We start from the raw sequence: 72089 nt of genomic DNA on the forward strand, positions 1-72089 counted from the left end.
AAGGTCATCAGATATCCAGAGCAGTGACTTCATTCAAAAGATTTGGAAGCAGATAAAAAAGTTATAATTGTGAAATTGGAGATTATGTGATGATCTTCTGAATTATTTGGATCAACATGAAGCTAAAACAATATTGGAAGAGAATCCTTGGGATTGTCGTGAGCCCTAATCCATTCTAACTGGTGTCCATATAAGAAGAGACACACAAAAAAGACCCCAGAGGTGTGTGTAGGCAGAGGTACAACCAGGCTGGGATATAGGAAGAAAGCTACTCTTCTGGACTGAATGTGTCCCCCTGAAAGTTGCATGTTGAAACCTAACCCCTAATGTGACAGCATTATGAGATGGGTCCTAATTGTGCCAAAGGGTGGTGCCCTTGTGCATGAGATTAGTGCCCTGGTGAAAGGGACCCAGAGGGCTCTATCATGGTCTTTCTGGCATATGAAGACACAGGAGAAGGCAGGTGTCTGAAACAGCATAGAGGTCACCACCTGACCACAGTGCAGTCATGCTGGTATTCTTGATCTTGGACACCCCATCTCCAGAACTGTGGGAAATGTACTTCTGCTGTTTATAAAAGCCTGGTCTGTGCTACTTTGTTGTATCAGTGCCATACCAAGACAGTGGTCATCTGCAAGTCAAGGAGAGGACGTAGATGACACCAGTCTAGTCTATGACCATGTCACATTCAACATACCTATTCTTGTCTGGTCTCAGGAGCCAAGCAAAGTTGTGCCTGGTTCATACTTGGAGGGGAGAAGAAACCAAACCTGAAGACACCTTGTTCTTGAGTTTTCAGCTTCCAGGGCTGTGAAGAATGAGTCCCTTTTGTTTAAGCCACCAGACTGTGGTATTTTGTTATGTTAAATGAAATGAAAATCAGATCTTTCTTTCTCACTAGACTCTGAAGGAATGGTTCAATGATCATTCAACCTCATGACTCCTGGCATGTCCTAGGCATTTGGTGGATTTTTATTCAGTAAGTGGATGTGCAAGTGATTGAGTTGCTTGGAGAGGGCCCTCAAGATCATCTGGTTCAATTTAAGTCACCTATTTCCCAGACTCATGCCCTTTCTGCCACTCAGATGGAGGGCTTGCATGTTCTCTGCAAGTTCAGATGTTCTCATGTGTGGTTTACAGTGCCATTAAATAATTTAAACAGGTGAGTCCCTGCCACTAAACTTTTCTAACATTTTGTTCTTGCTTGACCTCCACCCCCATTTCCAGAAAAAAGCCACAGAATATTAAAGCCAAAGGGAATTTTTGTGATTACACAGCTGAATCCCTTAACTGATACTTTTCTCCTTCCTAAATATAATCTCAGAATATTGGAGAAAATTTTGAAAATGCAAGGAAATAATTATTCTTACCAACTATTGGTATTTTGCATATTTGTTACCTGCATGTTTTTCTCTATATGGTGGTTACTATAGTATGTGAACAGATTATTTTTTAAAAACAAAGAATTATTGATTGATTTGCAAGGCAGAGTTACAGAGAGAGAGAGAGAGAGAGAGAGGGAGGGAGAGAACATCTTCCATTTGCTGGTTCACTTTCCAATGGCTGTAATGGCTGGAACTCGGCCAATCTGAAACCAGGAACCAGGAGTGTTCCCGGGTCTCCCATATGGGTGCACAGGCCCAAAGTCTTGGGTCATCTTCTACTGCTTTCCCTGGGTTCAGCAGAGAGCTGGATCAGAAGTAGGGCAGATGGAACTTGAACAGTGCCCATATGGATGAAGGCACTTCAGAAGGCGGTTTTACCATTATATACTATATAGAGTATATTACATCCTACAGTAATCTATATATAATCTAATATATATAGTAATATATATAACTAATGTACTCTATATTGCTAATATACTATGTATATATATATAATATACTATATAACTATATAGTATATTAGTATATAGTTATATATATTACATATTATATACTACATATTATATATTACATATTACTATACTATGTTTAGTAATATACTATATATTATTATAGTATATAATTATATTTAGTATATTAGTATATAGCTATATATATTACATATTTAGTAATCACCATATAGAGAAAAACATGCAGGTAACAAATATGCCAAAATACCAATAGTTGGTAAGAATAATTATTTCCAGAGTGGCCCATGAACAGATCTCTTTTATTTCCCCACTTCATGAGTATGTTGCTGTCATTTCATAGAATTAAAAATTTTTAGTTTCTTAATTTATTTTCATTTTTTTGAAAGAGAGATATAGAGATAGATCCTCCATCTGCTTGTTCCTTCCCCAAATGCTTGCAATAGCCAGGGCTGAGCCCAGCAAAAAAGAGCAACCCAAAACTCAATCACCATCTACTATCTGGGTGTCAGGGACTCAAGTATTTAAGGTATCATCTGCTTCTTCTTTGGGAGTACATTAGCAGGAAGTTATATTAGAAGTAGAGGAGTTGACTCGAGCTGACACTCCAATTTGGGATGCAGGTATCTAGTGGTGACTTAACTGCTGCACCAAATGCCCACCTCCATAGCATTTTTAGTGATTGCATAACACTCCTTCCAAGTATATGTGTTCCATCTTCTTTATGTTCTCCTTTGAATATTTAGATTGTTTTATTTTGAGGCACAATATTCATGAATATCTTTGTTCTTATAAATAAATGTTTTCCATTTTCTTGGGAGAGAGCTCCCAAAGTAGAATTACCAATCAAAGAACAGTTTTGTGGGGCCAGCATTGTGGTATAGTGGGCTAAGCAGCCACCTGGGATATCAGAATTCCACATGGGTGCCAGTTTTAGTCTGAGCTGCTCCACTTACAATCCAGTTTCCTGCTAATGTGCCTGGGAAAGCAGTGGATGAAACTCAGGTCTTCTGGCTTCATCCTGGATCAGCTCTGGTTTTTATGGCCATTTGGGAAGTGAAACAGCAGATGGATGATCTCTCTCTATTTCTCTCTCACAGTCTGCCTTTCAAATAAACAAAAAAAATAAATAAAAGTAAATAAATAAAAAGGGGTACAGTTTTGTGTTTCTTGAAACTATTATCAAATTGCTTTCAAAAGAGCTGTCTTAATTAAATTGCTCTGTTTCTCTCTACTTTATTTCAGAAATGGAAGCCCAGAGAGATCAAATGAAATATCCTAACTTATAAAGGTAATAATGACACATGTAGAGTTAAAACCCATCTAGGTCCAACATCCTTATTCTGTTGTATTTTTCTGCAGCCATAGGTGACTCTAATTTCCTGGGCATGCTTGAGAAGGAATCTGCACAATCCTAGAGTATTACATCTCCTAATCCTCAAACATTCATGGGCTGTTTATTAATTTTTTTTCTACTTCTATTATTATATACTTCTATTATTATATACTTTTTATCTAAATTTATTTTACAAAACACCATCACTGTATGCAGTATTATATCTGAAATGAGTTTGAAGTATGCTTAGATTTATTTCTAACATAATTAAAATAAACATGTAACTATTAAAGTGATAAAAAGCTAAGTTATATTCCACAGAAAATACATTTTAGGAAACATGGATATGTAGTATAAGCATGGACTTTATATCCAGATACGTGTGAGGTCAACTATTGGCTCTGTGGCTTAGCTATTTTGTCTTGGACACATCACTTAGCCTCCTTGATCTTTGATTCCCCGATGTCTAATCTGAGGGCAGTAATGTCTTCCTCACAGGACTTTGGGAGCTCCAGTGGCTACTTAATGTCCAGGCAGGCAATGCGTACATGATGCTTCCTTTGTGGCTATTACTAGGACTGCTGTTTATTCCCAAGACAAGGTCCATACTGGACTCTCAGGCTGGTGGCTTTCTGCTGACATGTGTATGTGAAGAAGTTACTTCCACTCCTTAGGAATTGCAGTATGGCTGTCTGTATTTTGATTTCCCCCTTCCACTACATGTGCACTCTGATTTTTGGAATAATTGCTTACCTTCTTTGTGCCTCATTTACCGAATTTGTATTCTTTAAATTTACACATGAACATGATACATATTTATAAAGAACTATGTGATGTTTGATGTATATATATATATATATATATATATATACACACACACACACATATATATAGTCATCTTCAAATCACAGAATGCATGTCCATCTCTTCAAACCATTATCATTTCTTTCTGATAGCTCTTTTTTTTAAAAAAAGTATTTATTTCTTTGAAAGGCAGAGCAAGAGAGAGAGAGAAAGAGAGAGAGAGGTTTTGCTATCTACTGGTTCACTCCCCAAATGGCCACAATGACTGGAGCTATGCAGATAAAGCCAGGAGCCAGAAGCTTCCTTTAAGTCTCCCATGAGGGTGCATGGGCCCGAGCACTTGGGCCATCTTCCACTGTTTTCTCAGGCTATAGCAGAGAGCTGGATCAGAAGGGGAGCAGCTGGGTCTCTGACTGGCACCCATATGGGATGCTGAAATTGCAGGCAGCGGCTTTTCCCATGTACGTCACAGTGCCAGACCCTCTGATAGTTCTTTTGAAATATATAGTCCATCATCCTTGCACCTTACTATACAGTAGGACATATGAATTTATTTCCCATAATTATAACTTTGTCCTAATTTGTAAAATGTGGCCAATAATAGTATGGTGGACACAATGGTTAAGCATAGCAGTTAAGATACCACTTAAGGGGCTGGTGCTGTGGTGTAGCAGGTAAAGCTGCTGCCTGCAGGGCTGGCATCCCATATAGGCACTGGTTCAACATGCTCCAAACTCATCTTGCACCTCCCTACCACAGCCCTGCCATTTCTCCAAAGAGCTCTGATCCCTTTCATGGGAGGAGAGTACTGACAAGCCCAGGGTACTAGATATGCCCTTGCTAGCAGGTGACATTGGTCCTGGACCTTCTAGTGGACAGACCTGTGAAATAATATGTGAGGACACACATATTCCAAAAAAAATTCATGGAAAAATACACACATAGTTTCTCCTTAATAGGAACTTTTCATGAACTTTTAAAAGATTATTTATCTATTTGGTAGGCAGAGATGACAAAGAGATAAGTTCTCACTCACAGATTCACTTCCTCAAAAGCCTGCAATGGCAGGGATGACAGACTGAAATCAAGATCTAGGATCTCAATCCAGGTCCCCCATGTGGGTGGCAGGGACTCAACAACTTGAGCCAGTACCTCTTGCACCAAGGTTATGAATTAGCAGAAAGCTAGACTCGGGAGCAGAGTTGGGACTAGAACCCAGGCACTCTGATAAGGGATACAGGTGTCCCATATGGTATCTTTAAAATAAAAAGATTTTAAAGATCATAAAGTGAAGCAAGAACCCGCATCCAGGAACAGAGCACTTTGCTCCTCTCTCATAATGAACGGAGACCAGAAGCCAGATGCTTACGCCCAAGAGAAGCAGGACTTCATCCAGCACTTCTCGCAGATCGTCAGGGTGCTGACCGAGGAGGAGATGGGGCACCCGGAGACGGGCGATGCTATTGCCCGTCTTAAGGAGGTCCTGGAGTACAATGCCATTGGCGGCAAGTACAACCGGGGTTTGACGGTGCTGGTGGCCTTCCGGGAGCTGGTGGAGCCACGGAAGCAGGACGCTGAGAGTCTCCAGCGGGCCCTGACCGTGGGCTGGTGTGTGGAACTGCTGCAAGCTTTCTTCCTGGTGTCAGATGACATCATGGATTCATCCCTCACCCGCCGGGGGCAGCCCTGCTGGTATCAGAAGCCAGGCATAGGTTTGGACGCCGTCAACGATGCCCTGCTTCTGGAAGCATGCATCTACCGCCTGCTCAAGTTCTACTGTCGGGAGCAGCCCTACTACCTGAACCTCATCGAGCTCTTCCTACAGAGTTCTTACCAGACTGAGATTGGGCAAACCCTGGACCTCATCACAGCGCCCCAGGGCAGCGTGGACCTAGGCAGATACACTGAAAAGAGGTACAAATCCATCGTCAAGTACAAGAGAGCCTTCTACTCCTTCTACCTCCCCGTGGCCGCGGCCATGTACATGGCAGGCATTGACGGGGAGAAGGAACACGCGAATGCCAAGAAGATCCTGCTGGAGATGGGGGAGTTCTTTCAGATTCAGGATGATTACCTTGACCTCTTTGGGGACCCCAGTGTGACCGGCAAGGTTGGCACCGACATCCAGGACAACAAGTGCAGCTGGCTGGTGGTCCAGTGTCTGCAGCGGGCCACCCCGGAACAGCGTCAGATCCTGCAGGAGAATTATGGGCAGAAGGAGGCCGAGAAGGTGGCCCGGGTGAAGGCACTGTACCAGGAGCTGGATCTGCCGGCCGTGTTCTCGCAGTACGAGGAGGACAGCTACGGCCACCTCATGGGTCTCATCGAGCAGTACGCTGCGCCCCTACCCGCGTCCATCTTCCTGGGGCTAGCGCGCAAGATATACAAGCAGAAAAAGTGACCTGGAGGCCGCGAGGGAGGGGAGAGGAGGCTGTCAATAAATTATTGTGTAACCTTGAAAAAAAAAAAAAAGATCATAAAGTAAACAACTGCTTGAAAAATTATTTAAGTATGTCAAATCCTCATAAGAAGCCAACTTTGGGACAGTATGGGCAACATATTGAAAAATGGTAGTAACAGATTATTAACTCATAGGTGTCCATGAGCCCATGCATACATAAATGAATAATTGAACAAGTAAATAAATGAGGGGGTAGGAATATGTTTTCCTTATAGTAAAATTTCAATGAATAAATATAGAAGGAATTATGGAAATAGAAAATCACTAACTGGTTAATACCACAGGCCATAATATTTATGTGTAAGCAAGAATCATCTGTGGATTCTATAAATTAATGGATAAAATTATGATGAAAAGAAATAGATTTTTTGTCTATCAAAGTTTCTCACCACAAGATACTCACTAATTACAGTGGGGGGAAATAGTAACTTTAGGGAAACCTGGCAGACACCACCTGAACCAATTGCTCAGAGTCAACCAGTAATGTGAGATTTGGACACCTGGTCCCCTAACATTCTATACTGAGGATATACAAGTTCTGTGGTATTCTTGCCAAAAATATATCAGACAAGCCCCAACTGCTCGACATTCTACAAAAATCAATGAATTGTAATTATTTAGCATTGAGTAAATGTCCTACAAATGCCCAGGGGCTTAAAGGAAACATTGACAAGGAATTAAGGAAAACATAGGTAAGATATACAGCAAGGAATGTGAACAAAAAGATAATTCTGCAGTGAATGTGGGACTGCAGGGATCTCTTCTATATGTCATTGCATATAAACCCACAGGTGGGATGGCTGGGTTACAAAGAGAGAATCTGGAAGGCTCCAAACACAAAAAATTGATAAGAAAACCTACCTAGTTAATACTGATGGATTTTATACTTTGCCCCACAAACATGAACAATTGTTACTTCTTAATAAAAAGTTATAAAATAAATTGATAAAAAATATTCTTAAAACATAAAATCATGAAGAAGGAGGCAAAAGGAAATTGAGGAGATTAAGAAATAGCTGAACCAAAATTACAAAACAAGTTCAGTAACAGGCTTGAAGAGGCAAATGAATCAGTGTCTTCTAAGAAAAATGAAGCTTTGTCTTCTGAGTAGAAGACACATAAATGAAAAAAGTAAATGGATCCCAAGACATTTGCAGCACATCATTGATTGTCCTAAAATTGCCATCATGGGATGCCCACTAGGAGTGAGGAAAGGGATACAGAATATTTGGAAAATTATTGCTGAAATATCCAAATATGACAAAATACATTGATTTACAGATGTGAGATCTAGAGTGAACTCAAGAGGATGGGCTGCAAAAGCACACTGAGATATATTCCTTTTCAAATTACTGACAAAATATGAGCAAATAATCTCAAAAGGAATAAGAGGCAAATGATTTTTGATACAAAAATGATCTTTAAAGTGACTAACAGCTGATTTCCTCTGACAAAAATGGCAGTCAGAGGTAAGTGGGAAGGCACATTTAAATCACTGGAAGGAAAATGACTACAACTGTCAGATATGAGTTCTATATCAGACAAAATTAAAACATGGTGAGATAAAATTGAAGTGGTTGTGTTAATAGAACAATCCTATAATGAGCAAGTGAGTTTGTCAGGCTGAAATGAAGGACACAATGCAGTAACTAAAACTGATATGAATTAATAAAATCACAGATTTTGATAACAAAATAGACAACTATAACAGCCATTACTCATTCCTTTTGGAGGTTAATTATTTTTTATATGTGATTTAAAGGCAGATGCACAAAACAATATTTATAAAGCCATGTTGAAGAGAATACAATGTTAAGACTTTGTATTGTTACATCTCTATTAATAGACACATATTTAGCAATGGAGCCATGGGCTTTTGTACATGGGAGGATTTTTAAATAAATATTTTATTTTTACTTTTTAATGACTTCAGAGTTTACTTCTTGTTATACAAAAGTGATTGAAAAATTTGTGATATTGGAAATAAAAGAAAGTGTATTTTGATGAAAAACTAGGTTTTCATTTTTTATCATATGCATTTCCACAAATCTTTTCAAGATGATTTTGCAAGTCAAGTTATGTAATCAGTTTCATGAGTTTCCACTAATAGTATCTACCTCTTAATAAAATTTTTGTAGTAATCCATATAAGTAGGTTTTATGGGTACTTGGCATGGAAAACAATTGGAATTTTAATATGGGAGAAAATTTTAGCTCAAAGAATGAAGGACTCAAATTTTCTTCTCTTGTAGGATGTAAAATGCAAAATGAATATAACTTTAGTACTGCATAGTCACACTTAGTGTGTGATACAGATAGATTACTTAATCTAAAGGAAGCTGGTGATGCTCCCTTTTGTCTTTGAAATTTATAAAACAGGTCAGATTAACTATATGGCAGTTTTTTATCAATAATTAATTATGATGGACTGCATATATAAATATATGTTAAATAAGTATATTGAACTAATTGTTAAATATATATACATAGTAGTATATATATAATAAGAATGAATATAAAATAAAGTTTTGTTTGAAGTTGCTATGAACAAAAATAATTTGATGAATCTAAAGTGTTAATCACTATAGACAATGTTAGGAAATATTATAAACCATTAGGTATTTATGAGCTTAATAGTTAAAAGCTCCAAATTAGTAACACAAAAATCCTTTAAATAGGAAAAATATATACATTTTCCATTATATTAACAGAGAGAAATCAACAGAGGATTCTTCAGTTTTCATTGATTCATTAAAAGCAATCAATATCAATATGTAAACAACAAAGAATGAAGTATATGAACACATATATAGTTCAGTAATTTATGTAAAAGTTTTTTAATTAAGCATAGAAATAAATGGGAACATTTTGACCAGGAAACAAAGGATAATATTTCCAGTTCAGAAACCATAGTTAAGTGCTTAAGTAGGTATAAATTTTAGGTATAAAATTGTCATTGCATCCTTCACAGCAGAAATCAACCAGATTATATTTTGGGGGCATTGTAATGACAATAGAAATTATCAAGTGAAGTGTAATAATATCAAATGATAGATACCTACATGTTCATTTCATTAAGATCATTTAAGTTAGCCCACAATTTAGACAGAAATTTAAAAATGATTTTTTTAGATTCATGGGAGTGTTAATGAAGAGGAGTGAATAATCCTGAATCAGATAAATATTCCTACAAATAGTCATTTAATGCTATCATAAAACTGTAATTCTGAACTTGTATATAGGGACTATTAATGGCAAAGAAATGCAATGCTTCATAAGTTTGTGAAAAAACATGAAAATATTTGTATGATATTAAAATAATTGTTTTCTACATATTATCATGCTCTAGTACATTGATCAAGAAGAATATGAGGAATATGTTGCAAACAAAAATAAAAAAAATGATTTCTCATGAAATATGGTTGTTTAGTACAGGAAATCTATCTGAAATGTTACTTTGTATAATAGTGATAACTGTGATTTTTGGAAAATTTGTTATATATTCTAATAATTTATAATACAGAAAGTCAAAATCCTGAAATGTTATTAGATTCCCTTAAATTCCCAATAATGTGGAAGGAAAATTTGAAGGCTACAAACTTAAAATTAAACCAAGAAAATGGTTTAGAGAAGAAATTAAAGAAGCAAGTTCTCATTTCATATAAGAGCTATTTAAAAAAATGACTAATATATTTGGGTTGCTCAGTTTGGAGGGGGCAAAAGGACTGAAAAATAACTAACTGCAAACATTTCAAAGTGAATTATCACTTATATGAGAATCAATTTTTATATTATTTTTTACACAAGAACTAATCAACCAAAATAAAATTCCATATCATGTAAGCTTCAGACATAGGCATCGTATTGTTACACTGTAAGTGAATACAATGGCCATAGGAAAATGAAAATGAAAACAACAGGATACTATATGCATAAAAAGGTATATTTTGGAAACAGCAAGTACATAACTGAATAGGTAGTGAATCTACTTAATGTGAACCATGTTAAACATGAGCTGAGCTGAAGACTATTGAACTATATTATTAAGCACAGTGAGTACATTCAAACACAGTAAAGAGTAAATGAATGGAATTTAAAATATAAACCTACATATAAAAAGCTTAGACTGAGAAAGAATTAAACTACTAGCTGTTTCTCTGGACTAAGGAAAAGAAATAAAGGACAGTATTATTAGAATTTTTATGGCATAAATTTCCAAAATTGATCACAAATACAAACCTGTGATTCAGAAGTTTAGTGGGTCAAAAGTGAAAATTTAACAAGAAATGCTTCAGTAATATCTATACTTTGTGACATCATAGAGGAAAAAAAAGACAAGTGATAAAAGGAGGGTGATGATATACAAATACAAGAGCAAGGTCCACACTTTTAATATAGTGTCAGAACAGATATAAATATTAAGACATCATAGAGTAACTGCCTTCAACAAACAAAGGTAAACTTGGATTAATTTCTAAGTAGATCTAGGGATTCGGTACCAAACATAGTTTCATAGAGCACACCACAAGAAGAAATGCAAATGTTCTCTTGCATTAAATTAAGAAAGAACAAGATGAAGAAACTTCAATACATGCAGAACATTGAACTAACAGAGGCAGTGTCCAAGAGAAAAAACATTTAGAGGCTGGTGATGTGGCATAGCAGGTAAAGCTGTTACCTGCAGTACCAGCATTTCATATGTGTGTTAGTTCAATTCCTGACTGCTACACTTCTGATCCAGCTCTCTGGTATGATATAAGAAAGCAGTAGAAGATGACCCAAGTCCTTGGGCCCCTACACTCCTGTGGGAGACATTGAAAAAGCTCCTGGCTCCAGCTTTGGATTGCCCCAGCTCAGGCCTTTGCTGCCATCTGGGGATTGAACCAGCAGATGGAAGACCTCTCTCTATGTCTTTGTCTCTGTCTTTTGTAGCTCTGCCTTTCCAATAAATATATACATCTTTAAAATACTTAGATACAAGTTAAAAATACAAATTTTGCATATTTAAATTAGAATTAAAATTCTGGACTTTTAAATATTGTACTTGATAGAATTTATGTTTTCAGGTGTGTTTTATCAACATGTTAAAATTGATGTCATATCACTCATGTTTTGAAGAATTCCAACTATTCATTTATTAGCCCTAATAAGCACCAAGGACTGACAGTGGTATAGATATTGCCCACAAGTTTCTGGGCATGCAGAACAACTGGATCATATTTCCACAATATGGTTGAGAAGGATGACATTATGATATCCACACAGTATACATGATCACAAAGAAACTCACCAACAGCAGGACAGTGTGGGTGGCTCTTTTCGGGGGGAGGTCCTTGGGAAATCCCTCATGCTTTGAAGGTACTCAGACCAACTTAAATGGCTAGATAAGAAGATCACCATATAAGCACTGGAGAAAAGCATGATTTCTACAAAGCTTTTCTGGGACAATGCGAGTGTGAAATCTCTCTCTCCACTCACCTCTCAAAGGTGAGCAAGACAAAGAGCAGGCGCCATCTTGGACATACGTCATAAACAGAGCGACTTCAGGTCTGCACCGGCCCTGAGCCTAGCAGAAAAACCTGACTCTGGGTGGGGTGAATTAACAGGAGATTAGGATCTAGTAAATTTGCAGCACTACTCAACTGAGACTGTGGAAAAAGAGATGGTGGGGGAGAGAACTCATGGAATTCATGTGAGTACTCTACAGAGACACTACAATTCCGTAACTTTGGCAACCCAGTGGGAGACTGAAGGAGAATTTGAGCCCACTCTGAGGGCAGAACAGATTCCCTGTGTGGTCCTTGGGAAAGAGCTTCTGATCTCTGGCTCCTGTGGGTATATCATTTGCCTGAAAACTACCTCCAACTTCATTCAGCTGTGTGGAATTACTTCCCTTTTGAATCAAAAAAAGAAAGAGAGAGAGAGAGAGATCTACCAAGCCTAACCTGGGAGTGTCACCTTTGGCACACCAAACAGAGCTCTCAGGCCACACCCATCTCAAGCCTCTAAGGCTCCATCAAAAACAGACAGTCCACTTAATCTAGAGTCATAGTATAACAAGAAAAAGCACCACAGTGAAGAAACCAAACATCTCCAATATGCCAAATAACAAACGCAAAAACCGAGGTAATAAAAAAAAAGGTAGTCACCATGATGCCCCCAAATGAAAAAAAACCCAAATTCAAGATTATGAAGATGATGAGATAGAAGAAATGCAAGAAGCAGATCTCAAAAAATTGATAAGAACATTAAGAAGTTCACAAAAACAAATTCTTGAACTACAGAAATCCTTAATGGACAAGGTAGAACATCTCTCTCGTGAAAATGAAATATTAAGGAGGAATCAAAATGAAATGAAACAACTAGTACAACAGGAAACTGTGATAGTAATGAGAAATCATAATGAAGTGAAGAATTCAATAGATCAAATGAAAAACAGAATAGAGAGCCTTACAAACAGAATGGGTGAAGCAGAAGAGAGAATATCAGACTTAGAAGACAGAGAACAGGAAAGGATACAGTCAGACCAAAGAAAAGAAGAGGAAATTAGAAATCTAAAACATATTGTCGGGAATCTTCAGGATACTATTAAAAAACCCAACATTCGGGTTCTAGGAGTTCCTGAAGGCATGGAGAGGGAGAAAGGATGAGAAGGCCTTTTAGTGAGATATTAGCAGAAAATTTCCCAGGTTTGGAGGACAGAGAAATCCTAGTACAGGAAGCTCATAGAACCCCTAATAAACATGACCAAAAGAGATCCTCACCACGACACGTGGTAATTAAACTTACCACAGTGAAACATAAAGAAAAGATCCTAAAATGTGAAAGAGAGAAACGTCAGATTACTCTCAGAGGATCTCCAATCAGACTCACAGCTGACTTCTCATCAGAAACCCTACAAGCTAGGAGGGAATGGCGAGATATAGCCCAGGTACTAAGAGAGAAAAACTGCCAGCCCAGAATATTATATCCTGCAAAGCTATCATTTGTGAATGAAGGTGAAATAAAGACTTTTCATAGCAAACAGAAATTGAAAGAATTTGTTGACACTCATCCAGCCCTGCAAATGATGCTTAAAGATGTGTTGCATACAGACACACAGAAACACAGAAACACGGTCATCAATATGAAAGAAGGTAAAGGAAGGAAACCTGGCAGCAAAAGATCACAGGGAATTCAAAGCATATATTAGAACTTATCTTTGGCAAATGGCAGGGCAAAGTTATGACTTATCAATAGTCACATTGAACGTTAATGGCCTGAACTGTCCAGTTAAAAGACACAGATTGGCTGATTGGGTTAAGGAACAAAACCCATCTATTTGCTGCTTACAAGAAATACATCTTTCCAACAAAGATCCATACAGACTGAAGTGAAAGGCTGGAAAAAGATATACCATGCCAACAGAAATGAAAAAATGGCGGGCGTAGCCATCTTAATATCAGACAACACAAACTTTACCACAAAAACTGTTAGGAGAGACAAAGAGGGACACTCTATAATGATTAAGGGATCAATTCCACAGGAAGATATAACAATTATCAATGTATATTCACCTAACTACAGGGCACCAGTTTATCTAAAAGATTTGTTAAGGGACTTAAAGGGAGACTTAGACCCCAATACAATGGTACTGGGGGACTTCAATACTCCACTCTCAGAAATAGACAGATCAATAGGACAGAAGATCAACAAGGATACAGTAGATTTGAACGACACTATAGCACAAATGGATCTAACAGATATATACAGAACTTTCAATCCTACAGCTAAAGATTTTACATTCTTCTCAGCAGTACGTGGAACCTTCTCTAGGATTGATCACATACTAGGCCATAAAGCAAGTCTCAGCAAATTCAAAAGAACTAGAATCATACCATGCAGCTTCTCAGACCATAAAGGAATGAAGTTGGAAATCAGCAACTCAGGAATCCCTAGAGCATACGCAAACACATGGAGATTGAACAACATGCTCCTGAATGAACAATGGGTCATAGAAGAAATTAAAAGAGAAATCAAAAATTTTCTGGAAGTAAATGAGGATAACAGCACAACATACGAAAACTTATGGGACGCAGCAAAAGCAGTATTGAGAGGCAAATTTATAGCAATAGGTGCCTATATCAAGAAATTGGAAAGGCACCAAATAAATGAGCTTTCAGCGCACCTCAAGGACCTAGAAAAACTGCAGCAAACCAGACCCAAATCTAGTAGGAGAAGAGAAATAATTAAAACCAGAGAAGAAATCAACAGGATTGAATGAAGAAAAACATTCCAAAAAATCAGCCAAACGAGGAGCTGGTGTTTTGAAAAAATAAACAAAATTGACACCCCATTGGCCCAACTAACTAAAAAAAGAAGAGAAAAGACCCAAATCAATAAAATCAGAGATGAAAAAGGAAACGTAACAACAGACACCACAGAAATAAAAAGAATCATCAGAAATTACTACAAGGACTTGTATGCCAGCAAACAGGGAAACCTATCAGAAATGGATAGATTCCTGAACACATGCAATCTACCTAAATTGAACCAGGAAGACATCGGAAACCTAAACAGACCCATAACTGAGACAGAAATTGAAACAGTAATAAAGGCCCTCCCAACAAAGAAAAGCCCAGGACCAGATGGATTCACTGCTGAATTCTACCAGACATTTAAAGAAGAACTGACTCCAATTCTTCTCAAACTATTCAGAACAATCGAAAAAGAGGGAGCCCTCCCAAATTCTTTCTATGAAGCCAGCATCACCTTAATTCCTAAACCGGAAAAAGATGCAGCACTGAAAGAGAATTATAGACCAATATCCCTGATGAACATAGATGCAAAAATCCTCAATAAAATTCTGGCCAAGAGAATGCAACAACACATCAGAAAAATCATCCACTCAGACCAAGTGGGATTTATCCCTGGTATGCAGGGATGGTTTAATGTGCGTAAAACAATCAATGTGATACACCACATTAACAGACTGCAGAAGAAAAACCATATGCTTATCTCAATAGATGCCGAGAAAGCATTTGATAAAATACAACACCCGTTCATGATGAAAACTCTAAGCAAACTGGGTATGGAAGGAACATTCCTCAATACAATCAAAGCAATCTATGAAAAACCCACAGCCAGCATCCTATTGAATGGGGAAAAGTTGGAAGCATTTCCACTGAGATATGGGACCAGACAGGGATGCCCACTCTCACCACTGCTATTCAATATAGTTCTGGAGGTTCTAGCCAGAGCTATTAGGCAAGAAAAAGAAATTAAAGGGATACAAATTGGGAAGGAAGAACTCAAACTATCCCTCTTTGCAGATGACATGATTCTTTATTTAGGGGACCCAAAGAACTCTACTAAGAGACTGTTGGAACTCATAAAAGAGTTTGGAAAAGTAGAGGGTATAAAATCAATGCACAAAAATCAACAGCCTTTGTATACACAGGCAATGCCATGGCTGAGGAAGAACTTCTAAGATCAATCCCATTCACAATAGCTAAAAAACAATCAAATACCTTGGAATAAACTTAACCAAGGACGTTAAAGATCTCTACGATGAAAATTACAAAACCTTAAAGAAAGAAATAGAAGAGGATACCAAAAAATGGAAAAATCTTCCATGCTCATGGATTGGAAGAATCAATATCATAAAAATGTCCATTCTCCCAAAAGCAATTTATAGATTCAATGCAATACCAATCAAGATACCAAAGACCTTCTTCTCAGATCTGGAAAAAATGGTGCTGAAATTTATATGGAGGCACAAGAGACCTCGAATAGCTAAAGCAATCTTGTACAACAAAAACAAAGCCGGAGGCATCACAATACCAGATTTCAGGACATACTACAGGGCAGTTGTAATCAAAACAGCATGGTACTGGTACAGAAATAGAAGGATAGACCAATGGAACAGAATTGAAACACCAGAAATCAACCCAAACATCTACAGCCAACTTATATTTGATCAAGGATCTAAAACTAATTCCTGGAGCAAGGACAGTCTATTCAATAAATGGTGCTGGGAAAACTGGATTTCCACGTGCAGAAGCATGAAGCAAGACCCCTACCTTACACCTTACACAAAAATCCACTCAACATGGATTAAAGACCTAAATCTATGACCTGACACCATCAAGTTACTAGAGTAACCCTTCAAGATATTGGCACAGGCAAAGAATTTCTGGAAAAGACCCGGGAGGCACAGGCAGTCAAAGCCAAAATCAACTATTGGGATTGCATCAAATTGAGAAGTTTCTGTACTGCAAAAGAAACAGTCAGGAAAGTGAAAAGGCAACCGACAAAATGGGAAACATATTTGCAAACTATGCAACAGATAAAGGGTTAATAACCAGAATCTACAAAGAGATCAAGAAACTCCACAAAAACAAAACCAACAACCCACTTAAAGAGATGGGCCAAGGACCTCAATAGACATTTTTCAAAAGAGGAAATCCAAATGGCCAACAGGCACATGAAAAAATGTTCAAGGTCACTAGCAATCAGGGAAATGCAAATCAAAACCACAATGAGGTTTCACCTCACCCCGGTTAGAATGGCTCACATACAGAAATCTACCAACAACAGATGCTGGTGAGGATGTGGGGAAAAACCCACTGTTGGTGGGAATGCAAACTGGTCAAGCCACTATGGAAGTCAGTCTGGAGATTCCTCTGAAACCTGAATATAACCCTACCATTCAACCCAGCCATCCCACTCCTTGGAATTTACCCAAAGGAATCTAAATTGGCAAACAAAAAGGCGGTCTGCACCCTAATGTTTATTGCAGCTCAATTCACAATAGCTAAGACCTGGAACCGACCTAAATGCCCATCAACGGTAGACTGGAGAAAGAAATTATGGGATGTGTACTCTTTAAAATACTATACCGCAGTAAGAAACAACGAAATCCAGTCAGTTGCAACAAAATGGAGGAATCTGGAACACATCATGCTGAGTGAAATAAGCCAGTCCCAAAGGGACAAATACCATATGTTCTCCCTGATCGGTGACAACTGACTGAACACCTAAAAGGAAACCTATTGAAGTGAAATGGACACTATGGGAAATGGTGACTCGATCAGCATAGCCCTGACTGTTAATGAACAACTTAATACATTATCCCTCTTAGTAGTTTTTTTGTCTGTTCTACTTAATATGACTGGTTTAATTCTGTAATTAATACACAGTTATTCTTAAGTGTTGAAAATTAACTGAAATGTGATCCCTGTTAAACATAAGAGTGGGAATAAGAGAGGGAAGAGATGTATAATTTGGGACATGCTCAAGCTGACTTGCCCTAAATGGTAGAGTTAGAAACATACCAGGGGATTCCAATTCAATCCCATCAAGGTGGCATGTACCAATGCCATCTCACTAGTCCAAGAGATCAATTTCAGTTCACAATTGATCATAATGAAAGGACTAAGAGTCAATTGGAGCACATAAAGAAGTCTAGTACCTGCTAACACTAACCAATAGAATAAATAAAGGGGAGAGTGATCCAACATGGGAAGTGAGATACTCAGCAGACTCATAGAATGGCAGATGTCCTAAATAGCACTCTGGCCTCAGAATTAGCCCTATAGGAATTCGGATCTGGCTGAAAATCCCATGAGAGTATTTCAGGCATGGAAAGCCAAGACACTCTGGTAAAAGATCTCTCTGAGTGAGATCCCAGTGGAAAGAACAGGTCTTCAAAGAAGGAGGTACCTTTCTCTGAAGGGAGGAGAGAACTGCACTAAATGGTTTCCTCAAGAAAAATAATTTTGATAAAGCCTCTTTTGTCACCTCTTTTGTAGTATCAACTATTAGTGAATTGGTATATTAGTGCTAAAATAGAGTATTGTTTTATGAATGAATGCACAATGATGTTTGCATTTTATGTAGATTTAGGAAAATGAGAATATATGACAGAATATACTATGTTGTTATTATGTTAATCTCCCATGTTATTTCCATTATAATTTTACCATACTTATTGATCAGCATTTAAAGAACTATGCCATCATTTACAACATGAAAATGATTATGAGAATTTTAGATGAATTGATATGTGGAAGTAGATTGATAGATTCAATGATGGAAATAAGTCAGTTGGTAGATTCAGGTGGATAAACATCTTTTCCACCATGATTAGCTCAATAAAAGGAATTTTTATAAAATCCCCCAATCCCAGAAGAATAAATAGGGAAAGCATCCAATTTCAATGAGTGACTGCAATGTGTCACCCATTCTTTGGAAACTGAATTTAAAGCAAATTCATGTGAAAGCACAGTGTTGATGAGAAGCACAGTCATAATCTGACACATGGAACTCCCAGGACCCTGAGAAAAAGCATGGGTTTTATAGTGTCACCACAGAAGTAGAAGACAGAAACTTTATCAGGAAAATATAATAAGAATCTTATGCTGTGGATTTGGATACACCTAAAATTGCTCCCTAAAATTGTGTTTATTAAAGTATCAGAGTCAAATAGACACCAGGAAGGGATAAATCTATGGTTTTTAGAGCTAATAACATTCTTCTCAGTGCATCATTTTTCTAAGGAGGTGATAGCCATTGCAACCCTGTCAAAAGGCGAATTTAGAAAAAAAATGACAAATACATCCTGGGCTCCCAGTTCCCTGATCAGGGCCAGGTGGTGCCAGGACACCTGAATATTATCCCCCATAAGGCATGAATGCAAAGTTTTAAAATAAAGACTTTAAGACCTAACACTGCAATTTTTGAACATATCAACAGTGGCATTTTGTCAGTCAGATTTCTTGAAGGGTCAATACCTGTACAGCCACAAGTGGAGAATCCCTGTCATTTTATTCCACTATATTCACAACAATATCATGATTACATCCTCCCTTTCTTCCAAGAGTACTAGATATTAGTACTAGAATATAGTACACTATATTCAAGGTACTAGATCAAGTGCCTTACTAGATCAAATTTAATTGAGATAAAAATCACAAGTTAAATTGAGAAATATAATGAGGAAATCAAGTACAAATCCAATTCAAGTGCATCATAAATCACAAATATAATTTTGCAAACCTATTTTGTATGGCCTTACACAATTCACAAAGTTTATCATTTCATGTCTAGAAATATTTGTTGCATTAATTGTGGAGTAATATCTAAGAGTGATATCATGAGCAGAGAATTCTGCTAATATATCATAGGAAAGAATTCTTTTTTACCTCAGAACCCAGTTGCTCTTGGAGATCACTCTGTACATGAAACAGAAAGACACTCACCCAGCTGAGTCCCTGATATGAATCCATTATTAGATGAATCCCTAAGGTGTTTTTATAGGGAAAGTATGGCATCAGCTCATCTCCCTTCAGGCCCATAACTGTCATTTCATTTGTGGAAGCAAGACAGCCTGAGACTTGGCATCATGAAAAATAGGAGCCACCTCAGGGATAAATGAACTTTCCTGGTTTCTGGAGAGAGCAGAGGAGAGCAGCTGGGTTTCACTCTTCTCACCTGTGGACTCATTTCTCCAAGGCAGGCCTGCCTGGGCACGTTGTATGCTCTCAGTCATTGTCAACCAATAAAAGTAAAACAGTAGTCTTTACTTCAGAACAAGTACAAGCAACCTCTGATTTGTCAAGCTATCCCCATTGCTCCAGAAGCCACCTGGTGGCATCCCCATAAGTTCTCCTGTGGTTTCAGGTTCTCGGTAAAATAGTAAAGCACCTGTAAATCAGGAAATTGTGCCTGATAAATTCTGAGGAATAGTGATTTTTTTCCCCAGGGAACACATGTGGGAGTCAGGGAATCTGCATTGGTAGCAGAATTCAGGCTAAATTTCCTCTATTTAACTCTACTCCAGGCTAAGTGCATTTCTGGAGGACAGAAAGGATACCTGCATTTCACATACACAGAAGGTCATGGTCTGCACTATCCCCCGGATAACTTATACACATGTGGACCTCCAGTGCCCTGTCACTTAACCACCAGTCTCCTCTGTCAACTTTACTCACAGGGCTTTACACACTCTGAAGTAGAGGAACTAGATTTTATCAACTAATAAACTTTCTGTTTCTCTGAAACCTAACAGCTATCCCTTTGCTATGACTTATCCATATGTGAACCTTTAAGCTAAGCAGAACTGTTACATCTGTGGTCCCATTTATGAATCCAGTACCATCTGATTTTGATGTTGTGACATTTTTCTTCTCAACAAGTAGATATGCATGTGGATAAAACTCTGAGTCTTGTGTACATTCTGGTGGGCCTTTATGTATCCTCTTCTATCTACTCTGGAACAGTTATCCATCTGCTCTGTGTAAGGCCCACCCATCATCCCAGAGATGAAGAATACTGAGGAACCAGATCAGTGAGGTCTTCACCATCAGGTTCACTGAATAGAGCTGTTGGCTCTCCTCCTTCATTTATACTTGTTCTCACTTGTCCTGGTGCAGTTGTCCTTGATCACAGGAAAACTAAGACTGATATAGTGGGAAACAAGTGGGGAATGTTACCTTGATTGAAATCCAACACTAATCTCGTCTTTATAGTCATTATTTTTACATTTACTGAGAAAAACTTTCCCTATTCAATGTCATGAAATTAATGTATGTTCTAAATGTCCATTTTAAGAATATTCCATTTAATGTTATATACTTTCTGGACTTCAAGGATGATAGGGTATGTATCTCATGATTTACCTTAATATGTAAGGCTATCCAGGGGCTTTTCACTATTAACATTTTATTTTTTAATTTCATTTTAATTGACAAATAATAATTGTGTATTTATGGAGTATGATGTGATGTTTTGACTCATAGGTGCATTATATAAAAATGCAGTCAAGATGATTACCACATCCCTCACTATCCAATTTACTAATTTTAGATAAAATGTGTTTCTCTAAAAATGTATGTCTGCATGCATGTGTGTATGTATGAATGCATGTATGTATCTGAGAGACAGAGAAAGTTACAGAGGTTTTACTTCCTTCTTCACTCCCCAAATATACACAATGGCTGGGGCTGAAGCTGGATGAAGCTGTGATCCAGGAACTCATTACAGGTGTCAGGCATACTCTAACCCAGGCACTTTGATATGAGATGCAGTTATCTCAACCAGGATCTTAACTACCATACCAAATGCCTTACCTTAAATATCAATCATTTTAGCAAATGAGAAATACATTGTACATTATTTTCACATTTATTTTTCTTTATTTGAGAAAGCATTACAGAGAAAGGGACTGAGGGAGGGAGGGAAAGAGGGAGAAAAGAAAGGAGGGAGGGAGGAGAGACAGAGAATCTTCCATCCATTTGTTCACTCCCCAAATGGAAACAGTTGTGGCTGGGCCAGGCTGAAGCCTGGAGCCTGGAGCTTCTTTTGGGTCACCCACCTGTGTACAGGGCCCCAAACACTTGTGGCATCTTCCACTATTTTCCCAGGGCATTAGCAAAGATCTGGGTTGGAAGTGGAGTAGCTGGGACTTGAACTGGCACCCATATAGGATGTCAGTGTTTCCAGTAGAGGCTTAACCTGCCAGGCTATAAAACTGACTATAAAAATATACAATATATTACCAATGGTGGTCAACTTGCAGTGGAATAACTCATTAAAATGTTTTCTTTTATACTCAGTTGAACTTTGCATCCTTCAATAAACATCTTTCCTTTCCTCATCCCAACCTCATTCCCCTTGACAACCTGTGGTAGTCTCTATCCTTTTTTATTAATATCTCCAATGTGTATGTGACACATTTTTCAGGCTGCATGGGGGTATCTACACAGTTTTGCCATTTCATAGAATCATTGCAAGCAAAAACTTTACTTTGTGAATTTGTTTTCAGTAGCTCAAGAAGCCCAAATAGACTTGCTTCTCAGATCTTATCATCCCTGAGATTATAGTTGGGGATAAAATCACCTCAAGTATTAAAATTATTTAGACATTATTTATTTTTTAATATTTTATTTTTAACTTTTATTTAGTAAATACAAATTTCCAAAGTACAGTTTATGGATTACAATGGCTTCCCCCCTATAACTTCCCTCCCACCTGCAACCCTTCCATCTCCCACTCCCTCTCCCATTCTATTTGCATCAAGATTCATTTTCAATTATCTTTATATACAGAAGATCAATTTAGTATATATTAAGTAAAGATTTAATCAGTTTGCACCCACACAGAGCATAAAGTGTAAAATATCATTTGAGTACTAGTTATAGCATTAATTCACATTGAACAACACATTAAGGACAGAGAACCTACATGAGGAGTAAGTGCACAGTGACTCCTTTTGTTGACTTAATGAATTGACACTCTTGTTTATGGCATCAGTAATCTCCCTAGGCTCTAGTCATGAGTTGCCAAGGCTATGGAAGCCTTTTGAGTTCACTGTCTTTGATCTTATTTAGACAAGGTCGTAGTCAGAGTGGAAGTTTTCTCCTCCCTTCAGAGAAAGGTACATTATTAGTCACATTGGAAGAGGACATGAAGATGGTGAGAAAGTTTGAGAAGGGGTAACAGAGGAAAGAAGGCTGCTCAAGCAGCAGTGATTTACTAAAACCTATTAAGTCTGTTTATATTTTCTGTAGCAGATGTTATTATCAAGTATACCATATATTTTTGTATTTATTTATAAACTGTTTGTCTTCCTCACTCATAAACTAAAGTGAGAACTCCCTGAATGCATAGATATGTGTCTATTTGCTTCATTGCTAATTCTCTACCACCTACCATTCACAGATTAGGAAAGCTGTCATATATGCCAAGCCATTGAATGAAAGTACTATGTTAATCAGTAATGACAGCAGTTACTGTGTAGCAACATGCACTAATCTCTGCCTAAGAAAGTTACATCCATTCTATTCTCTGAAAGCAATTTGCATGCATTTTTCTTTCTTAGTTTCAAAGCATCACCAAGTTACCCCATTATGAGAGCTCCCATAACTATATTGCAGGTTGGCAGAAAAAAGGGAAAGGAAGTGGTCATGTGGAGAAGAGGCTATGCCTGTGGGTCACTTTACTTTATAATGGTATCGTCTTGTGAGAATTAACTCATTCTAGGACACAGGCATGAATCTTTGCAATAGTAGTGCTCCCCAATATGCTAATACCAGAATCCATCTGAAAAATATTCAACATGGCACTATTGCCCCCTTGGACAAAACATCCACCTCATGAACCCTCAGGGGCATTCTCAGACCAAATTCAAACCATAGTGTCACATGATCCAGTAATCCAATTTTGGGGTATATATACTAGGTATTGAAATCAATATTTTATGTTTATTGTAGAATTATTAACAACATCCAAAAGATGAACTCATGTGTCCATTAATAATAGAGTGAATAAAAATATTGTATATCGATAAAAGTTAATGCCACATGGCCTTTAGATAAAGAAGCTCTGTTGTTCATTACATTAATAGAACTATGAAATGTTATAGAAGTTGAAATAAGTCAAATACAGAAAGAAATACAATTTGGATTCTACTATATGTAGAAATGAATCAAGTTAATAATCAAGACAAAATAATTTTTAATTTATATTCTAAAGTCAAAATAAAAGGATGGAATTAATGAGAAAAAATATCAAAATGTTGTGTGAAAGTAGAACCAGTAAAAAAATGGGGTGGGGGCTTATACAGGTGTATGAGGTTTCAAATGTATAGAATATAAACAAATGTTTGTTTAAAATATAAATATGCAAGTATAAAATTAAATAAAACAAAGAATACTAATTTGAAAAACAAACACACATAACAAGTACAAATTTTAAAATGTTGACATTTACCACAAAGATAGAAATACAACAAAATTAATTTTGAATTATTTCTCAAGACTCCCTTATAATGTATTTTACATGGAAACTTTATATTAAGGTTTGTAAAACACTAAATTTTCCTTTTGTAACAACTATAAAAGATATGTTGTCTGAGGTTTGTGGCTACTCACATAGTATTCATATTTTACTTTTATATGTTCTTTTTAAAAATTTATATAAAGGGAAATAATTTCATGTATTTTATACATACAGTTTTTTTTTATTTGAAAGACAGAGTTACAGAGAGAGTTAGAGAAAGAAAGAGAGGTCTTCCATCTACTGGTTCACTCTCCAGATGGCTGCAATGGCTGGAGCTGTGCATATCTGGAGCCAGGAGCCAGGAGATTCCTCCAAGTCTCCCATGTGGGTGCAGGGGCACAAAGATTGGTCAATCTTCTATTGCTTTGCCATGACATACCAGAGAGCTGGATCTGAAGTGGAGCAGCTGGGACACAAACCAGCACCCATATGGGATGCCAGCACTGCAGGCAATGGCTTTACCCACTAAGCCACAGTGCCAGCCCCACCATAATCCATTTCTTCCACTCACAAATTCCTTTCATGCCCATTTGCAGTTCATCCCATTCCCAACTTCAACACTAGGAAACTACAAATATGCTTTCTGCATTTATAGAATATTTTTTTTTAAAAAAAGATATGTAGATTCTGTGTCTAGCTTCTTTCACCTAGCATAATGTTCCAAAAATCCATTTATGTTGTACATTTTGGTTGAGTAATAATTTCACTGAACAGAAGCACCATAGTTTATCTATTTGCTCATTGAAAACATTTAGGTTTTTCAGTTTTATTTGAGTGTTAATAAAGCTGTTATGTATATTCAGATTCAGATTCTTTGTGTGAATGTTAAGTTTTCATTCCCCTAAGATAAATAGCTGGGAACGCAACTTTTAAATTATACTCATATGGTGATGTGTGTTTATAAAACACAGCCATGATTTTTTTTTACAGACAGAGTGGACAGAGAGAGAGAGAGAGACAGAGAGAAAGGTCTTCCTTTTGCCATTGGTTCACCCTCCAATGGCCGCCGTGGCCAGTGCGCTGCAGCGGGCAAACCACACTGATCCAATGGCAGGAGCCAGGTACTTATCCTGGTCTCCCATGTGGGTGCAGGGCCCAAGGACTTGGGCCATCCTCCACTGCACTCCCTGGCCACAGCAGAGACCTGGCCTGGAAGAGGGGCAACCAGGACAGAATCTGGCACCCTGACCAGGACTAGAACCCCGTGTGCTGGCGCCACAAGGTGGAGGATTAGCCTAGTGAGCCGCAGATGATTTTTTTCAAGAGCTGATATTCCAGATTACATTCCAACCTGTAATTTGAGAGAGGTCTTGTCACTCCAAATCCTTGCTACCACTTTATATCATCAGCATAAACTTTAGTCAGTACAATAGATTGTGGCAATATCTCATTCTGTCCTTAATTTGTATTTGTTTATTTTTCATGTACTTACTTCCTATATGTATATACCTACCCCTTTATGAAATGTATGTCTTTATCATGTCTTTATCCATTTCTAATTGGACTTCCTATTTTCCTACAAATGAGTTGAGTATGTATATATACTCATATATATATAAGGTGTATATAGTGTGTATATGTATATCTAGTATCTATATACACACACATACATACTAGATACATGTACTTTTTGAGACACGTGATTTGCAAATGTTTTCACCCAGTTAGTAGGTAGTATTTCTTTTTTTATAACACTGTAAATGCAAACTGAAGCATTCAGCTATCATTTTTGTACACAATTTTTTCTTACCTCAGTCAGCCGTTTTTATATGTACAAATTTTGAATCTCTGTCATTTTGTAGATATATAATTATATATTCCTTGTCAATTAGTCTTTTTGTCATTATGAAATGTTATTTTTTATCCCTAGCAATAATCCATGTCCTGAAATCTATGTTGCTTCTTATCAATATAGTCAGTCTAGCTTACTAAGATTAGTGTTTGCAAGGTATTCTTTTTTTAATTTGTCTGTGTACTGATATTTAACTTAATTTTCATTTATTTTAGAAATTTAACTTCTTTAGCATATAGTTGGAGTGGCTTTTTTTCTTCAGTATGAAAACTGAGTTAATTGGAATGTTTACAGCCTTTATAGTTAACGTAATCACCAGTAAGACTTTCAGTGTTTTATTGTACTGTATGTTTGTTGTTTTTGTTCTTGCTTACTATGTTTTCTTTCTTGATTCAGCTAATTGAGTTTATTTATTCACTGAGGATATGTTTTGTCCTAGCTATTTGTTTATGTGCTTTAGCCCTTTATTCTTTCTAAAATATGATTTTCTATGCATTAATATAACCACATTTACCTTATCTCAGTCTATTTGTTAAGCATTTTTATTTATTTATGGGCATGCAGGAATGGGGATGAGGGTGAGAGCTAGAGTGAGAGCAAGAAAATCAGAAAGAGTGTGTGTGTGAGGGAGAGAGAGGGAGAGAGAGAGACATCTCCCATCAGCAGGCTTCTCCCTCAAATACCAAAATTGCTCATGATTGGGCTAATTCCAAAGTGGTAACTGGACTGAAATCCAGATCTCCCACATTGGTGGTAAGGACCCATCAATTTGAGTCATCAGTTGTTGTTACCCAAATGTGAACACCAGGTGGAAACTGGAATCAGAAATCAAAGTAGGATTCAAGCCATTATGTTAAAGGGAGGGAGAGACAGAGAGAGAGAAGGAAAGGGGAAGGGAGGGGAAGGGAGAGGAAGGGAGGGGAAGGGAGGGGAGGGAAGGGAGGGGAGGGAAAGGAGGGGAGAGAAGGGGAGGGAAAGGAGGGGAGGGAAGGGGAGGAGAGTGGATTGGAGCAGAGGGAGAGGAGGGAAGGGAAGGGGAGGGGAAGGAAGCGGAGGGATACAAGGAGACAGACATTCTATAGGCTAGGTCACTCCACAGATGCTGGATGATGACAATACCCAGAGCTGGCCCAGGCCAGAAGATGGCAAATCAATCCAAGCCACCTCTATAGGTGACAGAGATTCAACTATTTGAGCCATCACCTGCTGCCTCCCAGAGTTTGCACCAGCAGGAAACTGCAATCAGGAGTGGAGCTGGGACTCCAATCCAGGCCCTCCCATAAGGGATGCAGCTGTCTCAAGTGGTATCTTAATCGCTATGACAAAGGCCTGCCCCATATGTATTTTATTAATTCCAAAACTCATTGTTACTATTGTTACATTAAATGGATAAATGTGTATTGAAAGAATTTTAAAAATAAGAGAAAAAAATTTTATATTTATCTATGTATTTACCATTTCTGGGCTCTTTATTTCTTTTTTGTGGATCTGGATTTCCATTTGGCACAAATTTCCTTCAATTTACAATAAATATTTGTACAATAAAATTTTGTTCAAATTATTGTGTAATTTGTAGCAGATAATTTTTTCCTATTTGTATACCTGAAAAAGCATTTCATCATATATATGAAAGAAACATATATATGTGTGTACACAAATATATTTATCTATAAAATACATATATATGTTTCATACATATGTTTCTACTTTTAAACTAAGTATAGTTTTCATTGTTGGAAACTTGGAAACCTCCCAGTTTGGGGAATGGTTTTATCTTGGGCTTCCTAGTTTCACCTGACTCACACACACCTTAATATCCACTAATGCAGAGACCCTTATGCAGATTTATGTAGATCTTTCTCTGGATAGCTTCCTTCTTCCTGATCCACGTCTCCCAAATCACACCTGCTTCAGCCTCTGACAACACAAGGTCTACTCAGCCCAGAAGAACCACCTTAGTTTCCATCCTCCTGAGCTGCCTTCTTCTAACAGAAATGGGTCCTCTTTTATAGGGGTCTCTTGTTTTCTTGCTCAAGGATTATGGCCCAACACTGCTGTTGCCCAGTATCTGTATGCCTTGGTCTCATTTTTCTGTGCTCTTACTGTTTATGGTGGGCAGAAAAATCTGGTACCAATTACTTCAACAAGAGTCAAAATGAAAAAATGCAGGCTGGCACCGTGGCTCACTTGGCTAATCCTCTGCCTGTGATGCCGGCACCCCAGGTTCTAGTTCTGTTTGGGGCACCAGATTCTGTCCCGGTTGCTCCTCTTCCAGTCCAGCTCTCTACTGTGGCCGAGGAAGCCAATGGAGGATAGCCCAAATGCTTGGGCCCTGTGCCTGCATGAGAGACCGGGAGGGGACACCTAGCTCCTTGCTTTGGACCGGCGCTGTTCGCTGGCCACACAGCCAATTGGGGGGGGGGTGAAGCAACGGAAAAGGAAGACCTTTCTCTCTGTCTCTTTCTCTAACTCTTCCTGCCAAAAAATGAAAAAATAAAAAACAGAACGTAATGTCACTTTCCATTTTCATTTCCCTTCCCTCTATCCTTACTCACTGCCACTTTCCCTTGTGTTTCCTTTATTAGTTGTCTTTTGATTTTTATAATGACATACTTTCAATTTACTTTATAAACACAAGTTCAGCCCTCTACTAAGCAAACAAATTGAGAAGAAGTAGAGGTCGTTAGGTTGAGAAAGTTCTAGCACCCTGGGCACCTCTATAGACAATCTAAAGTCTAACATTAACAGTGAAACAAAACCTAAGCTCCAAATTGGGACTTTCCACTGGATCACATACACATAAGCCAAAGCCTTATTGCCTCTTATCAAGTAATATCTTTTTTTAAAGATTTTTATTTATTTGACAGGTAGAGTTACAGACAATGAGAGAGACAGAGAGAAAGGTCTTCCTTCCATTGGTTCACGCCCCAAATGGTTGCAATGGTAGGAGCTACTCTGATCTGAAGCCAGGAGCCAGGTGCTTCCCCCCTGTCTCCCGTGTGGGTGCAGAGGCCCAAGCACTTGGGCCATCCTCCACTGCTTTCCTAGGCCACAGCAGAGAGCTGGATGGGAAGAGGAGCAACCTGGGACTAGAACCTGGCACCCATATGGGATGCCGGCATGACAGAGGATTAACCTAGTGCACCACCACACTGGACCCTCAAGTAATATCTTTTTTTTTATCTTTTATTTAATGAATATAAATTTCCAAAGTACAACTCATGGGTTACAATGGCTTTCCCCCGCATACCTCCCTCCCACCCACAACCCTCCCCTTTCCCACTCCCTCTCCCCTTCCATTCACATCAAGATTCATTTTCGATTATCTTAATATACAGAAGATCAGCTTAGTATACCGTAAGTAAGGATTTCAACAGTTGGTTCCCACACAGAAACATAAAGTGAAAAATAATAGATGATTTTTTTTAAATGATGATGAAATCAGATCAGACCTATTGTCATGTTTAATCCCAGTGAGAGTCAAGTTGGGAATTGATAATTTCTTTTTTTTTTTTTTTTACAGAAGATCAGTTTAGTGTACATTAAGTAAAGATTTCAATCGTTTGCACCCTCATAGAAACACAAAGTGAAATATACTGTTTGAGTACTCGTTATAGCATTAAGCCTCAGTGTACAGCACATTAAGGACAGAGATCCTACATGAGGAGTAAGTGCACAGTGACTCCTGTTGTTGACTTTACAAATTGACACTCCTGTTTATGGCATCAGTAATCTCCCTATGCACCAGTCATGAGTTTCCAAGGCTATGGAAGCCCCTTGAGTTCTACGACTCTTATCTTGTTTAGACAAGGTCATAGTCAAAGTGGAGGTTCTCTCCTCCCTTCAGAGAAAGGCACCTCCCTCTTTGAAGACCTGTTCTTTCCACTGGGATCTCACTCACAGAGATCTTTTTGCCAGAGTGTCTTGGCTTTCCATGCCTGAAATACTCTCATGAGATTTTCAGCCAGATCTGAGTGCCTTTAGGGCTGATTCTGAGGCCAGAGTGCTATTTAGGACATCCGCCATTCTGTGAGTCTGCTGAGTATCTCACTTCCCATGTTGGATCACTCTCCCCTTTATTTATTCTATCGGTTAGTGTTAGCAGATACTAGACTTGTTTATGTGCTCCCTTTGACTCTTAGTCCTTTCATTATGATCAATTGTGAACTGAAATTGATCACTTGGACTAGTGAGATGGCATTGGCACATGCCACCTTGATGGGATTGAATTGGAATCCCCTGGTATGCTTCCAACTCTACCAATTGGGGCAAGTCAGCTTGAGCATGCCCCAAATTATACATCTCTTCCCTCTCTTATTCCCACTTTTATGTTTAACAGGGATCACATTTCAGTTAATTTTCAACACTTAAGAATAACTGTGTGATAATTACAGAATTAAACCAGTCATATTAAGTAGAACAGACAAAAAAAAATACTATGAGGGATAATGTATTAAGTTGTCCATTAGCAGTCAGGGCTATGCTGATCAAGTCACCATTTCTCATAGTGTCCATTTCACTTCAGGAGGTTTCCTTTTTGGTGTTCAGTCAGTTGTCACTGATCAGGGAGAACATATGGTATTTGTCCCTTTGGGACTGGCTTACTTCACTCAGCATGATGTGTTCCAGATTCCTCCATTTTGTTGCAAATCACTGCATTTCGTTGTTTCTTACTGCAGTATAGTATTCTAAAGAATACATATCCCATAATTTCTTTATCCAGTCTACCACTGATGGGAATTTAGGTTGGTTCCAGGTCTTGGCTATTGTGAATTGAGCTGCAATAAACATTAGGGTGCAGACCGCTTTTTTCTTTATCAATTTAAACTCCTTTGGGTAAATTCCAAGGAGTGGGATGGCTGGGTCGAACGGTAGGGTTATATTCAGGTTTCTGAAAATCTCCAGACTGATTTCCATAGTGGCTTGACCAGTTTGCATTCCCACCAACAGTGGGTTAGTGTCCCTTTTTCCCCACATCCTCGCCAGCATCTGTTGTTGGTAGATTTCTGTATGTGAGCCATTCTAACCGGGGTGAGGTGAAACCTCATTGTGCTTTTGATTTGCATTTCCCTGATTGCTAATGACCTTGAACATTTTTTCATGTGCCTGTTGGCCATTTGGATTTCCTCTTTTAAAAAATGTCTATTGAAGTCCTTGGCTCATCTCTTAAGTGGGTTGTTGGTTTTGTTTTTGTGGAGTTTCTTGATCTCTTTGTAGATTCTGGTTATTAACCCTTTATCTGTTGCATAGTTTGCAAATATTTTTTCCCATTCTGTTGGTTGTCTCTTCACTCTCCTGACTGTTTCTTTTGCAGTACAGAAACTTCTCAATTTGATGCAATCCCAATAGTTGATTTTGGCTTTGACTGCCTGTGCCTCCCGGGTCTTTTCCAGAAATTCTTTGCCTGTGCCAATATCTTGAAGGGTTTCTCCAATGTTCTCTAATAACTTAATGGTGTCAGGACGTAGATTTAGGTCTTTAATCCACGTTGAGTGGATTTTTGTGTAAGGTGTAAAGTAGGGGTCTTGCTTCATGCTTCTGCAAATGGAAATCCAGTTTTCCCAGCACCATTTATTGAATAGACTGTCCTTGCTCCAGGAATTAGTTTTAGATCCTTGATCAAATACAAGTTGGCTGTAGATGTTTGGGTTGATTTCTGGTGTTTCAATTCTGTTCCATTGGTCTATCCATCTATTTCTGTACCAGTGCCATGCTGTTTTGATTACAACTGCCCTGTAGTATGTCCTGAAGTCTGGTATGGTGATGCCTCCGGCTTTGTTTTTGTTGTACAAGATTGCTTTAGCTATTCGAGGTCTCTTGTGCCTCCATATGAATTTCAGCATCATTTTTTCTAGATCTGCGAAGAATGTCTTTGATATCTTGATTGGGATTGCATTGAATCTATAAATTGCTTTTGGGAGAATGGACATTTTGATGATGTTGATTCTTCCAATCCATGAGCATGGAAGATTTTTCCATTTTTTGGTATCCTCTTCTATTTCTTTCTTTAAGGTTTTGTAATTTTCATCGTAGAGATCTTTAACGTCCTTGGTTAAGTTTATTGCAAGGTATTTGATTGTTTTTGTAGCTATTGTGAATGGGATTGATCTTAGCAGTTCTTCCTCAGCCATGGCATTGTCTGTGTATACAAAGGCTGTTGATTTTTGTGCATTGATTTTATATCCTGCCACTTTGCCAAACTCCTCTATGAGTTCCAATAGTCTCTTAGTAGAGTTCTTTGGATCCTCTAAGTACAGAATCATATCGTCTGCAAAGAGGGATAGTTTGACTTCTTCCTTCTTGATTTGTATTCCTTTGATTTCTTTTTCTTGTCTGATGGCTCTGGCTAAAACTTCCAGAACTATGTTAAATAGCAGTGGTGAGAGTGGGCATCCCTGCCTGGTGCCAGATTTCAGTGGCAATGATTCCAACTTTTCCCCATTCAATAGGATGCTGGCTGTGGGTTTTTTATAAATTGCTTTGATTATATTGAGGAATGTTCCTTCTATACCCAATTTGCTTAGAGTTTTCATCATGAAAGGGTGTTGAATTTTATCAAATGCTTTCTCTGCATCAATTGAGATAACCATATGGTTTTTCTTCTGCAGTCTGTTAATGTGGTGAATCGCATTGATTGATTTGCGAATGTTGAACCATCCCTGCATACCAGGGATGAATCCCACTTGGTCTGGGTGGATGATTATCCTGATGTGTTGTTGTATTCTCTTGGCCAGAATTTTATTGAGGATTTTTGCATCTATGTTCATCAGGGATATTGGTCTGCAATTTTCCTTCAGTGCTGCATCTTTCTCTGGCTTAGGGATTAAGGTTATGCTGGCTTCATAGAAAGAATTTGGGAGGATTCCCTCTTCTTCGATTGTTCTGAATAGTTTGAGAAGAATTGGAGTCAGTTCTTCTTTAAATGTCTGGTAGAATTCAGCAGTGAATCCATCTGGTCCTGGGCTTTTCTTTGTTGGGAGGGCCTTTATTACTGTTTCAATTTCTGTTTCAGTTATGGGTCTATTTAGGTTTTCGATGTCTTCATGGTTCAATTTTGGTAGATTGCATGTGTCCAGGAATCTATCCATTTCTGATAGGTTTTCCTGTTTGCTGTCATACAGGTCCTTGTAGTAATTTCTGATGATTCTTTTTATTTCTGTGGTGTCTGTTGTTACGTTTCCTTTTTCATCTCTGATTTTATTGATTTGGGTCTTTTCTCTTCTTTTTTTAGTTAGTTGGGCCAATGGGGTGTCAATTTTGTTTATTTTTTCAAAAAATCAGCTTCTCGCTTGGCTGATTTTTTGTAATTTTTTTTTTGGATTCAATCCTGTTAATTTCTTCTCTGGTTTTAATTATTTCTCTTCTCCTACTAGATTTGGGTTTGGTTTGCTGCAGTTTTTCTAGGTCCTTGAGGTGCACTGAAAGCTCATTTATTTGGTACCTTTCCAATTTCTTGATATAGGCACCTATTGCTATAAATTTGCCTCTCAATACTGCTTTTGCTGTATCCCATAAGTTTTGATATGTTGTGTTGTTGTCTTCATTTACTTCCAGAAAGTTTTTAATTTCTCTTTTGATTTCTTGAATGACCCAGTGTTCATTCAGGAGCATGTTGTTCAGTCTCCATGTGTTTGCATACTTTCTGAGGTTTCCTGAGTTGCTAATTTCCAGCTTCATCCCGCTGTGGTCTGAGAAGCTGCATGATATGATTCTAATTCTTTTAAATTTGCTGAGACTTGCTTTATGGCCTAGTATGTGATCAATCCTAGAGAGGGTTCCATGAGCTGCTGAGAAGAATGTGAAGTCTGTAGATGTAGGGTTGAAAGTTCTGTAGATATCTGTTAGATCCATTTGGGCAATAGTGTCAATTAAATCTGCTGTTTCCTTGTTGATCTTCTGTCCGGATGATCTGTCTATTTCTGAGAGTGGAGTATTGAAGTCCCCCAGTACTATTGTATTGGAATCTAAATCTCCCTTTAAGTGCCTTAACATATCTTTTAAATAGACCGGTGCCCTGTAATTAGGTGCATATACATTTATAATAGTTACATCTTCCTGTTGAATTGAACCCTTAATCATTATATAGTGTCCCTCTTTGTCTCTCTTAACAGTTTTTGTCTTAAAGTTTATTTTGTCTGATATTAATATGGCTACACCTGCTTTTTTTTGGTTTCTGTTGGCATGGAATATCTTTTTCCAACCTTTCACTTTCAGTCTGCATGCCTCTTTGTTAGAGAGATGTGTTTCTTGTAGGCAACAAATAGTTGGGTTGTGTTCTGTGAGCCAGTCAGCCAAACGGTGTCTTTTAACTGAAGAATTCAGACCATTAATGTTCAATGTGACAATTGATACGTAGTGACTTTGCCCTGCCATTTTCCCGGAAATATTTTCTAGTATATGCTTTGAGCTTCCCATGCTCTTTTACTGGTAGGTGTTCTTCCTTTCCCTTCATTCATATTGATGGCCGTGTTTCTGTGTTTCTGAGTGTAGCACATCTTTAAGTATCTTTTGCAGGGCCGGACGAGTGGCCACAAAGTCCTTCAATTTCTGTTTGCTATGAAAGGTCTTTATTTCACCTTCATTCACAAATGAGAGCTTGGCAGGATATAATATTCTGGGCTGGCAATTTTTCTCTCTTAGCACCTGGGCTATGTCTCGCCATTCCCTCCTAGCTTGTAGGGTTTCTGATGAGAAGTCTGCTGTGAGTCTGATTGGAGATCCTCTGAGAGTAATCTGACGTTTCTCTCTTGCACATTTTAGGATCTTTTCTTTATGTTTCACTGTGGTGAGTTTAATTACCACGTGTCGTGGTGAGGATCTCTTTTGGTCATGTTTATTGGGGGTTCTATGAGCTTCCTGTACTAGGATATCTCTGTCCTTCTCCAAACCTGGAAAGTTCTCTGCTAGTATTCACTAAAAAGGCCTTCTAATCCTTTCTCTCTCTCCATGCCTTCAGGAACTCCTAGAACTCGAATGTTGGTTTTTTTAATAGTATCCTGTAGATTCCCAACAATATTTTTTAGGTTTCTAATTTCCTCTTCTTTTCTTTTGTTTGACTGTATGTTTTCCTGTGCTCTATCTTCTAAGTCTGATATTCTCTCTTCTGCTTCACCCATTCTGTTTTTTAAGGCTTTCTAATGTGTTTGTCATTTGATCTATTGAGCTCTTCATTTCATTTTGATTTCTCTTCACTATCACACTTTCCTGTTCTACTAGTTTCTGAGTTTCATTTTGACTCTTCCTTAAAATTTCATTTTCAAGAGAGAGATTTTCAATCTTGTCCATTAAGGATTTCTGTAGTTCAAGGATTTGCTTTTGAAAACTTCTAAGTGTTCTTATCATAAATTTTTTGAAATCCGTATCTTGCATTTCTTCTATCTCATCATCTTCATACTCTTGGCTTGGGGTGTTTTGCTTATTTGGAGGCATCATAGTGTCATCGTTGATCTTGCTCCCTCTATTTCTGTTTTTGTTACTCGGCATAGTTAATTCTTCTTGAGTCACTGTGCGTTTTTTTTTTTTTTTTTTTTTTTTTTTATACTGTGTCCGTGTTAAGTGGACTGCCTGCTGTTGGAGGAGCCTTGGAGGCTTGAGATGGGTGTGGCCTGAGAGCTCTGCCTGGTTCTTCCTGGTTAAGGGTGTGCAAAGGTGACACCCTCAGGTTATGCGTGGTAAATCTCTCTCTTTTTGTTTATTTATTTATTTTATTTATTCAGGGAGTAAGTAACACCACAGGGCAGGGCTGTGCAGAATTGATGGTATTTCGCTTCCAGTCTTTGGCTCCTCTGGACTCCCACTGGGTTGCCTAGGCTACTGAATTGTAGTGACTCAGTTCCTTAACTCTCCCCCATTGATATGTAAATCCAAAGAGGAGGCTTGCTCTTTGTCTCTTGGGAATTCTTCAAGCCTTGCAGCCTTGTAACCTTTGCAAGGTTAGGGGGAAGAGAAACCCCGAAGCTTTTTTTTTTCCTTCTTTCCGGTAGTGAGTTTGCTGCACTTTCCGGCCCCCCTCTAGATTCTGACCCCCGTTCCCCCACCAATGTCTCGGGTTATTGAGCTCACCTCCCCTTCCAGCGCCGATGTGTGGACTCGGAGCCCTGAGCGTCCCAAGTCTCCCCACTGTTGTCTGTGTGGCATGCACTCCCCTTGGAGCACTGTTGCGCAGACCCTGGGGCTTCTGCGGCTGGGTCCTGCGACTTGGCTTCCGCGCGGTGGGCGACCTTGTTCTCCCAGTAGGTCCTCCGATTCACGGCTGCTCCATCCAGAAGGGTTTCCCCTGCAATTTTTTTTTTTTTGGTTCTATTTTCTGCGGCTACCGTAACTCCCCTTTTATTAAGCTAAATATTCCCGGACTATCGGTACGCGCCCTCACTATTCCGCCATCTTGGCTCCGCCCCCCCTCAAGTAATATCTTTATTTTGCATCCATATTCAACCTGCTAAATGGAGTTCTCTGAATGTCTTCTGGTTTTAAGTTTTGTCTGATTCATGAATCTCATAAATGCTTAAATAAATAAACTCTATTAAATTTATTTTCCTGAATAAGTTTATTTTCACAACAAGATTTGAGAAATTTTATTTCTCATGACCACCCCAGCACTATTCTGCAGAAGGAAGCCCCTGCTCAACTCAGAGGATTTTACACAGAGTGTGTAAATCAGGAGACCACGTCCTTTGAAGACCTGTCAGAGTTTCTTGCCATGGTGCGATAGAACCAATTTCACATGGCACTGTGCATGCTGGTCTTTCATCCTCCTCATGTTGTTGGTTGGGTAGACATAGTCGGTCATGCGAGCATCCTGGATGTCATTCCAGAACAACCAGAAAACATACTAGATCCTGAGAAACACATACCAAGTGACTGGAGACTACCCACACAAACACTACTAAATTCATAGAAGACACACCCCCACTTTTTTCCCAGTGTCTGGATTGTGAATATTCCACTGAACACTCCAACACCACATCACACAAGTGACCTTAACTGAATGCTCTTTATACTATTACAAAATTATTACTATGTGGGCATATCAGAACAAGTCAAAGATATATTATATTTCAAGCAAATTTTCTGTAAACTTCTGAGCAGGAGTCATTATTTTTGACCAAGAAGAGGAAAATGCCACAAAGGATGTAAAATTTAGAAACTAACTTGAAGACTAGTTTTTCCTACAATGATTATAGGCCATGAAAAATCACTGTGCCTTAAACTTCAGAAAGCTATAGAAGAGTCTAGGGCATGTTTTCAAAGATGTTTTAGCTCTTAGTATTTAGAAACATCATATAGAGTGTCATGTTATGCTTTATCTCAGATTCCTTGCCGGCTCATTTACCATAAAACAAATGTAATTGTATTCAGGCACTAATATCATCATTAGAAAAAAGTATGCCTTAATTTTGAAGCACAGTCCCAAATAAGTTTTCTGCAGCTCAAAACTGCATTTGGTGGAAAGTTTGATCAACTCTATTATCCTTCTCAGGCCTTAGCATCAACATCTGACAAACAGCACATTTTAAGTCCTTTCTAACTTCAAGATGCATGCATAGGGAAGTGTCAAACAGTCCCCCAAAGCCCTGCTCAGCTTTCACATGAACAAATAATGATAGTTATTCTGAGAGAGTGGTTAAAATTTTTGTGCAAATATGTAATGCGTAAATTGCTTATTGATGTATAAACTACCTAATGAAACACACTATTTACATAAAGTTCCAGGAATTATTACAAAATAAATATGCTAAGGCAACCAAGAAATAGAACCAATGTTGCTCATGATTCCAAAAGTCATTTTATTCTTCTGTCATTCTCAAGGCAAATCAGGATATGTAGCTAATGTTATAGATCACTTTTTTCTATTTATAACAGGAAAATATTTAAAGAAAAAATTAAACACATAAAATAAAAACATATATCCAAAATTTATCAAAAATCTAAGTTACTTCTAATCGTGCCCTTTTTGTTCTAAATACATTTAAATACACTGTCTGTTATTTAAATATTTTTAGGTTTTCTTTTTCTTTAATTTATTTCTTAACATTTTATTTATATAAGGTGAACAAATTTCATGTATTTCATATATACAGATTTGGAAGCCCAGTGATATTTCCCAAACTATCCTCCCTCATGCCCATACTCATACTTTCCCTTTATTATTCTTTTTGTGTTTATAATGACATACTTTCAGTTTATTTATAATAAATGAGCCATCCTCTAAGCAAAGAACTCAAGAAAAAGCAAGAGAAAAACACAGTTTCACAACAGTAGAGAGAAGTGCTATGAACAATAACCAATTCTCAAAATGCCACTTTTGCTAACACTCATTGCATTTTTTGTACTCTATTAGTTACTACAGAACATACAAAACAAGATATTTGTTTTTGGTACTTGCCTACTTCACTAAATGTAATTGTTTCTAGTTGCATTCATTTTGTTGTGAAAAACAAGACTTCATTCTTTTATATGGCTGAGTAATATTCCATAGTGTATCTATACCACATTTTCTTTATCCATTCATCAGACAATAGGCATCCAGGTTGATTCATTATCATTTTTCCACTCAGTTACTGTTTATAGCTTTTGTATATATTCTTACTACACGAGGGTCTTATTGATTTTTACTTCTTAAACTTCTTCCTGGGCGAAGTATTAACCCTTTTTACTGTAATTTATTTTAAATATGTTGTCTCAAATAGTAAAACTAAAAAAGACAAAAAAGGAGGATAAAAGAGGGTGAGAGGGAAGTGGAGGGATGGAGGAAGGGGTAGCATCACATCTTAAAATTGTATCTACAAATTATATTGAATCTGTTAAAAAACTATCAATAATTAAAATTAAAATTATTCAAAACACTTCAAAATTTAAAAATGCTTTGAACTTGCTTTATAATCTGAAAAATCTCCATACTGCCTTCCATAAAGTTGTACTAGTTTACATTCCCCTAATAGTGTATTAGGGTAATTGTTTTATGTATCTTCACCAGAAATTGTTTTTTGGATGATATTCATTTTGATGTGAGGTGATACACTGTGGTTTTTATTTGCTTGCCTCATGTCTAGGCATCCTGAGCATCTTTTTTGTTGTTGTTCATGTGATTGATGACAGTATTTCATTCTTTGAAAAACACCTCTTTGTTTCCACAAAAAAAGTGAAGATGCAACTGGCAGAATGAAAGAAAAGATTTTCAAACTACTCAATGGTAAAGAATTAATATCCAGGGGCTGGTGCTGTGGTGTAGCAGGTTAATGCCCTGCCCTGAAGCACCGCATCCCATATGGGCACCGGTTCTAGTCCTGGTTGCTCCTCTCCTGATCCAGCTCTCTGCTAAGGCCTGGGAGAGCAATGGAGGATGGGCCAAGTCCTTGGGCACCTGCACCCATGTGGAAGACCTGGGGGAAGCTCCTGGCTCCTGGCTTCAGATCAGTGCAGCTCCAGCCATTGCAGCCATCTGGGGAGTGAACCAGTGGATGGAAGACTTCTCTTTCTCTACCTCTCCTCTCTCTGTGTAACTCTGATTTTCAAATAAATAAATCTTAAAAAAAGAATTAATATCCAGAATTTATAAAGACCTAAGGAAATTCAATAAAACAAAATTAACAATCCAGTTAAGAAATGGGCAAAGGCCATGAATAGCCCTGACTCAATTTTTTTTTGTATTTTTTATCTTTCTCCTTCATTTGTGTTGTGGTTAATTTATACATTTATCAATTAAAATTTGTGTTCAAAAGAGATGTGAATTTATTGTTCTTAATAAAGAGATACAGCCGGTGAATATGTAAATGAAATGTGACATTGGAGCTTTATTTTTAATTTTAGATTTTACTTTTATTAATAAAAAATAAAACATGTAAAGTATTTCATAGATACATTTCTTTTTTATGCATGAATTTTATTTATTTATTTATTGTTAAAATATTTTTAAATTTTATTTAGTAAATATAAATTTCCAAAGTACAGTTTACGGATTACAATGGCTTTTCCCCCCCTATAACTTCCTTCCCACCCACAACCCTCCCAACTCCCACTCCCTCTCCCATTCCATTTGCATCAAGATTCATTTTCATTTCTCTTTATATACAGAAAATCAATTTAGTATATATTAAGTAAAGATTTCATCAGTTTGCACCCACAGAGAACATAAAGTGTAAAATACTCTTTGAGTACTAGTTATAGCATTAATTCACATTGAACAACACATTAAGGACAGAGAGCCTACATGAGGAGTAAGTGCACAGTGACTCCTATTGTTGACTTAACAAATTGACATTCTTATTTATGGCATCAGTTTATGCCATGGAAAGCCAAGACACTCTGGAAAAAAAAAAAAAAACTTAAATGAAAGATCTCTGCGAGTGAGATCCCAGTAGAAAGAATGGGCCATCAAATAAGGAGTTATCTTTCTCTGAAGGAAGGAGAGAACTTCCACTTTGACTATGATCTTGTCTAAATAAGATCAAAGTCAGTGAACTCAAAAGGCTTCCATAGCCTTGGCAACTCATGACAAGAACCTAGGGTGACTACTGATGCCACACACACATTTCTAAGAATATAGCCATATTCTCTTTCCCCCTTCCCTCAGTCTCCCCTCCTTCCTTCCTTTCTATTTTCCTCTAATTTGTGAAAAATTGTCTTTATGATCACAGGCTTAATGTACCACTAACCACGATCTTCAACAAGTTACTCAGTAGAAAGATCAGTGTTCCTTAGGAATATACACAAGTTCTGTAAGCAATGTTCACATCAAAATACATCAGTTTCATTCTTATGTTTTTTTTGTATTCTGTGTTAACTAGTGTATTTCAGAGAAAGCATATATATTATTCGTCATTTGGGGATTGGATTATTTCACTAAGCATTACAGTCTCCAGTTGTATCCATTTGTTGCAAAATACATGATTTATTTCTCTTTCATGGCTGAATAGTATTCCACTGTGTATAAATACTACCTTTTCTTTATCCGGTCATCCATGGACATCTACAATGTATCAATATCTTAGTTACTGTGAAATGAGCTGCTATAAACATGGGGATACAAATAACTCTTTCATATGATGACTTCATTTCCTTTGGGCAAATTCCCAGGAATGTGATGGTTGTTCTACCATTGGGTTGGTTTCCAGATTTCTGAGGAATCTAGATTTTTGTCTTCCATAATGGTTGCACTAGTTTATATTCCCACCAAAAGTGTACTATGGTACTCTTTTCTACACATCTGTGCAGGCATTTGTGATTTTTATTGTTAGGTGATAGTCATTATAATTGGGTGAGCTGATCTCTCATTGTGGTTTTATTTGTATTGCACTAATGATTCATGATTCAGAACATTTTTCATTTGTCTGTCAACCATTTGTATTTCATCCTTTGAAAAATACTTGTTCATGTCCCTTGCCCATTTATTTTTTATTAAAAGTATATTTAATTTAAGTTACAAGTTTCATATGTTTCATAAATTTCTTTATACCATTAAAGAAACATAGTGGACATACCACACCTTCCCTCCCACTCATGCTCTAATCCTTTCTCTCCTTCCCTCTTGAATTCCCACTCTTAATTTTTACAATGATCTTTTTTAGTACACTTAATACTCATATAGTTAAAGCTACCCTCAGTAAAAGAGCTCAACAAGTAGTATGAAGAGAAAACAAAGTAAAACAAAATACCGTTCCTCAATGAAAGAGCCTAGGACTATAAATCATTACTGATTCTCAAAATGTCTATTACATTTCAATAAACACAGCTTTCAAAAAAAAATGAAATCCTATCTTTTGCAACAAGATGGTTGCAACTGGAAACCATTATGCTTACTGAATTAAGCCAGTCCAAAAAGGCAGATTTCATGTTTTCCCTGATCAAAGGTAATGAATAGAGTACCATGTCCATTTCTTAACTTGATTGTTGTTGAGTTTCTTGAAGTCTTTATATTTTTTAGATATGAATACTTCATCAGATGTATTGTTTATCATTTTTGTATTCTGCCAGTTGCCTCTTTTATATTTAGCCTCACTCTCCACAATAAAGTTTCTTCTGTTTCTCACAAAAAATGGTTTCTTAGATGTTTTATCACTATTTTTCATAACTTTCTCTTTTTTTATCCCTTTCTATGTAAGTAGCCTGCATTGGATATTTTCATATATTTAACTGGTTCAATATCCACAAAAATTAAATGAAAAAAATGCTAAATGCCACTAGCCATCAGGGAAATTCAAATCAAACCTGTAGTGAGTTTTCATTTTACTCCTGTCAGAATGGCTGTTATTCAAGAGAGAGTGTAACACGCCTGTGAGGATGTGGAGAAAGGGATACATTTACACACTGTTTGTGAACATGTAAATTAGTGCAGTCCCTGTAAAAAATAGTATGGAGATTCCTTTAAAAATCTAAAAATAGATTTGCCATATGATCCAATAATTTCACTCCTGGATATATGCAGAATAGACACAAAAATATTGGCTTAAATATACCTGCTCTACCATGTGAATAGCATCACTGTTCATAATGCAAAAATGTAGAATCAACTAATCAAATGAAGGGCTAAAGATATTTGTATACACACATCACACACACAAAGCACACACAAATAAAATGTTAATGTAAGACAAAAGGATGAAAATCCAACAAATGCAGGAAAATGATTGGAATTGGAGGACAAATGTTTAGTGTAATAAATCAGACACAGAATGAGTGATACCATATATTATCTGTTAGGTGGGATATAAATTTAAAAAAATTATGCCTGAATCTGTCAATTGTGCTGCACATACTGTATTTTTAAACCATTTTAAAGCACGCATCTAACAAATTGATAGAAATTATTTAATAGTAGTTTTAATTACTTTATGACTACTTTAAATTTGCTTCATATCAGTTAAGTTGAACATTTATTTTTCCTTCATGATTATGTGATTTTTTTAACTCATTTTTGTCTTGTTTTTCCTTGGTAGTGTCAATTTGTATTTCTCATTTTTGTATATTTTGAATATATTTTACATTTTATATACTTAGGTTTTTTTACATTTACTTTAGTAATTTTAATATTCAAGATGATTTGTAGTTACAAACCTAAGAAGATAAGTATATTCTCTAGTTCCCACCCCCCCTCACTCTCTCCAACATTCCTTCCTTCTACCTTTCATTTTCTTCTTACTAGTTTTTGAGATAACATATTTTAAATTTACATTACAGAAAATATGTCACACAATAAGTAGTTTAATGAATAAAAAAAGCCCCTACTTTAGTGGGAATATAGGCAGCAGATATCAATAGTTGAATGTACAATTGACCATCTCACCCATACACAGTTTTTTTTCCAATTAGTCATTCAGAATTTCAATGAAATAGAACAAATGTCAATATAACAATTACATATTTCCACTGTATTTAAAAATAATAATTAAGTTCATTTAGATGTTAAAGTGTTATCTTTCAGCAGTTTATGCACAAAATAATTTTGTGGAATTTGAAATGCAAATAATTATGCATTGCATATTTTTGTACTCTCTTAGTTACCACAGATTAGAATAAAACCTATGGTATTTGTCTATTAAGGACTGGGTTATTTAACTATGCATACTGTTTTCTAGTAGCATTCATTTTGTTAAGATAGGGTTACATTCTTTTTAAGGCTGAATAATAGTCCATAGTGTATACGCACCACATTTTCTCTCTCTAGTCATGAATTGATGAGCATCTGGGTTGACTCCATATCTTAGCTATTGTGAATTAAGCTGCAATAAACTTAGAGGTAGAGATAATTCTTTCATGTGCTGTTTTCATTTTTGGGGGGTAAATGCTCAGGAGTAGGCAGGCCAGATCATTTAGTAGATCTACTTTCAGTTTTCTGCAGAATTTTCACAGCATTTTCCACAATGGCTGTTCTAGTCCACATTCCCTTGAACAGTGGTTTACAGATTCTTTTCCTCACATCCTTACCACCATTTTTTTTTTCATTGTTGTACGAGAGACATTCTAACTGGGGTGAAGTTAAGCCTCATTGGGGTTTTTCTTTGTATTTCCCTGTTGGTTACTGATCTTGAACATTGTTTTCTGTATCTTTTGACCAATGGAATTTTCTTTTTAAAGAAATGCTTGTTCAAATCCCTTGAATACGTACGTGATTGTTTTTTGTTGAGTTTCTTGAACTCTTTATAGATTCTGGGCATTAATCCTTAGCAATTTCATAGTTTCCAAATATGTTATCCCATACTATCAATTGACTCTTCAATTTGTTAAATGTTTCCTTTGCAGTGAGCCTTAGCTTGATGTAATCCCATTTGTCTGTTTTTGCTTTGATTTCTCTGTGCTTCTGATGTCTTTTACAATAATTAATTTTATATTCCAATGCTTTGCAAAGTTTCCCCAGAATTCTCCTCTAGTTATTTGATGGTATCAGGTCATAGATTTATATTCTTGATCCATTTTGAGTTGATTTTTGCTTAAGGTCTAGGTACAAGTCATTTTTCATATTTCTGAAGGTGGAGGTTAAATTTCCTCAACAGCATTGGTTCTAGACTGTCTTTTCTTCAGGGATTGATTTTAGCCCTTATCAAAGAGTAGTTGTCTACAGATTTGTGAATTGATTTCTGGGAGTTATATTCAGTTCCATTGGTCTGCAAATATATTTTATTGCCAGTAGCAGGCTCTTTTGAATATAACTGCCCTGTAGGGTGTCTTAAAATCTGGTGTTATGATGCCTCTGTCTTTATTTTCTTTTTGGATAAGATTGTGTTATCTATTCTGGATCTCTTTTGTTTATATTTGAAATTTAGCACCATTTTTTTTCTAGGATCACATTGAATCTATAAACTGCTGTCAGCAGTATTTTCATTATGATGGTATTAATTCAACCAATCCACAGACAAGGAAATTGTGTTTCATTTTTTGTTTCCTGTTATTTATTTAGACAAGTTTTGAAATTTTTATTTTAGGGCTCTTTCACCTGCTGCTTCCCAAGGTGTCAGAAAGCTGAACTCAAGACCAGAGCTTAAACTTGAAAGAAGGCACCCTGATATGAGATGCAGAAATTCAAAAAGGAATCTTAACAACTATGGCAAATGCTTATGCTCCAATGACTTATCTCTTTTTTTAAATGTTTTAAAATTATTTTTCTTTCTTTGAAAAGTATACTTGCAGAGAGGGAAAGACAGAGAGAGAGAAAAAATGAGAAAGAGAGAATGAGCAAGAGAGAGGTCCTCCATTTTCTGGTTCACTCCCCAAATGGTTGCAATGGCCAGGACTGGGCTCAAATAAAGCCCAGTAGCTTTTACTGGGCCTTCCACATGTGTTCAGTGGCCCAAGTACTTGGCTCATCTTTAGCTGTTTTCCCAGGCTCATTACCATGTAGCTAAATGAAAGTGCACAGTCAAGACTCAAACTAGTGCCCACAAAAATTCCAGCATCACAGGCAGCAGCCTTACCCACTAAACCACATTAGTTCAAGTGTCATTACTTTTATACCAATTGTTTTCATGTTGTTTAGAAATATTTTGCAGCATAGTATTGATTTAATTAAATATTATTTCCATTAATTGCCCATAGTGTTTATTTAGTAATGTGAATATATGACATTCTTGTTAATCCTATCAATGTGGATAAATGCAGTAGCATATTTTCTACTTTGATTCCTGGTGTAAAGTATAAAAACATCATTCATTTCAAATTTAGAACCAGTAATCTTCTTACCCCCTAAACAGATCAATAAGCTAAATGGAGAGTGAATCAATAATAAAAACCCTCCCAATAAAGAAAGTCCAGAAAGGACAGCCTCACTTCTGAATTGTATCTAACAATTAAAGAATGAATTCAAATTCTTCTCAAGCTATTCAAAATAACTGAAATAGAGGGATTCCTCCCTAACTTCTTCACTGAAGCCAATTTCACCTTAGTTCCTAAACAAGAAAAAAAGTTGCAATAGAGAAAAATAATTATAGGGGCTGGTACCATGGCGTATTGGGTAAACTGCCATCTGCAGTGCCGGCTTCCCACTTTGGCGCTGGTTTGAGTTCAGTCTGCTCCACTTCTGACCTAGCTCTCTTCTGTGGCCTGGGAAAGGAGTAGAAGATGGTCCAAGTCCTTGGGCCTCTGCAACTGCATGGGAGAACCAGAAGAATATCCTGTCCCCTGGCTTCGGATCAGTGCAGCTGTGGCCATTACAGCCAATGTGGGGAGTGAATCAGGGAATGCAAGACCTCACTTTCTTTCTTTCTTTCTGTAACACCAACTTTCAAGTAAACAAATAAAAGCTTTTCATTTATACAGAAAGGGAATTATAGACCAATTTCCCTGATGAACATAGACACAAATATCCTCAACAAAATACTAGTGAATCAAATCTAACAACACATTAGAAAGATCATTCATCCCTGGTATTCAGGGATGGTTCAACATTCCTAAGTCAATAAATGTGATGCATCACATTAACAAATTGAACTACATAAACCATATGATTATCTCAATAGATACAGAGAAAGCTTTTGATAAAATACACATCCTTCACCCTAAGGAAATTGGGTATAAAATGAATCACATCATTTTACCTTGGAAAGTGTGGAAAAGGTAAAGTTTCTGAAAAATTTGATACAGAGAGGTGAACAAGCACCTCTATTGAGCATGTCTAGGCACAGGCATGGTCAGTGACAAGTGGACACCAATAAAGTCCTTAAGTCTATATTATCACAAAGGTTGTTTAGTAAACAATTAAGGCCTGACTACAGAGACACACTGTGGAACTGAGATAGCTAGAATCTTCAGGATTTCAGGTCAGCTGATGAGTCAAGTAAAGCTCACAATGTCCAATAACTAGAAAAATGAGACATTGGATTTCCTATAGCAGCTCACAGCTGTGGCTAGGAGCTTCCTGTGGGTCTCCTACTTGGGTTCAGGGGCCCAAGATTTTGGGTCATCTTGTGCTTCTTTCCCATGGAAAATTAACAGGGAGCTGAATTGGAAGTGGAGCAAAAACTACTCAAACTGGTGCTCTTATGGAATTACAGAACTGCAGACTATGACTACTAGGCCACAGTGCCAGCCACAGATATTGTCTTGACTTCTCTGATTCTCCATTATTTTGATGGAGGTGTCTGAGACACTGCAGAGAAACAATCCCACAGGTGACTGTGACAAGAGATTGTTGCACCAGCATGAAGATGTGAGCCTGATTCACATAGAAGTCTTTGCTCATAGTCTTTACCCTAGGCTTTGGGCCCACCTATAAATGTTTTCCAGAACACTTGACCCCAGCTAGTACACACCTCTGGATTTGTTGGAAGATACAGGCATCCCACCATACCTAGGGGCAGGTTCCTAAGTACAGAGACTTTAGAGGAGATATCAACAAGTGTTTTCTACATACACATGAAAATAAGTATAAAAATACAAGGAACATGAGGGGGAGACAATATGACTGCAAAAGGAACACAATAATATTTCAGTGTTAGACTGTGCAGATGAGATTGATGAAATGCCTGAAGAGGAAGTTTAAAAATGTAAGGCTCCTCAGAAACACACAGAAGGAATCACAAAAGTTAAAGAAACCTGTGAATGATATGGGTAAGAAATTAGGCTAAGAAAAAAATTAAAGAAAAATCAAACTGAAATATTATGAATAAAAAATTTAATAAGTAAAAAGAAACAGTGGAAAACTTGAAAAACAGACTCAGTAAGGTAGAATAAACAATGTCTGAGCTGGAAGAAAAAGGTTTTGAAATTGATAAAAAGAAAGGACATTTTAAAATTTAGAAAAAATAAAAAAAATGCCCCAGGATCTACAGGATACCATTAAAGACAAAATATACTGGTCCTATGCATTCCTGTAGGAGTGGAATAGCAGAATGACTTTTAGAACTTATTTGGTGATAGAATAACAGGAAATTTTCCTAATTTTGTTAAATATATGGATATCCAAGTACAAGAACACATGGAACTGCAAAGAGTCACATTCAGAGAAGATCTTTACCATGACACATTATATTAAAATTTTCAAATGTAAAAACACAAAGAAAACATCCTAAAATGTACAAGGGAAGTATCAGCTATCTTGTAACAGATCTCCAATTAGATTGATAATAAGACTCTCATCAGAAAACCAACAGGTTAGGAGAGATGGAGAGATATAGTCTACATCTTACCCAAATTAAAACCTCACAAGTCCAAAACACTGCATTGAGTTCTTATTTATACAAGAAGATAAAATAAGCATCTTATTAAAAAAACTAGAAATTTGCCACCATTTGTCCAGCCTCACAAGTGATACTTAAGTATTTATTACACAGGAAAAACAAAGAAAGATGATCAGCTTCCTGAAAGAATGGAAAGGCAAAATTTAATAGTCCAAAGGTGATCCAAAAGAAACAATAGGAATATTTATGGAAAAATGTCAAGACTAAGACATTACTTAGTAACAATGACAAAGCATGTAAGTAGACTAAACACTCCAATTTAATGTTACAGAGTGGCTGAATGGATTAAAAAGCAAGTCCAATTTATATGCTGTCTACAAGAAAAACATCTCACAAAAGAGAAAAATAGATCAAAAGTGAAAGGATTGAAAAAGTTAGTACATGCAAATGGGAATCAAAATGAGGCATACCTATGTTTTAGGAGTTATTTTATTAATTTGAAAGGTGGAGTTACAGAGAGAGGTAGAGAGAGAGATAGAGGGGTCTTCCATCCAATGGTTCACTCCCCAAATGGCCACAATGACCAGAGTTGGGCCAGGAAAAGCCAGGAGCCAAGAGCTTCTTCCAGATCTCCCATATGGGTGTAGGGTCCCAAGGACTTGGGTCATATTCTGCTTCTTTCCCAGACACAGTATCAGGGAGCTGGATCAGAAATGGAGGAGCCAGTGCTCCAAATGGTACCTAAATGAGATACCAGCCCTGCAGGCCAGGCCTTTAACTCTCAGTGCCACAGTGCTGGCCCCATACCTATCTGAATATTAGACATAATATACTTTAAGACAAATCTGTTAAAATAGACAAAGAAGATTATTATGTAATGATTAAGGGATCAATTCAACTGGAAGATTTGACTATAGTAAATGTATATGAACAAAATATTAGACCCCCCAGTTAGTTAAAATAAAAATTAATGGATCTAAAGGGAGACATATATTCCAAAGCAATCATAATTAGTGATTTCAATACCCCACTTTCGTCAATAGACACATCACCAGACAATATAACCAAGAAAGCAATCAGGTTAATCTACACATTGCTCCAAATGGATCTAATTCATATCTACAGAAGAATCCATTTCACAGAAGAATACACAATCAGGGCATGGGACATTATCTGGAATAGACCACATGTTTGGGAAAAATTTTCAACAGATTAAAAAATCATTTTATTTATATTTTCTGACCACAGTTGAAATAAGCTGGTAATTAATTGTGATAGAATGAGGTGAAAAGGTCATGCCAAGATGGCCACTGACAACAGAAACTGCCTGGCAACAGGCCATGATTGGATGGCTTTGGAAACCACATGACAACAGAGGAAACCACATGATAACAGGGCCTGACTGATGGCAGGCCATGATTGGATGGTTTCAGAAACTACCTGGTGACAAGAGCCTGACTGGCAACAGGCTGTGATTGGATGGCTTTGGAAACTGCCTGGCAACAGGCTGTGATTGGTTGGGGCATAGACTGCCCCTTGACTAGATTGGCTGGTCTTTGCTATATAAGCTGTTGTACTAACTCAAATAAACTAGTTTGCAGGCTGCTCGCCTCAGGCCTGCTTTCACCTGACTCCTGGAGTCTGTGTGGTGACTCCACACCTCTTGCCCCCACCACACTCCTCTCAGAAACGAATCCACTGCAACATTGTTGAGAAATCAACTGCAACAATTAATAACACAAAAATTCTAGAAAATATACAAAAACATGGAGTCTGAACAACATGGTTCTAACTGAACATTGTATCATAGAACTCAAAAGGAAATAAAAAAATTCCATGAACTAAACAAAGATGTCAGCACATCATATCAACGTTTATGGGATATGGCAAAAACCATGTTATGAAGAAAGATTAAATAGCAACTAGTGCCTACATCATGAAATTGGCAATACATCTCCAAGACCTAGATGAACAAGAATAAACCAAACCCATATTAAGAAATAATAAAAATTAGAGAAGAAATATATAAAATTGAAGTCAAAAAAGATACAAAAGAGCAGTGAAATGAAGAGCTGACTTTTTAAAACAACAGTAAAGTTGATTAACAGTTAGCCTAAATCACCAAAAAAGAGAAGACCCAAATTAATAAAATCAGAGATGGAAAGGCAGATGTTACAACTAATGCCACTGAAGTGAAAAGAATCATTAGAAATTATTTTATTTAGATTTATGCCAACAAATCAGAAAATATATAAGAAATGGATAGATTTATGGACACATAAGCTATCCCAAAATTGAGTATGATGACATTGAAATTCTAAATAGACCAATAGCCAAGATGGAAATTGAACCACTAATAAAGACATTCCCCCCAAAAAAGTGAAAGATTTAATGGCTTCGTAGCTGAATTCTAATAAACTTTTAATTAAACAATTTCAATGTTTCTAGAACTATTCAAAATAGTTGAAAGCGTGTGATTTATGTTTAACCCCTTTTACGAAGCCAGTATCACCTTTATACTAAATCCCTAAAAAAGATAAAACAAAGAGAACTACAAACTGATATTCCCGAAGAACATTGATGCAAGGATCCTAAACAAGGTACTAGCTAAAGAAATCCAATAACACACCAAAAAGATTACACCAAGACCCGGTGGGATTTATCTCAGGAATGCAGAGATGGTGCACCATATGCAACTAATAAACGTTATACATAACATTAACAAATTGATGAGTGAAATCCAAAAGATTATCTCAATAAATACAGAGAAAACATTCTGTCATGATAAAAACATTAAGCAAAATCAGTATAGAAAGACATAATCAAGTCAATATGTGAAAAACTCACAGGCAGCATCATATTGAATAAGGAAAAATTGGGAAGCGTTTACACTAAGATGTTGAAGTAGAAATAAGCACACTTTCATCATTGCTATTCAATACAGTTCTCAAAGATTTATCAAGAGTCATTCGGCAAGAAAAAGAAATTTAAAATGGTACAAATTAGAAAGAAGAAACTCAAATTATCTGTTTGCAGATGACATCATCTTATATTTATGGGAACCAAAAGACTTCATTAAGAAAGTCTTGGAACTCACAAGAGAGTTTGTCAAAGTTGCAACTTATAAAAATCAACACAAACAAATAGTATTTGTATATACAAACAATGCCGTGGCTTAGAAATAACACTAACTGAAACTCTTCAATGTCTTAAAATAAGTTGACGAAGGATGTGAATGATATTTAAAATAAAATTTACAAAACATTAAGTAAATAAATTGAGTAAAACACACAAAAAGTAGTACATTTTTGTGGTTTGGAAAAATCAATATAATCACAATGTCCATACTATGAAAAGCGATCAAAGTTATTCCAATCAAAATACCATCCTCCTCAGATCTAGATAAAAGCAATGTTAAAATTGATATGGAAACATGAATGATCCCAAATAGCAAAGAAAGACCTTGTTTCATTATCGGTGTGAAAATATCCAATTTTCCCAACCTTTTTTGTTGAGAAGGATGTCCTTTCTACAGACAGTGATTTTAGCTCATTCATCAAAAATTCATTATGGATGCATGTACTAATTTTTGGGATTTCTATTCTGTTTAATTGGTCTTCATGTATATTTTTTGCTGTGCTAGTAGTAGGCTGTTTTGATTATAACAGCCATGTGGTGTTCTTGAAATCTGATGTGGTGATGCCTCCAGCTTTGTTTTGCTGTTTAAGAATCCCTTAAAATCAAGACTTTTCTTTTACATCTTATACAAAAATTAATTCACTATAAATCAAGGATGTAAATCTGTAACCTGATACCATCATATTACAGTATACTTAAATTATTTATGGTAAATTTTCATATCTGATATATGATATATCATGGTTTCTTGTATATTAGAATTTTTGTTTAATATTCCCTACATTGCCTATTTTGATATTTGTTTTTATAAGTAATGACAATAAATACAGCCAATCAATCAAGTTAATTCAAATATTTCAATTTGTAGTTATTTATACCATTGATAAAGTACAGACTTTATTAAAACTAATACTGACAAAAATTATACACATATAGTTAAAGGGTGCTCATTCCCTCTACATAATAAGGTAAAAATATAGGAGAAAAACAGAATGATTGGTCTATATTGGGGCAGATTTTGTCTTAGCAGTTAAGATGCCCTGTGGGGAGCAACTGGGAGCAACTCGGACTAGACTGTTACTGGAATTAAGACTTATTCTATGCATCTGCTCTCCCACAATATGGCGCTGGGAGAGGAGGAAACAGCTTCTACACAGCTGCCTCCAGTTCAACCAATAAGCAGCAGGAGCTGATTCTGATTGGAGGAGAGCAGCGTACTCGGTGTGTGGGTAGCAGAGTTGGGATTGGTGGAAGAGGACTATAAAGGAGGAGAGAGACAACATGCACCAGGAACATCTATCTGAAGGAACACCTGTGCAGCCCCCAAGAGAGCCAGCCGGCGGTGTGCCACTCCCCTGCGGAAGTGGGGAAAGTGGCAGGGGGCCCGCCCCTCCACGGAGGTGGAGGGATGGCAGCCAACCCGGGAAGAACCAGCAGCAAACCTGGGGAGGGCCAAGCAGACAAAAGAACAGTGCAGGATCCTGTGTCATTCCTCCATGAAGGCATGAAGGGGGGAGCGACATAATGGTGCCATGACTCAGATATGAAGCCTAGGCAGGGTTTAGTGTCATTCCTCCATGAAGAGGGGGAGCAACAATGCCCACATCCCATGTCAGAGTATCTGAGTTTCAGACTGGATTCAGCCTGTGAGTCCAGCTTCCTTGTCATGCAACCCTGCGAGAAAGTCTTGGAGATTCATATGGTTTGGTTCATGCCACCTTGATTCAGCATTTCAGTTGGCCCTAGCCTGAAGCTGTTATAGAAATCTGGGGAGAGACCTAAGGGATGTGAGGACTCTCTCTGTCTCATGGGATCTCATCAATTAATTAAATCATTATTTAAAATGAACAGCCTTACTATGAATAAAAGTTTATAAATACAATGTAAAATTAAAATTCACTGGGCAAGAGGCGGATTACTCTGTAGATTCAGTTGAGAAAATTGGATGGGCATTTGACAATCATTCAATTCTGGTTCACATATAATATTATATTTGAATTTTGATGTGAACAGTCATAATTGTTCCCAAGTGGCAGCTGCTAAGGATTATCAAATTGCCATATTAATTGAGGATGGGCTTGCTTATACCTTTGGCCTGAATGTTTTTTATCAATTGAGAATTATTCTTCCACTTTTCAAGATTTATGTACCGAAATACATAAATTTCCCTTTTAAAACAATAAGATGACTATTTTATATAAAACCTATATGAACAAAAAGTTGCAGTGTTGACAAGGCAACTTATTTTAGCCATTTAACCTTACCTTCAATGTTGTGTGTGTGTGTGCATGTGTGTACATGTGTGTGTTATTTTTCACAGGATAAATTAAGCATAATGCAAATTACCAATAGTTAGGAGTAAAATGGAAGGCACATATGAAATTAGGCAGTTGAGAAATTAGCCACCAAACCACTCAACATCTAATCAATTATAAAGGAGAGAGAGAGCCAGATTCGGGAATTTTGAAATTGAAAGTTTTAAGGTAATCTTTAAGAAGAATAAAATGTATCAATACAAAATGGGCAATGCAAGGGAAGAGCCAGAAACGGGGATGAGAAAAACTTTACACTACGGTGATAAATGGTGGGCAACTGAGAAAGAAATCATTCATTACTATGTGTAAAAGGTAAATTAGGTTCTTGAAAGAGATATTTATTTTTGTGTGTTGAAAACTAATTTCTAGATCCTAATGGAGAAAAGTGTGTAACTGCTCTTTATCTGGTCTTTGCTCTTTATCCAATGGACATTACTCTGTCTTTGGTTGCTGCAAGTTGATGCAAGGGGCCAATTAGCTGCGCTACCATAATAAGATTACTTATGGTCTATCAGTGGAAAAGCTGGCCACTAGTATGCATTTTTTTATGAAAAATATGATTTTAATAATGTTTCTCTTGTTCAGAAAATACCTGAATGTCACTTTTCTGCTCTGCACTCTGTACCTGTCAAGTGGAAAAAGCTGAATGGGTGCAAATTCAGGAGTTTTGTCCTTTGGTGTTCATCTGTAAGTAAAGATTCGCCAAATGAAGATTTACTCTATTTTTCATGTGGTTAAGTATGATCTATGTTTTTTGTTCATTTTATATTTTATTCTTTCAATTCAAAGAATTAAACAAATCATAATTATTGGCTATAGCATAATAATCATTGATTTACATGTAGTTTTCTACATTATACACTTATATACTTTAAAAATAATTTTAGGGTTTCAGGAATGTTCTCTAATAATTTGATGGTGTTGGGTTGTAGATTTAGATCTTTAATCTACATTCAGTGGATTTTTGTGCAAGATATTGGCACTGATAAAGACTTCCTGGAAAATACCCTGGAAGTGCAGGCAGTCAAAGCCAAAATTAACATTTGGGATTGCATCAAATTGAGAAGTTTCTGTACTTCAAAAGAAACAGTCAGGAGAGTGAAGAGAAAACTGACAGAATGGGAAAATATTTGCAAGCTATGCTACAGAAAAAAGATTAATAACCAGAATCTACAAAGAGATCAAGAAACTCCACAACAACACAACAAACAACCCACTTAAGAGATGAGCCAAGGACCTCAATGGACATTTTTCAAAAGAGGAAATCCAAATGGCCAACAGACACATGAAAAAATGTTCAAGATCACTAGCAATCAGGAAAATACAACTCAAAACTACAATGAGTTTCCACCACACCCCGGTTAGAAGGGCTTACATTCAGAAATCTACCAACAACAGATGGGACACTAACCCACTGTTGGTGGGAATGCAAACTGGTCAAGCCACTATGGAAGTCAGTCTGGAGATTCCTCAGAAACCTGAAGATAACCCTACCATTCAACCCAGCCATCCCACTCCTTGGAATTTACCCAAAGGAAATGAAATTGGCAAACAAAAAAGCTGTCTGCACCTTAATGTTTATTGCTGCTCAATTCACAATAGCTAAGACTTGGAATCAACCTAAAGTAGACTGGATAAAAAATTATGGGATATGTACTCTATAGAATGCTATACAGCAGTCAAAAACAATGAAATCTGGTCATTTGCAACAAAATGGAGGAATGTGGAAAACATTATGCTGAGTGAAATAAGCCAGTCCTAAAGGGACAAATATCATATGTTCTCCCTGATCAGTGACAACTAACCGAGCACCAAAAAGGAAACCTGTTAAAATGAAATGAACACTATGAGAAATGGTGACTTGATCAACCCTTGCCCTGACTGTTGATGAACAACTTAATAGGTTATCCCTCTTAGAATCAGCCCTTGAGGCATGTGGATCTGGCTGAAAAGCCCATGAGAGTATTTCAGGCATGAAAAGCCAAGACACTCTGTCAAAAAAAAAAAAATGACCTAAATGAAAGATCTCTGTGAGTGAGATCCCAGTGGAAAGAACAGGTCATCAAAGAAGGAGGTACCTTTCTCTGAAGGGAGGAGAAAACTTCCACTCTGACTACGACCTTGTTGAAATCTGATCAGAGTCGGTGAACTCAAAAGGCTTCCATAGCCTTGGCAACTCATGACAAGAGCCTAGGGTGATTACTGATGCCATAAACAAGAGTGTCAATTTGTTCAGTCAACAACAGGAGTCACTGTGCACTTACTCCTCATGTAAGATCTCTGTCCTTAATATGCTGTACATTGTGAATTAATGTTATAACTAGTACTCAAACAGTATTTTTTCACTTTGTGTTTCTATGTGGGTGCAAACTGTTGAAATCTTTACTTAATATATGCTAAACTGATCTTCTGTATATAAAGAGAATTGAAAATGAATCTTGATGTGAATGGAAGGGGAGAGGGAGCAGGAAAGGGGAGGGTTGTGGGTGGGAGGGAAGTTAAGGGGGAGGGAAGCCATTGTACTCCATAAGCTGTACTTTGGAAATTTATATTCATTAAATAAAAGTTAAAAATATAATTTTAGACATGAACTCTCTATACAGGCTTACTGTTTATATATAACTGGCATATTTAAGCTTGCATTTGTGTAGTCTCTTATCTGAAAGCAAGTTATAGTACCATGCAGTAAACTAAACTAGAATTTGGTTGACTCAACCAAATTTCAAATCAGATATAATATGGTTTCATTTTGAAATATTTAAATAGAAAATACTTGAAAGTGATTAATGAGTAATTTGCATATATTCTACATTTTATACTTTTTCAAAATATTTTATTTGAATATTACATATCTGGTTTCACAGTTTTGACACTCATATTCACAGTTGTTCCCAAATGTTCAACTTTTAGAGAAAACATTTTCTTTACAGACTAACATTTTATTAGTATAGATAATAGACTGTTTATTAGTATAGATAGTAGTTTAATATTTAATGATCAAAATATATTCAGATACAGATATATGTCTTCACATAAATAAAACTGATACCTGGATGAATATAGCTCTTATTATATGTGGTCCTGGACATTAATTCTATAGAGTACATATCCCATAATTTTTTATCCAGTCTACTTTAGGTTGATTCCAAGTCTTAGCTATTGTGAATTGAGCAGCAATAAACATTAAGGTGCAGACAGCTTTTTTGTTTGCCAATTTCATTTCCTTTGGGTAAATTCCAAGGAGTGGGATGGCTGGGTTGAATGGTAGGGTTATCTTCAGGTTTCTGAGGAATCTCCAGACTGACTTCCATAGTGGCTTAGCCAGTTTGCATTCCCACCAACAGTGGGTTAGTGTCCCAGCTGTTGAGGATTCAAAATTAACTGCAACAAAAAGTGCTTTTGCCAATGTAAAAGAGATGATAACCTCTTGAGTATATCCATCCTTAAAGTAGTTGACAATGTCAAACATCAATTTGCCTCATCCTATCTTCCATGTATAACAATTAGCAAGTTATTTTTTACATCACTTGTAGGTCATATTTCAGTATCCCTGAAATTGTAAACATATATGTTATCTTAGAATTGATTTTTTTTCCTGAGCATGAGGTGATTTGTAACACAGTAGGTTGTAATTTTAGTTAACATTTAGTTTATTTGCCATTATAATACTAAATCATATAAATGTGCTATATTTAAGATTTTGCTAACAATATTTGAAGTTATATAATGTTATAAATCTATCTGAAAGGGAGGTCAATCATTGCAGAAGCAGCAGGCCACTTTCTCACAATGCTATGCATATTAGATAAACACATGTAATGAAATGGAAGGCTAATGGATTAGTTACTAAATATTAGAATACTTAATTTCAATTGAAATTAAATAAAAAATAAAGTAAGCTATTTCTTTCTCTTGGGCTACAAGATTATTGAGGAACTATTATAGGAGATAATTTATGATAAGAAATACACTTATTTGTTGAATTTTTGATTTTTTTTGACTTTTATTTAGTAAATACAAATTTCTAAAGTACAGTTTATGGATTACAATGGCTTTCCCCCAACCATAACTTCCCTCCCACTTGCACCTCTTGCATCTTCCGCTCTCTCTCCCATTCCATGCACATCAAAATTCATTTTCAATTATCTTTATATACAGAAGATCAGTTTAGCATATATTAAGTAAAGATTTCATCAGTTTGCACCCACACAGAACCTAAAGTGCAAAATACTATTTCAGTACTAGTTATAGCATTACTTCACATTGGACAACACATTAAGGACAGATCCCACATGAGGAGTAAGTACACAGTGACTCCTGTTGTTGACTTAACAATTTGACACTCTTGTTTATGGCGTCAGTAATCTCCCTAGGCTCTAGTCATGAGTTGCCAAGGCTATGGAAGCCTTTTGGGATTGCTAACTTTGATCTTATTCTGACAGGGTCATAACCAAAGTGAAAGTTCTCTCCTTCCTTCTGAGAAAGGTACCTCCTTCTTTGATGGCCCCGTTCTTTCCACTGGGATCTCACTCACGGAGATCTTTCATTTAGGTGTTCTTTTTTTTTCCCCAGAGTGTCTTGGCTTTCCATGCCTAAAATACTCTTATGGGCTCTTTAGCCAGATCAGAATGCCTTAAAGGGCTGATTCTGAGGCCAGAGTGCTGTTTAGGACATCCACCATTCTATGAGTCTGCTGTGTAAATCGCTTCCCATGTTGGATCGTTCTCTCCCTTTTGATTCTATCAGTTAGTACTAGCAGACACTAGTCTTATTTGTGTGATCTCTTTGATTCTTAGACCTACCTATCAGTGTGATCAATTGTGAACTGAAATTGATCACTTGGACTAGTGAGATGGCATTGGTACATGCCACTGATGGGACTGTATCAGAATCCCCTGGCACGTTTCTAACTCCACCATTTGGGGCAAGTCAGCTTGAGCATGTCCCAAATTGTACATCTCCTCCCTCTCTTATTCACACTCTTATATTTAACGGAGATTAGTTTTCAGTTAAATTTAAACACCTAAGAATAATTGTGTGTTAATTACAGAGTTCAACCAATAGTACTAGAACAAAAGATACTAATAGGGATAAAGAATTACATTGTACAACAACAGTCAGGACAAGGGCTGATCAAGTCACTGTTTCTCATATTGTCCATTTCAACAGGTTTCCCCTTTGGTGCTAATTTCCCTGCAGGTGCCGTCTTTGAATTGCCTCCTGGAACTAATTTCTCCACAGATTCCCTTTTTTGTTTTATATAAAAGAGCGAAAAAGAGGAACTGAGCAGAGAGTGTGCCTGTCTTAGGTTGTCCCCTCTGACTGGGATCAGCCCTTTAGGGAGCATGTCTGTCTTAGGTTGTCCCCCTCTGGGGACCTTACCTGCCTTTGACTACTACTCCAGCTGTTAAGGGCTGTCCCGAGGATCTTACCTGTCATTGGCTACCACCTCAGCAACTCAGTGTATGATGTATTATATCTCTACATCTTGGCAGTGGCCATGGGCAGATGTATAGAGTTCCCAATCTGGCACTTAAAGAGCGGCATATTGCTGTCTGACCACCATTAACTGGACCACAGCAATGCAATCTTAGACAAATTTACAAGGACAATGGAGACAAAGGGTCCACAAGGGGGAGGAGATAAGGAAGCCATCCCCAAAGGCCAGATCACAGGTAACTAGAGCTTCAAGTTCTTCTTGGAGGGTCTTGATCTTTTCCCTGATGATGCTGGAACAATTAGCATAAAAGCAGCACTCCTGATGTACCATGATGATCCAGTCTGTGGGGAGTAACTCGGACTAGACTAAGTTACTGGAATTAAGACTTATTCTATGCATCTGCTCTCCCACAATATGGTGCTGAGAAGGGAGTAGCAGCTTCTACGCAGCTGCCTCTCGCCAATTTGATTGACTGAGCTGCAGGAGCTGATCTTGCTCCTGATTGGAGGAGAGCAGCATACTCGGCATGTGGGTAGCAGAGTTGGGATTGGTGGAAGAGGACTATAAAGTAGGAGAGAGACAACATGCACCAGGAACATCTAAGAGGAACATCTATCTGAAGGAACACCTGTGCAGCCCCCGAGAGAGCCGGCCGGTGGTGTGCCGCTCCCCCGCGGAAGTGGGGAAAGTGGCTAAGGGGAACTGCCCTTCCACGGAGGTGGAAGGGACGGTAGCCAACCCGGGAAGAACCAGCAGCAAACCCGGGGAGGGCCGAGCAGACGAAAGAACAGCGCAGGGTCCTGTGTTGTTCCTCCACGAAGACGGGGAGCGACACAGTCACAATAAGGCAGGGAGTTCAATATGGTCTTTTTATCCCTATAAAAGAAAAATCACTCCTCAGGAGGGTGTCCTCCTGGGTGACATTCTTTGGCAAAGGGGGGGGTATTTAAGTTTTCTCACACGTACCCATAAGGGATTGGAATTCCCCTGAGGGAAGACACAACCAAATCCACTACCAGCCCTTATCAGTGGGTCTGGTCCTTGCCAGCATCCCTTTAGTGGGTTTTTCCATTTTCTCATTTACATAAGACCACTTTATCTGGAAAGCAAAAACATGAGTACAACATAGGTCTGACATCATTTACAGCATTTTAATACACTTTGCATAATCTGAATTGACTCAAACAGTTGTACTTTAACACATTTAGAGTCTCATCCTTTGAGTATTCCAGGGATCCTATGGGAAGCCCCAAAGTTGGAAGACTCATTTTAGAATTTAAAACTGTTAGACAGTCAAACCGCTTAGCCAAAAATTTAACCAAGGCTGTGGGCTAGATCTGATTAGATTTAAGGTAATCACTTAAATGTTAAAAACAGGCAAATAGACATAATATAGACCAAGCTTGATCATTGTTACAAGGTGATTATTTAAATGTTTGGAAATAAGCACATATTTAAATAACCCATAGCTCTTAATAAAAACTCAGCTGTTTTCAAACAATTAGAATTTAACAGGCATTAAGACAACATAATATATTACTTTAACTCATTGCTTTAACAGAGAATCAAATTTTAATTCTATGTCAAAGAGGAATGGAGAGAACATAATAGATTAACATTACTTTAACAGAGGATCAGATTTTAAGTTTATGTCAAAGAGAAATAGATTAGTATACTTGTGATGTTTTCCATCTGCCAATATCCTTGATTTACATTTTGAAATAACTTGCTAAGAATCTCCAAATTAACATAACATTTTTAAATAAGGTAACACAAATTTTGACCTGAGTTATTTTAAAGAGTGTTGAACTATTTTCATAACATGCTGAGTATATAAAAGTTTACATTTGGATGCATTTATCTCATCTGCCTTTATGCAATTTAAATTAGCAGTTACACCTAAATGACTTAGCGTGCTGATATAATATCATCTGTCAAAATTAAAATTGCATTTATCTAACACAAGTACTAATTACCCATTGTTGTTTCATTGAGCATTGATTACCCAGAAACCTGTTAAAATAAATTGCAAAATAAGTTCAGCAAGTCACAAAGCAATATTTTTAAGGCTAGTGAACATCCTAGATTCAAAGAAAAATTAGTTGCCCTCCCTCTTTTTTTTTTTTAAAGAATATCTCAGGCCCCATGACATAGTCTATCAGCCATGTGGGGCTGCTTTTGAAACAAAGGTTTAGGCAGCTGTCACAGTTCCCACTCTTGATTTTCCTGTCTGCCTTGCTCAAGATAAAACAAAAGAGCCATCAGAAGGGTGGGATACCTAATTTGTTTCTCAATAAGCAGGGAGCCCAAGGATGGGATTACCACACCCTTGCTATTCTTATGGTAAAACTGAACAAGAGAGGGACAAAAGACCAATTGGAAATCATGGAGACAGCCAGTAAGACAAGGAGAGTAGACTTTGGACCAGGCCTGGTTCTAAGATAAAGTCTGAATTCCTAGGCAGGAGGGGGATGTATAGTGAGCTGAGATAGTGAAGTTGGGGCCACACATGTGGAAGGCAGAGGTTTAGGTAAGGCCAGTAGTAGCCAGAGGCACTTTCCCTCCCAGTGAGGAGAGATTAGGGTTGTCAATGGAGAGAAAAAAAACAGCCCTAGGGAGTACTCTCCCTAGAGATATTTGGCCATGCCTGCATGGGTGCGTCAGGCCATGTTGACTGGAAGAGAGTGCAGAGAAAGGCCATGGTCACCCATTTACAGGGAAGACTGTGCACACCAGGGCCTAGCAGGACTGGCCACGGGGTTGGGTAAGCACACTGTTTACAAGATGGTGACAGGGAATCTAAGAGAGGGGAATAACCATAAAGGGGTGGCCACTTGGGCAGAATTGGAGGCTCGGTGGGTTGAGGCAGTGCTAGGCCTTTAGGGGTTGCCTCCACACCTGAAGACTCAACCTTCATTTTAACTGCCTCTGGGGATTTATGAGCCTCCCTCAGGCCAGCACAGGCTGTCTTATGATCAACATTCATTTCTTCCCAAACAAGCATCTTAACAAACTGATCCAGAAGGTGCCCAGCTGGGAACTTTTTTTTTAACTTTTATTTAATGAATATAAATTTCCAAAGTACAGCTTATGGAGTACAATGGCTTCCCTCCCCCTTAACTTCCCTCCCACCCACAACCCTCCCCTTTCCCGCTCCCTCTCCACAAGATTCATTTTCAATTCTCTTTATATACAGATCAGTTTACCATATATTAAGATTTCAACAGTTTGCACCCACATAGCAACACAAAGTGAAAAATACTGTTTGAGTACTAGTTATAGCATTAATTCACAATGTACAGCACATTAAGGACAGAGATCCTACATGAGGAGTAAGTGCACAGTGTCTCCTGTTGTTGACTTAACAAGTTGACACTCTTGTGTATGGCACCAGTAATCTCCCTAGGCTCTTGTCATGAGTTGCCAAGGCTATGGAAGCCTTTTGAGTTCACCGACTCTGATCAGATTTCAACAAGGTCGTAGTCAGAGTGGAAGTTTTCTCCTCCCTTCAGAGAAAGGTACCTCCTTCTTTGATGACCTGTTCTTTCCACTGGGATCTCACTCACGGAGATCTTTCATTTAGGTCATTTTTTTTTTTTTTGACAGAGTGTCTTGGCTTTTCATGCCTGAAATACTCTTATCGTCTTTTCAGTCAGATCCACATGCCTTAATGGCTGATTCTGAGGCCAGAGTGCTGTTTAGGACATCTGCCATTCTATGAGTCGGCTGTGTATCTCACTTCCCATGTTGAAGATTCCTCCATCTTGTTGCAAATGACCGGGTTTCATTGTTTTTGACTGCTATAGTATTCCATAGAGTACATGTCCCATAATTTCTTTATCCAGTCTACTGTTGAGGGGCATTTGGGTTGGTTCCAGGTCTTAGCTATTGTGAATTGAGCAGCAATAAACATTGAGGTGCAGACAGCTTTTTTGTTTGCCAATTTAATTTCCTTTGGGTAAATTCCAAGGAGTGGGATGGCTGGGTTGAATGGTAGGGTTATATTCAGGTTTCTGAGGAATATCCTGATTTACTTCCATAGTGGCTTAACAAGTTTGCATTCTCACCAACAGTGGGTTAGTGTCCCTTTTTCCCCACATCCTCGCCAGCATCTATTGTTGGTAGATTTCTGAATGTGAGCCATTCTGACTGGGGTGAGGTGAAACCTCATTGTGGTTTTGATTTGCATTTCCCTGATGGCTAGTGATCTTAATAAAAGCTAAAATATATACAGTATATAGTCACATATTACATACAATGAGTATTTCAAAATATTTGAGGAGGATGAAATTCAAAGACAAGTGTACTTTTGTGCAAGAAAATTTGTAATCCATTCATATAAAGGATCTTAAAAAACACATTGAAAATTTGCATTATACCTATCTATAAATCTATTTTATTTTTCTTAATATAAATCATTTAATTCCACTTTATGTGAAATTTTACAGTATCATTATACATATTGTTTTGAAATATGTATGTATTGTGTAATGGCTTAATAAAGAGAATTATCATACATATAAACTTGCACATTTTTCAGAGGTAGAACATTTTCAATCTATTTTCTCAGTAATTTTGAAGATTAAATTACTTTGCATTGACTATAATCACAGGAATTCACTTTTGTCTTTAGCTTCCAGGTCAATACTTCCATATTTTTCTTTCCCTCATAAAGATCATTAAATATGTTTTTGCTTCAACTTAAAGGCAATCTTTCTACCTTTCGTACTGAAAGTTACTCTCTGTCATTATTTTTTATAAAATATTTATTTATTTGTTTGAAAGTCAGGGTTACACAAAGAGAGAAGGAGAGGCAGAAATAGAGAAAGAGGTCTTCCATCTGCTGCCTCACTCCCCAGATAGCCACAATGGCCATTGCTGCACAGATCAAAGCCAGGTCCAGGAGCTTCTTCCAGGTCTCCCATGTAGGTGCAGGGGCCCCAAGACTTGGGCCATCTTCCACAGATTTTTCAGGCCATAGAAGAGAGCTGGATCAGAAGTGGAACAGCTGGGACTCGAACTGATGCCCTTATGAGATGCCAGCACAGCAGGAAGTGGCTGTACCTGTTATGTCATAGTGCCAGCCCCTGTCATTATGTGTTAAACTCAAATAATTGCCCATAGTTGAGTTTTTCAAAGTGTTAGAGCTGAAGTAATCTTTGTCCTCTACAGTAGGACCTATCAATTATTTTTTTTTCTCCAGAGCACTTTAAAAACTTAACTATTTTTACATATATAATTTGTAAAACAATCTTCATATATGCTCTGTGAGGGTGGAGTTTTGCCATTCAGGACACTCCAGTAAATAGAAAAATCAGTTATATGAATCTCATTAGCATCAATAAAATTTGGCAATTAAATAACATCCCCATAAAGAAAAAAATAAAAACTGATGATGAGTACAGATCAGATGATTCAGATGTTGTCAGTAGTAAATAAGGGAATGTCTACCTTAGATGTCTGGGAAATTTTAGTTGTTTCTCTAAAAGAAATCAGGAGAGACATGGCTCTATGAGGATGTGATAGGTTTTGAGGGCTCATAGTTCTTTTCCAGACATGGAAATGGTAGTTGATGTGCTGAGATTACTAGGCATACAACAGTAAAGAAAAGGAGTGCAATGAATCTGTTACCAATCAGAACATATGGGTTGCAGACATTGAGACACATTTAGCCTGTGATGGCTGCAGGCCCATGGGGGTCGAAACACTGATAGACAGACAGGGCCTGCATATACTGGGTTTGGAAACACAAGAGAGAATAAAGAGAATGCAGATAAATCAGTGCCTGGAGATAATGTACAGCTTTAAATTATGATGTTAAAATAAAACACTGAAAATCAAAGATTACATCTTCTTTGTCAAGAATCAAAAATATTGAGAGAATATTTAATAAAAGCAAGAGAAAAAGATAATGACAGATATCTATGAAATACCATATAAAGTAGCACAAAAAACAAGGATATAATTTTTTTAATAAAAATGTTAACAATGTTAACAAACCATTAAAAAAGCATTTAAGGAAACAAATGGAACAGTAACACAAACAACTGTCTCCATAAGTTAAACAAGATCATTATTTTCTAGAGATTATAAGCCTTTTCCAAGATATAAGGAGAAAGCAGTTAAAGCTTTAGGGGTAAAAATATGACTACAGAGTTCAAAATTCATTGTATTTTGAAAATCAGTTTCCAAAACAAAAATACAAATTAGAAAAAACTCATATAAACCAAGTAAATTGAATCACATTTTAAAAATTCCAACAAATCAATAATGAAAAAAGTCTCACAAATCTAGATTTAAGATACAGATTTAAAGAATACCTCAGAGTTTGAAAGAGGAAAATGCAAATCTACATTTCCCATACATACTCAAAGTGGAAATAAGAAGAGAAAAATTTTTTAAATTTCTTTTGGAAAACCAACATTACATTAAAGATGATGCAAATGGACCAGAACTTACTTTTTTTAAAGTACCCCTTCAATAAACACAGCTACAAGTATCTTAAACAACATATCAATATAATAAATGAACTCACTTCATAAAAACATAACATATCCATAGCAAACAAGTAGTAATGAAAAATGCAATAGTGGTTACGATTTTCAGACCAGGCATCCAGGAAGTAAACAGTAAAGGAAAATCACACGATCATGTAGATTATGTGTTGAAAAGCATTGGATAAAGTTCAGCATCTAGTACAAAATAAAACTGCTAGGAGAACAAGAGAAAAGTCAGTGATCTCCTTATATGATCAAGAGCACAAGGAACCTATAAAAAACTACACAGCTAATACAGGATCATTGAAAGTATTTTCCCTGGAAGTAAACTTAGACAATGCCTGCACTTTCTCTCTCCAACTTTCTACTGCAAGAGTGGTCAGGGAAATAAGCAGCAAAAAACAAACAAGTTGTAAAGCTCAATTCCTATGTAATACAATGTGAATGCGTCGGATTATGCTTATATACAGATAATTGATGAAAATCTTTAAAAAAAACTGATAAATGAGATTACTAGAAAGATCATAAAATCCAGTCATTACTAAGAATCAGTATGAAACAAATAAAAATAATACTAAAGGACAATAGGCAGACTAGAAAAAATCTGCAAGAGAAATGGAAATAAAAGGATTAAATTATCTGTCTCTAAACGTTCTTTAAAGCAATATAAAAACAACTGTAAAGTGCGTCACACATACGAAGAAAAATGCTCAGGAGCTAATAAACAGCCTTTAAATTGTTTTTTTTTTTTCTTCTTCTTCTTCTTCTTTCTTTTTGACAGGCAGAGTGGACAGTGAGAGAGACAGAGAGAAAGGTCTTCCTTTGCCGTTGGTTCACTCCGCAATGGTCGCTGTGGCCCGCGCGCTGCGCTGATCCGAAGCCAGGAGCCAGGTGCTTCTCCTGGTCTCCCATGTGGGTGCAGGGCCCAAGCACTTGGGCCACCCTCCACTGCACTCCCGGGCCTCAGCAGAGAGCAGGCCTGGAAGAGGGGCCACCGGGACAGAACCCGGTGTGCCAGCGCCGCAAGGTGGAGGATTAGCCTAGTGAGCCAAGGCGCTGGCCTAACAGCCTTTAAATTGTTACTAATCTGAAGCAGGTTGCTGTGAGCCCAGGTAGGATCCTCGCAGGAAAGACCCTGGAGGCAGGAGTGGGCCAGCAGGTGGTGGACCAGGGAGGTGAAAACCCCCCTGGCGGCAGGACACAATTTCAGAATGGAACACAGGGCTCACCTCTTATTATTCCTTCCTGCAACATCTGAAGTTGTTTGTCAGCACTGTGGAGGATGCTGATTGATGCGACTTTGGTAACGTTGTGCACGCTCACGGATATCCACGCTGTCCAATCAGGCGTGGGGCGTGAATGCTACGTAATCACGTGAGATCTTGACTCCATAATAGTCTTCCAGCGTCACAGCAGAGAGAGGTCCAGGGCGGGGCCTCTGGTGTTTACTGAATTCCGGTGTAACTCAGCGTCAGGACAGCGCTCCCCTCGGAAGCTGTCATGGTGAGTGTGAGAGTCCTGGCATGCAGATGTGGGGAAGGAGGAGTTGGGGAAAGTTGTGGAGAAGGCTGGTCTGAGGTGGGCCTCCCCAGGGTCCTCTCTGGGAATCTGTGGGCCGCATCTCCCTGCTGGCACGGCCCTTCCCTCGGCCCACTCTGGTCTGCGGTGTCGGGGCTGGGCTGGCAGCTGGGACTCCTGGAGTCCTGTCTCCTCACAGCCAGTTGTCGGCTGGACCAGTTTCTGAGAACCAGTGTTGGTGGCGTCCCCCGGCCTCCCAGATTGTGTGGTGAGCACGCGATGGACACCAGGGAGAACCCAGACCCTGTGTGTGGGGTTCATGCAGGGGAGGTGTTGTTCTTCATGGAGTCCTCGCTTACTTTTTTCAGGGCTGACCTCGTTCCCCTTGTTTTCTGATTATGTCAGAAGCAGGGTCTCAGCACAGCTCTTTCGGAATCTTGCCCCTGCTTTCTGTTGACAATAACAGTGTCCTAGACTAGGTAAATTAAAAACAAAGTTTTATTTGACTCAGGTTTTTGTACAGGTTATAGGAGGGCAGGAGGACACTGTATATTGATATATGGATGTTATCTGAGCCATCTTATATTGGCAGGCTGTCATCTGTCTCTGAACTTTCAAAATACAAATTTTAGCTGGTCATGTTTCTGACTGTTTTAAAAACTGTTTATGTTCCTTGATTATCTTTCCACCTCGAAGATATAAACCCGGATTCCTAAGTTAATTTTTTTTAATTTTTAGTTTGATAGCGTAATTTTTTAAAGATTATTTAAGTATAATTGACAGACAAAATTAGTATACATTCAAGGCCTGCAACATGTTTTGCAATGTGGGGGACTTTTACAAACTTATGGAATAATCACATTATATTTTAAGCCCTTTATCAGAAACCTTTTAGTGTCCCCTTATACATATATATTGTGAAGTGATTAGGATAATTAACTAGCATATCTATCACCTTACATAGTTTTTAAAAGATATTTCAGATGTTAACCTGTTGTATCTTATACTGTATTCATATCATTACTGTGCTCTATTATACAACTCAATGTTAATTTATCTCCTAACTGCAAATGTGTCATTCAACTAGCATCTTCCAGTTTCTTTCACCCTTAGCCCTTCGCAACCCTCGTTATATTCTGTGCTTATGATTGACTCTCTTAGATTCCACAAATGAGTAGCATTTATTTTTTTTGTGAGTATCATGCTCTATCTTTTGATCTGCTGACAATGTGGTTATTTCAATATTTTATTCTTGTAAATAATGCTTCCATGAACATGGATGTGCAGGTGTACCTTTGAGATAGTGATTTTATTTCTTATGGATGCACATAAATTAATGAGATTGTTTTGTCATTTGTTCCATTTTTTAGAGGCATCTCCATAGTGTTTTTCATGGTGGATGTACCAATTTACATTCCTACAACCAATTTATATGTTCCCATTTCTCCACACCTGGTTCAATACTTGTTACCTTTTTTTGTACTTTTTGATAATATCCATTTTTACGTATATGAGATGATAACCATTTTAGTCTTGATGATCCATACTGAGCCCTATTAGCTGTTTGTGTGTCTTCACTGGAAAAACAGATCAGATCATTTGTGCAAACTGATTAGGTCATTTATCAGTTTTTATTATATTTTCTATTGATTTCTGTATGTCTTATGTATTCTTTCTTTAATCATACTGTTTGCTAATATTTTCTCCCCTTCTTTGCTTTCTGTTTTTATCTTTTCCTTTAGCATATAGTTTTTTGTTGTTGTTCTTTACAGTCCTATTTCCTTATTTTCATTTTTGTCACCTGTGTTTGGTGTTATATCTAAATCATTGTTGAATTTTTAAGCATTTGTGAAGTGACAAGTTGAAGAGAGTATTTTTTCTGTCTTTGTTTTTGAGTGTCTCTTTTTTAAGACTAATTAATTTCACCCCCCTCAATGAAACCTTTTATTTGAGGAATGCAAACTTTATGCATTTCATAAGTACAAGTTAAGTAACATAGCTATTCTTCCACCATACCTGCCCTAACACCCACTCTCTCACTCCTCCTCCTCCCTTTCCCATCCCCAGTTCCATTCACCATGAAGACCTATTATTGACTAACGTTATACACAGAAAACCAACTCTATAGTAATCAAAGAGTTCAACAATTTGGACATCAATAAAAAAACTGTTCCTCAACAGTCAAGACAAAGGCTGTTCAAAATCATTGCATCTACAAGTTAATTTCACTTTTTTGTTAGAACCTTAATTTTTAAGAAGCACCCAAGAATGATACGCCTTTTGGGAGCACTTTGACATGTTTATAATAGAACTCTTTTCCTCTACAGCCTAGTCAGCTTTTACTATTCATTTAAAATTTTTTTTTCTTTTCTTTTTTTTCTTTTTTTTTAACTTTTATTTAATGAATATAAATTTCCAAAGTACGATTTATGGATTACAATGGCTTCCCCCCGATACCGTCCCTCCCACCCACAACCCTCCCCTTTCCCACTCCCTCTCCCCTTCCATTCACATCAAGATTCATTTTCGATTATCTTAATATACAGAAGATCAGCTTAGTATACATTAAGTAAGGATTTCAACAGTTTGCTCCCACACAGATACATAAAGTGAAAAATAATAGATGATTTTTTTTAAATGATGATGAAATCAGATCAGACCTATTGTCATGTTTAATCCCAGTGAGAGTCAAGTTGGGAGTTGATAATTTCTTCTTTTTTTTTTTTTTTTTTTACAGAGGATCAGTTTAGTATGCATTAAGTAAAGATTTTAACAGTTTGCACCCACATAGCAACACAAAGTGAAATATATTGTTTGAGTACTCATTATAGCATTAAATCTCAATGCACAGCACATTAAGGACAGAGATCCTACATGAGGAGTAAGTGCACAGTGACTCCTGTTGTTGACTTTACCAATTGACACTCCTGCCTATGGCATCAGTAATCTCCCTAGGCTCCAGTCATGAGTTTCCAAGGCTATGGAAGCCCTCTGAGTTCTCCAACTCTTATCTTGTTTAGACAAGGTCATAGTCAAAGTGGAGGTTCTCTCCTCCCTTCAGAGAAAGGTCTGGAGATTCTTCAGAAATCTGCAAATAGACCTACCATATGAAACAGCTATTCTACTCCTGGTAATTTACCCAATGGAAATGAAATTATCATATGAAATAGTAATCTTTCCTATGTTATAGTAGTTTAATTCAGAATAGCAAACCTATGAAAACACCCCAGATGTCCATCAATTGATGAAGAAAATGTGCTCAGCCATAAAAAAGAAAGAAATCCTGCCTTTCTCAACAAAATAGATGCAACTGGAGACCAATATGCTTAGTGAAATAAACCAGTTCCAAAAACACAAGTATCACGTTTTTTCTGATATTTGATAGTTAATATAAAATACAAAAATGTATAAGAATGAAACCGATATCTAATGATTTGATTATTGCTTATAGTCTTTGTATTCCTGTGGAACAGTGGTCTTTCTACTTTTTAACTGTTGAACATTATGGTTAGTGATACTTCAAGTTTGTGATTATGAAGAAAATTATGTTATTGCAAAAAGTAAAGGGAAAAAATAAGCAAAGGAAGGAAGGGGATTGAGGAAGGGAGAGAGGAAAAGTGTTCTTAGAATTGTATCTTGAAATACATGAAATCTGTTCTCATTATAATTATACAAAATTATATATTTTATATATAATACATATTTAACATATATTGACATTATATAAAAATGAGAAAGAAGAAATGTGAAAAGTTAACACAACAAAGAAAAAAGAATTATATTTTTATTATTAAAAAAAGGATTCTGTGAATAACCAAAAGATAAAAATATGTTTTCTAATATATTCTTTGAAGTTCTAGAATTTCATGTTTCATTTCTAGTATTATGAATAATCAATTATTTTATGTATGTACAGGCATAGATTCCATGTTTCTTTTTGTTTAACATGGACAATGACTTTTTCCAACAGAAAATTGTTGAAAATTCTTCAGTACATTATCTATGATTATAAAACAATCAACTTAGTGCATGTGCATTGCATCCATTGATCAATGTGCTGATATTTATATATATTTTATAAGTCATCCTGTCTTGAATATTGAAACTTTATTTCCAGGCATAAAGATATAAGTGAAGAGGTATAAATATGCCATCTTTTCCCCCTGAAGTTTCTTTGTCTGTACCTGGTTCTTAGAACCAACTAAAACATTTCTACAAAAGAAAGTGGATTGTGGTTTTGATTGGACTTAAACCAACAGAGCAATTTTGAAAAATAAATGATCTTGAGAATACTAAAAAAAAAAAAAATAGAACTCTTTGAGGACAGAGTTCCTGCATGGTAAGTTAATGCACAATGAATCTTTTGGTTAATTTAACAATTAACACTCTTATGTATGACATCAGTGATCACCCAAAGTTCTTGGCGTGAGCTGCCTAGGCTATGGAAGCATTTTGAACCCACAAACTCCATCAGTATTTAGACAAAGCCATAAACAAAGTGGAAGTTCTCTCCTCCCTCATTCTTTGATGACCACTTCTTTCCTCTGAGGTTTCACCCACCGAGTTCCTTCATGTAAGACATTTATTGCCACAATATCTTGGCTGTCCATTCCTGAAATGCTCTCATGAGTATTTCAGCCAGACTAGAATACCTTAAGGGCTGATTCTGAGGTCATAGTGCTATTTAAAGTGATTGTTATTTTGTGAGTCTGCTGTGTGGAATGCTTCCCATGTTGGAGCATTCACTTCTTTTAATTTCTATTATTATTACCAGAACCTCAATCCTATTCATATGATAACTTTAGCACTTAAGATGGTATTTTTACCCCCAGCTTAAGGGATATGGGACCTCATGGAAAGTTTTTAACCTGTACCCTTAGAAGTAAGACTGTAGGAATGTATGCGGAGCTATAAAGCTTTACAGCCAGAAACTTCATACACTTCATAATTACAACTTTAAGTATATGGTGATCCTTCCCATCATACCCATCCTCTCACCCATACTTCC

The 72089-nt window shown here is 37.2% G+C and overlaps 1 pseudogene across 1 annotated transcript; it reads left to right on the forward strand.

Moving 5' to 3' along the window:
• The first annotated feature begins 5278 nt into the window (after positions 1–5278).
• LOC149119038 (farnesyl pyrophosphate synthase pseudogene) lies at positions 5279–6467 on the forward strand (annotated as a pseudogene). The gene has a single exon (XR_016228862.1). The product of XR_016228862.1 is annotated as a farnesyl pyrophosphate synthase pseudogene (transcript).
• Positions 6468–72089: the final 65622 nt, after the last annotated feature.

This window comes from Oryctolagus cuniculus, unplaced genomic scaffold (genome assembly GCF_051225735.1).
Source record: "Oryctolagus cuniculus isolate XC-2025 breed Fujian yellow rabbit unplaced genomic scaffold, ASM5122573v1 ptg000055l, whole genome shotgun sequence".
Lineage (NCBI taxonomy): Eukaryota > Metazoa > Chordata > Mammalia > Lagomorpha > Leporidae > Oryctolagus > Oryctolagus cuniculus.